This window comes from Malus sylvestris, chromosome 14 (genome assembly GCF_916048215.2).
Source record: "Malus sylvestris chromosome 14, drMalSylv7.2, whole genome shotgun sequence".
In the NCBI taxonomy this organism is placed as follows: Eukaryota; Viridiplantae; Streptophyta; class Magnoliopsida; order Rosales; family Rosaceae; genus Malus; species Malus sylvestris.
The window spans coordinates 16,089,361-16,161,449 of NC_062273.1; the positions used below are offsets into that span (position 1 = coordinate 16,089,361).

Consider the following 72,089-nt stretch of genomic DNA (forward strand, 5'->3'; position numbering starts at 1 on the left):
TTAACTACCTCCCCAGTCACTATCACAGAAACCAACCAGAATAGCTGACTGTCCTTTTTCATATTTGATTCCAAAATCAATTGTTCCTTGCACATACCTGAGAACCCTTTTTGCAGTTCCCAAGTGTATTTTGGTAGGACTATGCATGAATCTTGAGAGCAGGCTTGCAGCATACATAATGTCTGGCCTTGTTGCTGTGAGGTATAACAGGCTGCCAACAATTTTCCTGTAGAGATTTGCATCCACTAACTCACTTCCATCCTCACTCTTGAGCTTCTCATTTTCAATTAAGGGAATGCTTACTGGTTTGCATCCCTTAAGTCCAAATTTGTCCAACAATGTCTGTGCATATTTCATTTGATGAATGAAAACGCAATCTGATTTTTGAATCACCCCCATTCCAAGAAAGTGGTGAAGTAACCCCAAATCTGTCATCTCATATTTTCTCATCATTTCATTTCTAAATTCATCCACCATTTTCTTAATGTTTCCAGTAAAAACCACATCATCCACATAGATGGACACAATGAGAGTTTCTTACTTGTTCTCAACCTTGGTATAGAGTGTTGCTTCACTGAGGCTTTTCTTGAATCCACACTTAGTGAGATGTGCATCAATCTCACTATACCAGGCTCTTGGTGCTTGCTTCAGGCCATAAAGTGCCTTCTTTAATCTATACATTTTGCTTTCGGACCCTTTGACTTCAAAACCTTGTGGCTGGTCCACATAGACCTCTTCCTCTAGTACACCATTCAAGAACACAGACTTGACATCTAACTGGTATAGTTGCCAACCCTTTTGTGCAGCTAATGCAATTAGTGTCCTGATTGTATCTAGTCTAGCCACAGGTGCAAATGTTTCATTAAAGTCAATTCCAGGCTTTTGAGAGTAGCCTTTAGCCACTAATCTAGCCTTGTTCTTCTGTACTGATCCATCCAAGTTCAACTTGGTTTTATAGACCCAATTCACACCTATCACAGGTTTATCACTTGGTCTGTCTACCAGAGTCCAAGTTTCATTTTTCTCTATCATTGAGATTTCATCTCTCATTGCCATCTGTCATGACTTGTCATTTTCAGCCTCTTCAAAGGTCTCTGGTTCAATAACACAAAAATTGCATGCTGCATAGATTTCTTCTAGGCTTCTCATTCTAATTGGTGTTGATCCTGCGTTTGAGTTTGAACTCGAGCTTTGTTGCCCTCTCTGTTGAGATGTTGAACTTGCACTTGAGTTTTGTGTACTCTGAGGGGTTTGAACTGGTGAGATATAAGGAATCTGCAAGCTTTCTTCTTCAGATTCATAAATTTCACCAATTTCAGTTTGTACAGTTCTTTGCTCAGAGACATCAACTTGCAATGATACTTTGTCTTGTTCTACTGCATTTGTCTCCCAATTCCACAATGATTCTTAATAAAAAATTACATCTCTTGAGAGATTGATCTTCTTGGTTCTCAGATTATATAGTCTATAACCTTTTTCATTTGTGCCATACCCAACAAAAATGCACTTATTGCTGGATTCTTGTAACTTGTGTCTGAGTTGTGATGGCACCAGTGCATAACACACAGAGCCAAAAACCTTTAAGTGCTTGACTCCAGGTTTTCTTCCACTGAACACTTCGAATGGAGTTTGCTTCTCCAAAGCTTTGGTAGGACATCTGTTCAAGAGATACACAGCAGTATTCACAGCTTCTCCCCAAAATGAATAGGGTATTTTCTTCTCATGTAGCATGGATTTTGCCATCTTCACTATAGTCCTGTTCTTTCTCTCTGCATTGCCATTTTGTTGAGGAGTGTAAGCTACTGTGAGTTGCCTTTCTAGACCCAAATCTTCACAGAAAGCTTTGAATTCCAGTGAGGTATACTCACCTCCCCTATCACTCCTTATCTTCTTGATTTGATGCCCACTTTGTAACTCCACCATTGCTTTAAACTTCCTGAATATATTGAAGACTTCTTATTTGAATCTCATAAAATATACCCAACACATTATTGAGTAGTCATCTATGAAAGTCAAGAAGTACTTATTCCCATTGATGGATGCATTTTTCATTGGACCACACACATCAGTGTGAATTAGTTCTAGTGGTTTCTCAACCCTCCAAGCCTTTCCAGTTTCAAACTTGTCCCTGTGTTGTTTCCCAAATGCACAGCTTTCACAAACCTCCTTCATTTCATCCATTTGAGGCAAACCTTGCACCATTTCATGTTTTTGCAGATTTTTTAGACTTTGAACATTCAAGTGCCCAAACCTTTTGTGCCATAGTCTCTCTGACTCAATTTTGCCTGCCTTCCTTTCCACTTCTTCCAAGCATTTCAGCAACAATGGAAAGCTTATGTTTTTCATTTGAACCTTCACAACCAGATTCAATAGAGTTCTATCATCATATACTTCAGCAATGGTATCTCCAAACAACAAGAAATAGCCATGTTCCATCATCTGTCCAACACTTAAAAGGTTTTCCTCCAGACCAGGTACCAACATGACTTCTTCAATGTGTCTTCTTCCCTTCTTGGTTTCTATGATGAGAGTACCTCTGCCAGTTGCTTTCACAATATCGCCATTTCCCATCTTAACCTTTCCAGTGAATGTAGTATCAATATTAGTTAATAAAGACTCATGAGCAGTCATATGATTACTGCACCCACTGTCTATATACCACACTTCACTGTCTTTTACAACATTGGCACTAAAAGCACAAAAGACATTGTTTTCTTCTTGTTCTTGTTTTGCAATGTTCACTTGCAGAGTGGTGTTTAATCTGCAATCCTTCTGCAAATGGCCAAATCTATTGCATTTGTGACATTTTGGCTTTCCTTTAAACCAACATTCACCAAAATGGGCTTTATCACAGTATCTGCACAATGGTTTGGTTTTTCCACCCCCATTGTTGCTTCCACTGTTGTATTTGTTCTCTCCACTTGGTCTTCCTTCCCACTTCTTATTTTTCCCTTTCCAATCTCTCATTGGTCTGTTTTGATGCTGATTAGAGTGATTTGATGACCCTATGTTTAATGACTGGAAGGCTTTCTCAGTTGCATCATCAGAATGCCTTTCGAGCCTTTGATCAAAAGCTCTCAAGGAAGCCATTACATCTTGAACACTGAGTGTATCAGTATCCTTAGTTTCTTCTATCACACTCACAATAGAGTCATAAGGCTTAGTTAAACTAATTAGAAGCTTTTGCACTATTCTTGGCAGTTCTTTTCCATAAGTTTTCATTTGAGTCACAACATCAAACAGCCTAGAAAAATAGTCTTTAAGTGGCTCATCTTCTCTCATGTGTGTATATTCAAAATCACGTCTAAGAGACTGGAGTTTTACTTTCCGTACCTTCACATCTCCTATGTATTCTTGTTGCAGAGTATCCCAGGCAGCTTTGGCAGTTTCTTCATTTGCTATCCTTGGGAATATGACATCGGAGATAACACCTTGAATGATTCCCAATGCTTTAGCATCATTCATCCTGTTCTCCTTCAATGTAGCTATCTGCTTCTCTGTGAGATCCTCTTCTAGAGCATTTACCTCCATTTCTGGTAACTCATATCCATTTTGAACCATTTCCCAGAGATCATACGACTTGAAGATGGTTGTCATCTGGATCCTCCAATAGTCGTAGTTTTCTCCATCAAAGACTGGAGCTTTAAGTTCTCCTCCACCTGCTCCTTTCATCTTTAACTTATATTGACAGTTAGGGTTTCAGCTTTTACCTGAACAACCCTCGAAATAGGTTCCACAACGCCCAAATTTCAGTGATCAAGAACAAAGCTCTAAGGCCATGTTAGTGTTTTGGAAGGTTTATATTTTGTAGAAATGTTCTTGACAGGGTTTTTGGTTATGGAAAAACACAGAAATGTAAGGAGGGATTTCGGCTATTGCAGTCTGCACTCTTAGCAGCTCATAGCAAACATATATATATGCTGTCAGTAGGTTTTGGTATACAAGGTCAAAACTTATCTCCATTGGAGCTAGTTGACAAAAACCACAACCACCAGATAGTATTAAGCTGATCTAAGCCCTTCACTGGAGCTTTTAATCTAAGCCTTACACTTGTAAAAAACCATTACTTAAAAAACAACTAGCCGTTACAAAACTAGCCGTTAGCATGTAGCTGCTTCATTTCTTCGATCAAACTGGAAGTGCATCCAACACTACTGACCATCGAAGTACAAGAACAGCTTTTTACAGGAATAACATAATTCATATTCGACTGAATGAGCGATGACACATTGGTTGACCATTATTATGTCACTTTGAGGGCCATATAGGGTATTGTATTTTTCTCCAACAACTCTCCCTGCCCAAGGTTCAAACAAACACTACTCAATTGCTGACAAGACCTCAACACAATAATTCATCACCACTTATATCTCAGCTGCCAACTTTCTACGAATCAACTTATTAGCAAACTTGTATACTTAATTCATACTATTACTTTTTGTTATTGATTAATTTGTTTGTAGATCCAACAAATTAAACCTCATATTATAATTATAATATTTTCTGTTGTTCTAACTTCGTAGAGTGCTAACAGTACTACTTAAGTTCTCATCTCAAAGAAAAACCTACCATCACTATCTTTTTGTTTTCTTTTAAGAATTTATCTGAATTGAACTGATTTTTCTTCTTTTCCTTTGAATTACTTTTGTGAGCTAGAAGCCCAGAAATACAACTATTACTCTATGTATATGTCCATGTTCTGTTTTTCATATTCTATGCATAAATATATATAGAGAGAGAGAGAGAGAGACAACCCCCTCTTTATAGATGCTGATAGACTCATCCATGCACTATCATACTGATTTAACCCCAACTAAGATTGCTTTAGTTCTTAAAATAATGTGGTTTTCGGCAATTAGGCCCAATAGTCACATGAAGCTGTCGAGTGGGTGACAGTTAAATATATCATGGACTACAGTAAATCGAAACCCATATGATATAAATTTCACCTGCTTTTTGACAGTAATGAAGTACTTTATAACACTTTTGTACGATTTCAAACATGTTATTATTGATTAATATCGAGAGTTGCGTATGATCTCTAGAGACATTGATCCATATCTGATTCACAACTAATATAGTTGCATACGATTTCAAACATTGTTTTATTAGATTAACTGACAGTTGCATACGATTTCAAATATGGTTTTATTAGATTCACAACTAATATAGTTGCATACGATTTCAAACATTGTTTTATTAGATTAACTGAGAGTTGCATACGATTTCAAATATGGTTTTATTAGATTCACAACTAATATATCGCTCTATAGACATTGATGATTGATCCATAGCATTCGCTTTACTGTAGTAGTGATGCTAGCTCTTCCGGTACGATTTCAAATATAGTTTACTGGTTTTGTTAAAATTGATTTTGTTAACTTTTTTTTACAATGATATATTTAAAGTGAAGGGTGGATGAATAAATTAGTTTTGAACTCATTATCCACAAGATTCGAACTTAAGTACTATAATTTATAATTGAAGAGTAATATCAATAAATCTTAATACTAAATGACATTTTAACCTGTTAATTAAATGCTTATCTATCAATTTCAATCAAATACGGGGGTAACTAAAGTTACTAGACAAGTCAAGTGATTAAGTTTTTTCGACAAAAAAAAAGTGATTAAGTTTCTATGTAATCATATGCCACTAATTCCAAATTATGGTAAAAATTGATTTCAAAGGCTAATCAAGCCCACTTGATCTTGACATTCAACCAACTTATAATTCTGTCTACCTTGCAAAGCAACTGTTTTTGAGTTATTTTTTGGGAATTCCTATTATTAGCATTCCAAAAATTTAATTATGTACTCTAGATTTTTTATATTCTGAAAAAAAAAAAAAACTCTTATGAGGGTTGTACAATTAGATTTTTGGAATGCCAACAATAGTTCTCTAATTTTTTTTTTCTGCTTTTCAATATGTTAACTAGTTTTACTAATTACATGAAGATTACAAATTAACAAAATTTATATCGTGCTTGCACATATATCAACTTCGTTGAATGTGGTTTAGAAGTGTACAACATTTCATTTTATTTCAAGCCAAATTATATGTGTGTATTGTTAAAAAACAGAGGTCTAATTGCTATATATTTAATTACACAAAAATTGACGAAATAATCATGCAATATAATATCAATTTATGCATACACATTTGACGTGTAAGAAAAAACAATTACTTTCCCAAAGCGTTCATAATTAAGGTAACAATTTGAGGATAGTCCTACAATTACAAGTAAATAGTGCATCATTCATAAAAATTAATAAAAGGAAATAGTTCATCACTATTTTCCCTTCAACTTAAACATTTTTTTCCCCAAACCCTTAACAAAACAAATGCTAATAGTTGTGAGGATCTGAATTTCAAAGTCCCTCACGGAGAGGGTTAAAATTTTTGCATGGCCATATAAGGGAATGGATCACTCTCTCTAATGCCAAATAATTTTAGGGTCAAATCAACTTCATTCATCGTGTCAATTCATGGTGTCAAGTCTATCCACATGTGAAGTCCAACATCCACTTTTGTTGTATGTCACTCAATTAAAATCTATGTGTTTAGCTAGGCTAAAAAAGCTCGTCACACAAATGAAAGCATATGAGAATATAAAGTTCAAAGTCCCACATCAAAGAATTGAGAAACATTACATAAACTTAAAAGTTCTTAGGTCACTACCTATTGAATGAATGCTTGAACAACTGTTTATTCATGATTGAGCGTTTCAATAAAAGAGCGATTAACTATGGATGGATCATGAAAGGTATTACATGGAAACTATTAGACAATCCCATACATATACCATCACCATGCAACAAGGGCAATTACTCAATCCATCGGATGCCGCCCCTTTCTAACCTAAATTATTATGCACCATACGATTAAAGTTGATTTATATAAATCACTAAAGAAAACAAATGACAAATTAGGTATGATGCATCATCATCGTCAACATCCAAAAATATGCACAAAGATTTCACACATAATTTGTTTATATATATTAGCTAGGGTTCTCTTTCTTTCTCCTATATACCTCTAACTTTAGACAAGCATATCTTGAAATTGTCAAACTAAGCTGCAGCCATGAGTAGAGGTGGGAGCTATGGTGGGGGACAAAGCTCATTGGGATATTTGTTCGGCTCAGATGATCAGCAACAAAGTCCACCTTCAACCGCTAAGCCAGTAATACCACCATATGGCATCGATAGATTCGATTCTAGTACTGAATTTAAGCCTCCAGATACTCCTACTAACTCTTCAGAAAAACATAAAATTTCCAACAACTATCACAGAGCTGATGGCCAAAATTCTGGGAATTTCTTAACTGTGAGCTCTCATGTTTTATAACTTATTTTGGGAATTCAACTCTTTGTAGCTATAGCTTACTTATTATAAATTTATAATGTATTTTTCTACCAAATGATATATATTCAGGATCGTCCAACAACAAAAGTTAAATCAGCTCCTGGTGGAGATTCATCACTTGGGTACTTGTTTGGAGATAAGTGATGTGGTTCTCTTTAATTTCTCCCACTTCTACCTAATATATATATTTGATTGTGATTTGGAGAAATTAAGAAAAAAAACTTGTATAATAAGAGGGATTTATTAGTCCTCATAAGTGTGAGATTCGCAAGGGTTTCAATTTATCTGCTTTATATTTGGGGGCCGGAAACAGGAAGACGAAGATGAAGTACTGGGTATACAACTACAAAAAATGTACGTTTGAATGATTTCCCCTTATGATGGAATTTATTAGCTAGGTTAGTCTATGTATATTTGAGTTTGCTAAGTTTGTCTACATATATATGAGAATATGATTTTATGTTTTATTTGGGTGTTTGAATTCTGATATGGTTCAATTATGTGTAGATGTTTATCTATCATACTTTGGCCAGATTTGGAAACATGAACATGACTCCGTTTGGGGTTTCGTTCCCATATTTTCCGACCACTATTCTTACTAAAATCGAATTGGTACTCCTTTTTATTTTCTTTTCCTTCGTTTTTGTATTAACTGCTTTTTCCTTACCAACTAATGGAAATTTAGTTCATGATTTGGTCTCTTTGAGTCTTTCAATTATGGCGTTGAATTCTCATACAATAAAAAAATTCTAGTAATTTAATTTATATTGATTACTAATTTATGTGTGTTTTTGTTTAATTCATGGTCATGGAAACAAAAAATTATTTGTTTCCACGTACATTAATTGAGTTACTCTCACGTCGATGGTTAAAACTTTTTTGCAAACAACTTAGCTTGTCTTATTACAATTTATGTTGAATCATGAAACTTGAATAAATTACTACGTACTGTTACTTATCTCTCCCTTGATTATTTTTTTTTGTTTCTTAATATTATCGTGGAAACTGAAAATTTGTGCCGGGAATCAACTTTTCCTTATATTCTGCATGTCCTTCGAATGTTCGACATAAACAAACTCTTATAGATAAGTAGCATTTTGTCGATCGGATCATCATCATCTTATATTATCATATGTATATGTTTATATGTAGGTTAGGTAATGGTTGTTTCTTTGTCTATGTACTTCTCACCCTCTCCATACGATTGAAGAAGATAGGTAACCCTATGAAGAAGGTTAAAAACAGTTTAAAAATTGTGCTTTAATTTGCCAAATTCTCTAACCAAAGTGATGCTTAATTTTATGTTTCATTTTCCAAATCGTGGAAAATGAATGTCTACAATCACTGCTTTCATATTAATAAGTCTGCAATCACTTGCTTAGTTAAATCAAACTTGCTGGTACCGCTGCTATTTGCAAGGAAACATAACTTTCAACCAGAATTCAACTTGTTATTGCATGAATATATCGTATATGTGGCTTCAAGAGTATTACCTGATTAACAAATAACATGTTCAAATGCAATTGCTGTTTGTTCTTGTTTAACCCTTGATCTAACTTAATATTAATTCATATTCCACCCTCCCTCGCCACTATATACAAGGGCGAATTTGATGAAGGGCTACGTGCCCCCTCTAAGTATTTTGGATTAAAGAAAAAAAAAATTATATATATATATATATATATATATATATATATTTTAAGTAATTTGTCAAAACTACCTTCAAAATATCGCCTTTTCAATCCTTTTTTTTTTTGTTTTGTTTTGTTTTTTTTTTTTTTTGTGAAACAGACGAGTTCGACAAAAGCTAAGCAACTTTGACATTTTTCTAGTGCAATTCTATCACTCGATCCTCATTGAAGACCACCAATAGAAAAATGTATATGTTTTTAGCAAAATAACACCGTTTTTCAGTTAAGTTTAAAGTTTCTTTCTTAAAATAATAAAAGGGCCATCCATCCTCCCTTTTCCCAATCCTCTTATAAATTTGAGCTCCGGCCCTATACCTATACGATATACTATTTGTTTGACCTACAACAATATTGACCTAAAGACACAAGAGCACTAAAGAGTGGGATATACAGTAAGCACACAATGGTATGGGTCAGCCAAATGCTCGACGAAATGCCTCATTGAAAACATTGGAACCCAACGAAGAGAGTCATGCATACGTCACTGCTTAGTTATGTCTCCAATGAGCTAACTTTCTAGATTCGCTCCTGACTAGATACACAATTGTTGTCGCCTTTGCATGCTCAGTTTACAAGAATTCTGGTAGCAAATATGCCATGCGTCCTAACATTTAAAGAAAAAAAAAAGGCTCTCCAAATACTTGAGCAAACAAATCCTGGGATCATTAGCTACGTAAATGTACAATTATATGATTTATATTCATATTTTATAAACTTAAAACTTCTTTAACAGAAATTGATTGTTTTATCTTCCAATATCTTCAATTCGCTCATATATACAATTAATCACTTCAATATCATATACAATTATAATCTTACTTTTCAAGGCTCGATATTACTGATCTTTGATTGTAAAGTATCCTCAACTATATACCTTTCACTCTAAAACTGTTTACTAGGCATCATCTTGCCTTGTTAATTTGTTTTTCATTTTAAAATGTCATGCCTGATTGGTTTCTAAGAAAAAAAGTTACTTAATTTTTTTAATTTGATAATGAATTATATGTTTGACTTTGTAAGTTAAATTTCTATTATTCTTTTTATGATATAAGTAATATTTTACACTAAAATCATCTAAACTACAAAAAAAAAAAAAGTTCTTTGATTAAGCACAAATCTGTAGAATTATTCAATAAACTTTAGAATTAACATCCATTGCCTTTATATATATAAGAATTTCATTATAAATAGTTGAAAACGTACATACGAAAAAAAAAATTCCACGATTTATAATCATAAGGACTAACTACAATTTATACCTCAAGATTTTGAGATATTTTTTTGAAATAGGCCACGACAATTCAAATTTTTAAAGAAGAATTTTAACATTTAAAATTTACCAATTTTGTTGTAAAAATTGTGGAAATGTATGCCCACATGCTTTAGCTAATAGTGAGGAAGACTTAAGAATAGTTGTGTTGTTGTTGATATGTGAGGTTTTTCAAAAGACAATCATTTCATTTTTGTAAACCTTCATGGATGTGGCTCTATGTAAAGAGCACTCTGTGTGTGATCACAATTCACAACAAAGAAAAAAAGTGAAAGCAATAATATCAATATCTCTCCCTTCCTCTCTTTACCTGCAATGCTTTTGTGTTATAGTTACGAAGCTAAATAGTGTGATATTTTGCACCCGCTTCGCTTCTATCCCTAGAAAAGGTTATCTCTCTAACTTTTGCCTATTTATAATATGTTATCAGCACGACTTTCTAACCTTAACCAGTTCTCATCTCCCTTCACCAAAAAAAACTTCCTCTAAGGATTTTACTGTTCTCCTTCCTCCTCTGCCTCACCTACTTGATGTACCCTCGCCAAGATCTGCTAGCCCTGTGCCTACTCCTAGTTCTCAACTAGTACAAAAACATGTTTGCGCGACGAAAACTTGCGCGATGTAGCAAATTTCGTCGCTCAAAGTATGTTTGCGCGACGTATGTGCACCTTCGTCGCGCAAAGTTGTTTTGCGCGACGCAGGTCTTTGTCGCGCAAAGTTTTTTCTTTGCGCGACGTAGGTCTTCGTCGCACAAAGTTTTTTGTTTTTTTTTTCCTTTTGCTTTTCTTTTGGGGTTCTTGCATTGCCTTTTTTTTGTGGTATCCACTTGTGTAAATATTTTAAATTGACGATCGAATTAGTTCATTGTATTCATATAGGGTTAAGGTGTAGCTGTAAAAAAAATCATCAAAATCGGAGTTAAAATAACCGTTAAATCGTGATTTTTCGTTTATCGCCGTCGAAAAGGTTTGTCCCGTTACTTTATATCTGAATGTTTGTTTTTTGCGATTTTTGGCATATGCGATCTCGAAACATATACAAACAAGTTTGACGGTTGGATTGTTGAAACTAGTTTCGTACAATGCGTATCCCATCAAAACAATATATTCCCTAATATTTTGAGTTTATTTATACTTTCATTAAGTATAACATAAGATTTTGTGGTATCAAATAGTGTAAATATTTTAAATTAAAGATCGAATTCATTCATTGTATTCATATAGGGTGAAAGAGTGTAGCTGTAAAAAATCATCAAAATCGGAGTTAAAATAATCGTTAAATCATGATTCTTCGTTTATAACCGTCAAAAAGTTTTGTCTTGTTATTTGATCTCTGAACGTTTGTTTTTTTCGATTTTTGGCGTATGCGATCTCGAAGTATATACAAATACGTTTGACGGTTGGATCGTTGAAATTAGTTTCGTAGAATGCATATTCCATCAAACGATAACACTTAAAGTTTATTTATACTTTCATTAAGTATAACATAAGATTTTGTGGCATCTACGAGTGTAAATATTTTAAATTGAAGATCGAGTTTATTCATTGTATTCATATAGGATCAAGGAGTGTAGCTGTAAAAAATCATGAAAATCAGAGTCAAAACTACCGTTAAATCATGATTTTTCGTTTATAACCATCGAAAAGTTTTGTCCCGTTACTTGATCTCTGAATGTTTGTTTTTTCGATTTTTTGCGTATGCGATCTAGAAGCATATGCAAACAAGTTTGACAGTTGGATCGTTGAAATTAGTTTCGTAAGATACGTATCCCATCAAAACGATAGATTCACTAATACTTAGAGTTCATTTATACTTTTCATTAAGTATAACATAAGATTTTGTGGTATCTACTAGTGTACATATTTTAAATTGAAGATCAAATTTGTCCATTGTATTTATATAGGGTTAAGGAGTGTAGCTGTAAAAATAATCAAAATCGGAGTTAAAAACTACTGTTAAATAATGATTTTTCGCTATAACCATTGAAAAGTTTTGTCTTGTTACTTGCTCTCTGAATAATTGTTTTTTGTGATTTTCAGCGTATGTGATCCCAAAGTATATTCAAACAAGTTTGACGATTGGATCATTAAAACTATTTTCGTAGAATGCGTATCCCATCAAGTTGAATGGTATATATATTTATTAACTTTAAATTTATTTATTTTGTACATATAATACTTAAGAAATTGAATGATATGTATATTTATTAAGTAGCTTTAATTTTATTATTGTAGTTTGGATTGGGTTTTTGTTAGAAAAATATATTATTGTGGGTTTTACGTAAAAAAAAATTGAATTTGGAAGGAGTAAAGTCACATTTTTAATAAATTTTATAATTTAAAAAATATATATATAACTAGCGCGACGCAGAAGTGTTGTCGTTGCGCAAAGAGTCTTGCGCGACGTCATAATAGATCCATGTGTCGCGCAAGGGGGTAAAATTTTGGCGCTGCAATTGTAAAAATTAGGCGCTCTTTTGAATTGGACAAACGGGGGTAAAATTAGGCGCTGGAATTTGCAATCGTCCAGACAACTCTCTTTCACTCGGTCTCTCGCTTCCCTCTCTCTCACTCCGATCGTCTTTGGCTTCCTTCATCTGCCACTTCCTCGAGTGATTTTCAAAGACGCCGGACATCCACCTCATGCAATACAGTGCATGAGGAATTCCTCGCCGTTACCCACCCATCGTTAGACGAAGACAAAGGTAACTGCGTAATTAGGAAATCCTAATTATCATATATACACTTAATTTAGGGTTTTATTTGTTGTTACTTTGTTGTTAATTTAAGTGTAATTAGGGTTTTATTTGGTGAGTGTTGCAGGAATCTGTGTTTGCTTTAATCCTAAATTAGGGTTTTATTTGAAGGCTCTGTGTATATTGAAAGCTCTGGTTGCAAATCTGTGATTTTTTTAATTGGTTGCGGGGAAAATGCAAAGGTAACTGGGCTCAGGAAAATGGTATGAAGGAAAGCTCTGAAATTAGATATTGCTATTATTATGTGCTAGAAACTACAGTACCCTTTCGTCCCTCATCCGCACACTTTTTACAGCTGCTTATTAATCACTTATTAATAACTTAACATGCTTAGCAAACCACTCCTCTGCACACTTTTTACAGCTGCTTATTAATCACATATTAGTAACTTAACATGCTTAGCAAACCACTCCTCTGCACACTTTTTACAGCTGCTTCATCTTCAACATTGTACCTCATGGTCCAACTTTTGGAAGTATCTTCACATAGCTTGTTTTAGTTTTCAGACTACATGCTAATTAATGTAAGATAGAACTTGTGGAAAGTGGCTTGATCTTGTGCATATTTAGCATAAGCAGAACCCTTGCAAATGATGGCATATAATTATTAGTACAAAGATGCAACTCTTCTGGTGTGATTTGATTACTTACTAGCGTAACTGAACTGGCGATGATGGGGTTAATTAGGCTTTGTTGTCTTGTCAAGTTGGCCAAAGGAATTTGTAATCCTTTTAGAAAAACATATGTATATAATATAATACATGTAAGAGAATTAGTGCATTCCTATAACAAGTTGGAGATGGACTGGAACCAAAAGTTGTTATGTTCCACTACGAGAAAAAAGAAATGTATAACCAAACTCTGTAAAGCAAGCAAATGAAAATTACTAAATGAGAATTTGAAAATAATAAATAATGATAAGAATTTGAAATTACTAAATGAGAATTTGAAAATAATAAATGAGAATTTGCAATGCGCCTATGTCGTAAGATACACTTTTAGGATTAATAATTGGATTAAGGCAGATTTCCATTATATAAATCATGTACCAATTGCCAACTAGGACGACCTTTTATGCTTTCAAACTTTCTCTCTACCTTAGCTAGCTAGCTATGAACTTGATGATATTATCATGATGTCAATCAATTTAATCATTGAATTACTGCTTTTATTTGAAATGGTAGCTACAAGCCAAACTTGATGATATTATCATGATGTCGATCAATTTAATCATTCCATGTAGTTAAGCTTTCAATTTGCTTTTAGAACTATTAAATGTAATGAACTTTGGTATTGCCTTTGTTACCTTAATCTGTATATTGCCTTTGTTTCCTATATCTTCTCTGCAACCTATTGGAGTCTAAGTGAGAAAGCAGCTCATTTAGAACAAAGAAGGTGCGCTTTACCACAAGGATATTTGTCTTGCAAAGTAATACTTTCCCATCCAAAAGTTTGGTACATCCTGTAGTCCTCTCATGTTTTCAATTGCTCTAATTTATTATTACTTTGTCTTCTCTGAGTTCTATTTCCCTCCAAATTGCTAGTGCTTTGCTTTCTCATGTTTCTTGCTTCGAACATTACTACTGAACAATTGATTCCTGAACATTTCTTCAACTATGAAGGGGTGCGCTTAAGAGGGTTTGCTATGTAGGTGTAGATATATGTGGTTGAGAGGTATTGACATGTAGGGGTAGATTTTTTGTCCCCAAGTGTCTATCTTTGCTTTCTCTTTTTGAGAAGAACTTATTGCTTTTCAATGATCTGGTATTGTGATTGATGGGAGCAAAGCAAATGTGAGGATGAAATATAATTGCTATTTAATACTTGTTTGTGATTCATTTACTAGATGTCACTTGGTTCTATTTTCTATTTTCTATTCTGGTTTGCTCTGTTTCTGTTTTTTTGTTGGTTAGTAGAGATAGTGGACTGGGGTTGGTTGCACAATGCAGACCATAACTTCCCTTATGCATTTTGAGCTAATTTATTGATAAGGATTCCATATGCATACATCTCCTTTCTGTTTCCCCACTCTAAAGAATCAGATACCTCTCTACGTTTTGCTACTGATTGGTTCAGACTGGTTGATGCCCTTGTTGACATCCAAGTTTTGTCTTGTATGTGAGTCGAAAAGGAATTTGTTGGGTGGCATCTTTTTTACTATTTTCTTCTTTCCACATGTTTCTTGTGTGAACTTTACAAGAACCTCTTTTGATTGATTTTCTTCAAGTACTACTACCTCTATCTTTTTTGTTCCGTGTAATTTTCAAACCTAGACCTCATGCCATCACAATCACATGGATCATTCCACATGATTCATTTACTAGAACACTAGGATTTTCTTTGTGTATGAGACAAACAGACAAAACATTGTAGGTTGAAAAAATATGAATGCAAAGACCTAAAATATTACTTTGTATTGATTGAATCGAATACCCGTTACTTTGTATTCTTTTTTTTTTCTGAGATTAGTTTCAAATGCAAGAAAGGATTAGTTTCTAATGTTATATTTTTATGGTTAAAAAATTGTATAGATGTCGCAGTTGATCACTTGTTGTCGGAGTGTGACTAATGCGCCTCCTGCATTATCAGCATCTACTGCTCCAGGCGTGAGTGCTCCATTGATTGGGGAGCCTACACCCCTTACTGAGGCTGCTCCTATGGCGTCCTAGGTGCCCATATCATCGACGTCATCAGTGTCGGTTCAATTGCTCAGTGCATGGCGGCCTTATCGGCACTGTCGTGAGCCGGAGCCTTTTGATCACACTTCCTCGACATTCAGAGTCAAGGGTGGGGCCTCCCAGCCAGGTATTTTTTTTCTAATTCTCACTGCGTTGTATTTTTTTATTTCATTTTAAAACTATTATTTTTATGATTGTGAAAATTTGCTAGATTGTGAAAATGTGTTGTGAATTATTGTTATTTTATTGTTTTAAGGTTTTGGGAAATGATATACTATTAGGGGAGGTTTTGATGAATTTTCTGTAGAAATTTAAGCTTAGGGTTTTTACCATTTAAGTTTTTTTGGGCAGCTAAAAGAAACACCAGGGGGCCTAATCGAATGCTGAAGCCGGCATAGAGCGTATGTTTGTCCGCCTCCTTGATGAAGATTGCGTATGACTCGCGACATCGTGGAGTGGCTACCTCATAGCAGCATAGCAGCGTCGCTACTAGCTGTGGTTATGTTATTCAAACATTGTTGTCTTGTGCAATTGTAGTTTTTTCTTTTTTGTTCAGACATATTGTATGTACATTTTCATATATTTTATAATTAAATACTTTTTCTTGGTTTATTAATTATTGTTTACAATTTAATTACAACATTTATTAAAAATTAAATAAAAAATATTTTTACCAAAAAAAAAAAAAGGTTTGCGTGACGAAGAAATGACCTACGTCGAGCAAAAGTACTTTGCGCGACGAAGATCCCTGCGTCGCGCAAAAGTACCTTTGCGCGACGCAAGGATCTTCGTCGCGCAAAAGTAATTTACGCGACGTACGACCTACGTCGCGCAAACCCTACTGTCACTGCCTTGGCGAGACGATTTTTGCGCGACGAAGGACCTACGTCGCGCAAAGTGTTTTTTTTACTAGTGAATATAATAATTACTAATATTTTTTATTTCTCATTTGGTGTAGCTCCTGATTACTAACCCAATGTTTATTTATGTTAATTTTACTGCGACGAAAGATGGTGCGATACAATCCCCCTTCTTGAACTGCAGATTTAATTTTACTGCAATTTTAGGTGGTGCGGTATAATCGCCCACCCTGTTCTGCATATTTAAATTTTTGTGTTGTTTAAGTGGTGCAGTATAATCGCTCATCTTATGCTATATTGTTTCAATGATAGTGGTGCAGTACAATCGCCCCCTTCATTAATCATGTAAATCTCGAGCCTAAAATTTCGAGTGTTTATCATTATGGCATGAAGATCAAAATGAAAAATTTGTAAGAGTCAGAAGTTTTAATATTATATTCTTCGAGAATACATATTATTGCAAGTTCTTACACATCTCATTTTTCTTTTAGAAAAGAAAATGGCGAACTTAGCAAAGCTTGATTTTGTTGCCCTGGATATTATTAAGAAAAACTACCTTACCTGTGTAGTGGATACCAAGATCTATCTAGAGGCAGGAAATCTTGGAGAAACCGTCAAGGAGGAAAACAGTGTATCCTCTCAAGATCAGACGTAGGCCATGATCTCTATCCTTCGCCACCTTAATGAAGTACTAAAAAGCGAGTACCTAACGGTTGAAGATCCATCAGCCCTCTGGAAGGCATTGAGAAATAGATACAATCACCAGAAAACGATGATTCTTCCAAGGGCTCGTTATGAGTGGACACACATGAGGATCCAGGATTTCAAGTCGGCTACTGAGTACAACTTTGCAATGTTCAGAATTAGCTCCCAGATGAAGCTTTGTGGGGAGATCATCATTGAGGAAGATATGTTGGAAAAGACTTTCAGCATTTTTCATACCTCTAACTTGCTCTTGCAGCAGAAGTATAGAAAGCGAGGCTTTACAGAGTACAACCAACTGATATTGGTGGTCCTTGTGGTTGAACAAAATAATGAGCTTCTAATGAAAAATCATCAGTCCCGACCTATTGGATCGGCGCTATTCCTAGAAGTGAATGCTGCTTCACTTGAAGTGAACACCATATCCTGTCATGGCAATAATTACAAACAAAGACGTGGCCACAACCGAGGCTGGTGGAACAGGAAAGGCAAGAATCATAATGTCTAGTTTTATAACCAGGGTCCAAGGCATAATTCAGGTCCGAGCTTCAAAAATGTAAATCGCCACAAAGGTATAACTTATATGAATAACACTCTTACAAATCTTGGAGGAGCCTGCCATAGGTATGGTGGCAATGAACACTAGGCGCGTACCTGTCGTACCCTAAAACATCTGGTGGACCTGTATCAAGCCTCCCTTAAGGAGAATGGTGTCAAAACCAATTTTCTCGACCAGGCTAAACTAATGGATATACCTGATCCAGTGTTTGATTCATCAGGGTAATTAAACATAACCCACATGGATGTTTCATATTTCATTGTGGAAAGAGGGAATGAAGTGTATCGGTCCGATTGAATCATTTCTGTTTGATGTACTCTAATTTCTGTTTGATGTACTCGGGAACTTAGGGGAGCACTATTTGTATCATACTTGACCAATCCCAAAACTACTGAGTACCGGTCAACGTTATACCGTCAAGGACTCATAAGAGTTTCCCTCAAACCAGGAGGCCAATCACTGCGTGACACGTGTCGACATCAGAAGCCAATCATAGCACGACACATGTCAACATAAAAAGCCAATCACAACACGACACGTGTCAATGTCAGAATGAAACTAGAAACTCTCTTCTATAAATAGAGATCATTCTCTCACATATTTCCTAATGTCATTTGTACTAAATCATTGACTTGTACTCACTAAAGGAGAGCTTGAACCTATGAACTTGTGTAAACCCTTCACAATCAATGAGAACTCCTCTACTCCGTGGATGTAGCCAATCTGGGTGAACCACGTACATCTTGTGTTTGTTTCCCTGTCTCTATCCATTTACATACTTATCCACACTAGTGACCGAAGCAATTTAGCGAAGGTCACAAACTTAACACTTTTTGTTGTACCAAAGTTCTCACTGATTTTGTGCATCAACATTTGGCGCCGTCTGTGGGAAACGATATTTATTCCCACTCTCTTCAGCTTTGTCAAGCTGGTTTCCACCATTCATACACTCTCTTTTGACCAGGCATCCCTCTCCAACATGGGGAGCGAAGGAAGCCACAACACACAGAATGACACCCCTCTTGCACCTAGTGTGAAGTAACGAAAGAAAGAAGGAAAGAGGGTTGCTCTTCAAGCTAAAGTCAATGAGCTAGAAGCTCAAAACAACAAGATAGCAATGAAGAATGAGGTCCTCCAAAAGCAGTATGAGAAGCTCCACGAAACTATGCGTACTTAAACACGCGAGCTTGTTGCCCCTGTGGACATTAACCATCATCTGGGTGCCCCCCAACACGGAGGGTCACCTTCCTTCGACATGGGTATCCCTGATGAGGAGCGAGCTAATCATCAAAACATTGATCAACATGAGACTTCTCTCAACCCAGCAGCTTCGACCCGAAACAGGAGAAGTGGAGGAAAACACTTCCTTGCAGAAGGGTTGGAAAGATCGAAAGCCGTTTATCGTGACTGCCGAGACTTCCTAAAGCAACGTTGAGAGAATCCCCTCCACATATGCTCGAAGATCAATGACCCAAGGGTCTCTGAAAGACTCGGTCCCCTCCCATGACCCAGGCCAGCTGCCAATCTAGGGAAGGAACGACACGTCCTAGAGGAACATGAAGGTATAGGGGACTCTGAGGTATTCCGACAGACTCACCCTATAAGTCAGTACGGCAAGTCCAAGGAAAAATCACACGCCCTTGCTCAAACTTTCCTACTTCCAAGAGGCGATGGAGACTTACGAAATAAAATCCCAATGGTACATGACTCCACTCAAGACCCCCTTGTCTTACAGCTCATTGAGGAAGTAAACAAGTTGAAGGCCGAACGTCAGGCCGAGATACCTGACTGGAACCAACCCAGACCTGGCCCTCTCACAAGGAGGATCTTCGACACCCAATTTTAAGCGAAGACAAAACAAAAGCTTGGTTTACAACTCTATACTGGAAGGGAAGACCCAATTGAACACCTTAACCTCTTTGAGTCCATCATGGCATATCGGATGCACACCGACGAAGAGCGACGTCTTCTCTTCCTCTCCACCCTCTCTGGCGGAGCTCTAAACTGGTATTGCCGGCTTCCACCTGAGATAGTAGACTCATTTAAGGAACTGAGGAAACTGTTTGTCTCTCAACACATCTTTCAGATCGATTGCTTGCATTCTGCAGATGACTTGTACACTATTTTCCAGAAGCCGGATGAGTCATTACGAGAGTATGCTGGTCATTTCAGCCATGAGTATTCTCGTTGCGCTGAGGCAGATGACAAGACCGCCCTCAAGGCCTTCACGGCAGGCCTTCGTGACTGTTTCTTTAAGTACATGATCAATGCCAACACTTGGAAGACTTATTCTGATGTGATGGCACATGCTTACAACCATGCCTCCGCTGAGGCAATGACATATTAAGGGAAACCCCCCACAACCACCCCTTATCAATAAGTAAGGAATGGAAGCCAGATCCAACCAAATGAGAAGATCTCGACCTTCCAAACAGTAGCGGTGCCTCCCCCTGCCTTACTTAATACTTTTCCAAGTCAACAAACATATCAATCTCAAGGAAAAAGGAAAGATTTCCATCCTCACCAGTCTCATTTTAGTAAAATGAGTAAGGGACACTACCGCGATAACCAAGGGTATCGCCATGATAATCCTTGACCTCAGGCAGTCAACATAGTGGATCAAGCACGTGTTAGGACAACCCCTACCCCGAGGTATGATGGATACACACCTTTAAACACCACATGCGTGGCCATTTACCCCATCATAGCACACTTGATACCGAAGCCAATGCCGATGCACCCGGATTACAAGCCCACGAAGAACATGGGCACGTTTTGCTGCTACCACGAGCATAACGGCCATGACGACGAGAAATGTATCACCCTTCGTGATCATATTGAAGCTTTGGCACGTGAAGGAAAAATTGATCAATTCCTCCTTCACCCTCTAAGGCGTAACCGTTACCAACGGCAGGTCAATGTAATATATTCCATAAGTGGTGGCACATCCATATCTAAATCTTCCAACAGGGCCATGAAAAATAGTGAATGAGCTTTAAGGTCTGGCCACCAAGTGTTTCACGTGGAAGACATCAAGGGAGGTAAGTACAAAAGCCTAACTGGGATCCGATATGTTTCTACCCTGAGGAAGAAAGAAATATCATCTACCCTCACAACGACCCATTGATCGTGAAAGCTCACATAGCCAACTTTGAAGTACGACGAATCCTGGTAGACATGGGGGCTTCGATTAATATCATGTTTGCTGAAGCTTTCAGGGCACTTAATGTAGCTGAACACTTGGTCGACCGCTCAATTTCCCCTTTGATAAGCTTTTCCGGTGATATTGTGAAACCTTTAGGGAGCATACACTTACCTTTCACCATTGGTACAGGCCCTTACATAGCTACCATTACCACTAACTTCCTGGTGGTTGATTGCCCAACAATATACAATGTCATCTTTGGACGCACAAGCATCAATGATCTCAAGGCCATGGTATCCACACATATGTTGTTGATGAAATTTCCAACCCTCTATGGCAATGGTTACATCAGAGGAGATCAACTTAGTGCACGATCATGTTACAACATTTCGGTCAAGCAACATCACCTGCCTATGCCCAAGGAAACCCTTTCTATACATGACCAAGTATAAAAGACCAGCCCAGATGAAGCCAACTTGGATCTTCACGGTGGCAACAGTCAACTCGACGATCCTCGAAATGACTCTTTCACCCAGTAAACACAATGTTGGAGAAGGTTTCTATCTCAAAAGATTATCCGGATCGTATGGTGAAGATTGGTACCACCTTGTCACCACCCATTCGGTTGGCATTGATGTCTTTTTTACAAGAGAACACTGAGGCCTTCGCCTGGTCATACGAGGACATGCCAGGCATCTCTCCCGATATAATCTGTCATCGCTTAAGTATTGACCCCAAGACCAAGTCAGTGAGACAGAAGCGAAGATCTTATGATGCTGAACAGTATGAGGCAATGAAGGCAGAAGTTGAAAAACTCAAAGGCATAGGCTTCGTCCGTGAAGTCAATTATCCAACGTGGGTAGCAAATGTTGTCCTTGTTAAGAAGAATCCGACCAAGGAAAGTTTCATGCTCTAAAAGGTCTTGTGGAGAATGTGTGTCAATTACACCGACCTAAACAAAGGATACCCGAAGGATAACTTTCCTTTTCCTCTCATAGACAGACTTATAGACTCTACGGCAGGGTGTGAACTCCTGAGCTTCATTGATGCTTACTCAGGATATAACCAAATCCTCATGAACCCTCCTGACCAAGAGCATACAGCCTTCACTACTGACAGGGGACTATATTGCTATAAAGTCATGCCCTTCGACCTAAAGAATGCATGAGTGACTTATCAGAGACTGGTCAACTCAATGTTCGCCGAACAGATTGAGAAGAGCATGGAAGTTTACGTTGATAATATGCTAGTCAAGAGCAAACATGATGACCAACACATCACCAACTTATCCAAAACTTTCACCATTCTGAAGAGGTATTTAATGAGGTTGAACCCCAACAAATGTGCCTTCGGCATAGGCTCTGACAAATTCTTAGGCTTCATGATAAGCAAACGAGGCATTGAGGCTAATCCCAAGAAGATCAAAGCCAACATCGACATGAAGGAACTGGTAACTTTAAAAGACATCCAGAGCCTTACTGACAAGGTGGCAACCTTAACTAGGTTCATCTCTAAGGCCACTGACAGATGTGCTCCTTTCTTCAAAGCACTTAAGGGAAGTAAGAAGTACATTACATGGACTGATGAATGTGCTGAGGCATTTAAGAACCTCAAAGACTACATGAGTAAAGCCCCTTTGCTCTCGAAACCTGAGGTGGTGACACTGTTTATACCATATTTACGGCCAAGCAGTGGTAGACTTCATCGCTGACTTCACATATCCTGTTGACATTGTTTCTACGCCTAAAGAAGTGGTTTCATTACCCTCAGAAGCTCAGAAAATAGAACCAACAGCCCCAGCATGGAGTCTATATATTGATGGCTCGTCCAACCAACAGGGTTAAGGAACATAACTAGTCTTTATGACCCCTGACAAAGTGACGATGGAGTATGCTATTCGTTTCAAATTCAAGACGTCGAACAATGAGGCCGAATATGAAGCCCTCATAGCAGGCTTACGTTTGGCCAAACACCTTGGGGTTAAACGAATTGATATCTTCAGTGACTCCCAATTAGTGGTTAACCAGGTCACCAACAACTTTGACGCTAAGGATAACTTCATGGTAGCATATCTGGCTCAAACACAATTGTTGCTCAAGCACTTCCACTACCAGATCACCCAAATTCCTCGAGCGGCAAACAGTCATGCAGATGCTTTGGCTCGCCTAGCCTCAGCGGTGGAAGACAAGATTGGGAAAAAAATTCAGGTCGAATTGTTGGCAGTACTAAGCACCATGGCTGCGGAAGTGTGCAACTTACAACAAGGATATAGTTGGATTACCCCGATTTATTGAGTCCTTACTCATGGCACCCTTCCAAATGACAAAGTCCAAGCTAAGCAGATTTGATACAAGGCTACCTGTTACTTGATCATTAATGACCAACTCTACAAGCAGGGTTTTAACTTACCATACCTAAGATGCCTTACGCCCGTAGAGGCGGAAACTGTCCTTCAGGAAATACATGAAAGAGTATGCGGAGATCATGCTGGATCTCGATCCCTAGCACATAAGGCTTTTCGCCAAGGATATTACTGGCCAACACTCCACGAAGATACCATCAGAATATCCCACTCATGTGATAAGTGTCAACGCTACGTAACTATTCCGCATTCCTCTCTCAAGCCGCTCACTCCTATGATCAGCCTTTGGCCTTTCGCTCAATGGGGACTTGATTTGATCGGTCCAATGCCTGCAGGGAAAGGCAAGGTTCGCTATGCAATCGTTGCAGATGACTACTTCACAAAGTGGGCCGAAGTAGAACCCTTGGCAACCATTACTAAGGCAAAAATAGAAGACTTCGTATGGAAGAACATCATTTGCAGATTCGGCAATCCCAATGTGATAGTTACTGACAACGGGCGATAGTTCGACAACAATAAGTTCAGGATGTTCTGCTCTAAGTTCAACAATAACTTATGTTTTGCCTCCCCAGCTCATCCTCAGTCTAATGGACAAGTTGAAGTCATCAACAAAATAATCAAGCTAACTTTGAAAGCCAGCTTGGACAAGGCTAAAGGTTGTTGGCCAGAATTTGTACCCCAAGTTCTTTGGTCATACCGCACTTCGTATCGGACATCAACAGAAGAAACCCCATTCTCACTTACCTTTGGTAAAAAGGCAGTTGTCCCAGTTGAGCTTGAGCAAGCAACATTCCCAGTCCAGAACTACGTGCAAAGCGAAAATGACAAACAACTTACCCTCAACTTAGATCTAGTCGAGGAACACAGAAACCAGGCTCACTTGAGGAATGTCACCTAATAGAAGCATATTTATGCGACTTAGTTAACATGTTTTCTTGCACTTACTTAGTTAGTTATTGCTTATAAGAGTGTTTTAAACCATTTTCGTATGTTTGTAGGTCCTAATAACAAAGTTGGCAAGAAAAGTGCATTCTGGTGCATTTTAGAGCAATTTTGGGCTGAAATGGATTGCATGCACTTGGAGACATGAGGATAGACGTTTTGGGAAGATTAGAATTCAACATATGTGTGTGCAAGTGTGTGACTTACAACTAACAAACATCATAGATGCCATGTGATGGAGACAACATCATACAAGGCACGTGCAAAGACACCCACATGCAAAGGCAAAGAAACACACACGGCATGGAGAGAAATTGTAGTGGTTTGTGGCTTAAATGTTGAAGCAAGTGTGTGCAAATGTAAAGGGGATCTAAACATGGACAGCACACAGCATGTGCAAAGGAGAAACAAAGATGATAACATACACATGCAAAAGAGACACACACATGCAAAGAGGGAGAAATGCACGGCAAAAGAGGGATATATCACATGGAAAGACATGGCACATGCAAGAAAGGAGATACTTTCAGCCACAAGAACAAAGATGACATACACACACGGCATGGGCAGCAGGAAATAAAGAATGAAGGAGTGGACAACACACACACATGCTAAGAGGAGTTGGCACCATCATTCATACTTGTGCAGCAACAACCCTTGATGATTACTTCACATTCTACAATTTCAAGCAGAAAAATAGGAGATGGATAGACGGACGGTTTGGAAGAAAAGAAAGTGGAGACATCATTCACACATGGCACATGCAAAGAAGGGAGACATCACTCATACAAACACATGCAAACTGCACGGACAGCTGGAAGTGTTTTGATTCAAATCTGCCGCAAGTTTGTGTCTTTTCTCCTTAACCATTCACCACCCTTTTTACCATTACATAAGCCTAAAATTCATATATATACAGGGTGCAAATTTTTAGTTGGGAGAGTGGGGAGAGACACATTCTGCCGCAAGGCAGAGTATTTCTTCTTAACCATTCCCACATCCCACAAACACAAAGAATTCCCTTCCCATTGGCGTGGCATCCATCCAACATAAATACATTCATAACCTTTCCATATATCCATACACATCCTAGACACTTGCTGCAACAAGATGGTGAAAACAAAGGTCTTTGGCGCTTTAAGCTTGGAACTTTGGAGCGTTTTAGGTGTACCTTGTTCTTGCTTTCCATGTCTACTTTGTTATTTTCTAATTTTGTTGCAATTATGAGTGGCTAAACCCCTATTTAGTTAGGGGGAAGTTTGAAGCCATGAACATGCTTGAGATATGAATTGATTTCTTCCAATTGTGATTTGATAAGTTGTGATTGCAATTCAATTATCTATTTTCTTCATAACTGATTCTTGTATGTTTATTAAGGATGCATACTTAGTTTTCATGCATGAATTAGATGCTAGAATATAAATGAGTTACACCTAATCGTTACAAGTTTATATTCATGAGTAGTGAAGGTTGCTTGTCACAATCGCGTTAATTGAATTCTTGGCAAACGTATCATGCATTCATAGTTACAATTACCTCGTCAACACTTATGATTTTCACTAAGCGTAATGATCTCTGATTGTATCTCTATTATGCATTCATATAGGGCACTTTTAGAGAATGATTTGGGTTGTCGCATGCATTCATCCAATTCAATGAGTAAAGGAAAATCTGAGGGTTAATTTGTGCATCACGGTTAATCTGGGGTGTTGAGCATCATAGTTTATTGAAAAGCAATTGGAAATCGATTCATGTACAAGTGTGTCATGTGTGAAGAACGGACCTCTAACTAATCCATCCATCATCTTATTTCTTAAATTCGTTTTACAATATGCCTAGTTTTATAACTTGTTTGTTTGTTTCAAATTCATCAAAACTAAAATCCCCCTTTTACTTTCTTGTTTCAAAGGGTTTAAAATCTGTTTTGTTTGTGTTTTAGAGTGTTTTGAGTCAAGTCAAAACCCAAATTTTGTCCAAAGTTGTGTTAGAGTCAGAAACTGCCTAGTTTGTGTTTTTAGGCAGTTTTGAGTGTTTTTAAGTTGTTTTGAGTCTTGTGAACCTGTTTTGAGTCATTCAAGTCTATTCAAACGTTTTTAACTTTGTTTTTATGTTTTTGAGTTAGTTTAGAGGTTTTAGCAAGCCCTCCTAATCCCCGGTTTAGAACGATCCCTACTTGCATTTATACTACAATTTGACAACAAGATGGTTTAATGTGTGTTAAGTTAATTTTCGCACCATTGCCTACAAGCAGTGCATCTCCAACTACTATGACTCAAGGGTCAAACCTCGTTCTTTCCAAGTGGAGGACTGGGTATTGAAGAAAAGATTACTCTGCGACAGAGTCCCTAGTGAATGAACACTTAGTCCAAACTGGGATGGACCGTTTGAAGTTGTTAGCATCAGTCGCCCTGGCTCCTACAAGCTTAGAAGCTCCGATGGCAAGACCCTTGGCCATCCATGGAATGCTGATCACTTGAAGTACTATTACAAGTAAACTCACATTGTACAAGTGTTAAGCTTCAGCCGTTCGGCATCCTATGTAACGAAAACTATTTGGCATGAATTCAATAAAGAGGTGATTTAGACAACTCGATCCTAATCCTCTTACATTCCAAGCAATGAAACACTCGGGTTCAAAGCTTCAACATGAATGCTTCCAACATGAAACAAAGTCTAAGTATATGTCAACAAGACTATACAAATAAACGAACAGCTTCACAATATATTCGTTCAATCATACATTCCAACACATTTATACATAAGCCAACTGTGCTTTGAAAAGGTTCAACATATTTTGTGTCATTCGACACTTGCTACAATGTGCCTAGACACCTTGCCCTTATTCTCACCAACCAGGTGATGAAATGTGAAGAAGGAACTCATCTTCATGCCACCAACCAGGTGATAAAATGTACAACCCGTACTTTCCTTCATGCCACCAACCAAGTGATGAAATGTACAACCCATACTCTAATATAATTTGGCAACTTGCCACTCATGCCACCAACTAGGTGAAGAAGGAATTCATCTTCATGCCACCAACCAGGTGATGAAATGTACAACTCGTACTCTCCTTCATGCCACCAACCAGGTGATAAAATGTACAACCCGTACTCTAATATCATTTGGCAACTTGTCATTCATGCCACCAACCAGGTGAAGAAGGAACTCATCTTCATGAAATGTACAACCCGTACTCTAATATCATTTGGCAACTTGCCACTCATGCCACCAACCAGGTGAAGAAGGAACTCATTTTCATGCCACCAACTAGGTGATGAAATGTACAACCTGTACTCTCCTTCATGCCACCAACCAGGTGATGAAATGTACAACCTATACTTTAATATCATTTGGAAACTTGCCATTCATGCCACCAACCAGGGGAAAAAGGAACTCATCCTTGTGCCACCAACCAGGTGATGAAATGTGATAAAAGGTTATGAAGGAACTCACCTTCGTACCACCAACCAAGTGATGAAAGCAACTCACCATTCATTCCACTTACCAGAAGACAAGTGGTACAACTTGTACATGTGAACTCCTAGCATTCACAAATAATTAAAAACCCTCAAGCTTGACAGCTCAACTAAGGGAGCACTTATGCCCAACAAGAGTTATAGTCACCAACAAAGTCTTATTGCAAACCAACAACAACTTCAGTGCATGGCATACGAATATCAAGCTATTCAGCCCTTTTGCATCTGCTTCAAACATTTCCTCTTTGTAACAATGCAAACACTACAACTCGTAGAAAGCTTCACGCACTTTTGATCAAGACAGTGTGAAGCAAAACCAATTTATGGTACCAATAAGAGCTCCATCAACAGAAGGCAACCATAATTCTCAAAAGCTTCACACACTCTTGATCAAGACACTGTGAAGCAAAACCAATTTATGGTGCCAACAAGAACTTCATTAATGGAGGGCAACCATAATTCTCAAAAGCTTCACACACTCTTGATCAAGACACTGTGAAGCAAAACCAATTTATGGTGCCAACAAGAACTTCATCAATGGAGGGCAACCATAATTCTCAAAAGCTTCACACACTCTTGATTAAGACAGTGTGAAGCAAAACCAAAACAAGAGCTTCATCAATGGAGGGCAACCACAATTCTCAAAAGCTTCACACATTCTTGATGAAGACAGTGTGAAGCAAAACCAATTCATGGTGCCAACAAGTGCTTCATCAATGGAGGGCAACCACAATTCTCAAAAGCTTCACACACTCTTGATCAAGATAGTGTGAAGCAAAACCAATTTATGGTGCTAACAAGAACTTCATCAATGGAGGGCAACCACAATTCTCAAAAGCTTCACACATTCTTAATCAAGACAGTGTGAAGCAAAACCAATTTATGGTACCAACAAGAGCTCCATCAACAGAGGGCAACCACAATTCTCAAAAGCTTCACACACTCTTGATCAAGACTATGTGAAGCAAAACCAATTTATGGTGCCAACAAGAACTTCATCAATGGAGGGCAACCATAATTCTCAAAAGCTTCACATACTCTTAATCAAGATAGTGTGAAGCAAAACCAATTTATGGTGCCAACAAGAGCTTCATCAAAGGAGTTCAACCATAATTCTCAAAAGCTTCACACACTCTTGATCAAGACAATGTGAAGCAAAACCAATTTATGGTGCCAACAAGAGCTTCATCAATGGAGGGCAACCACAATTCTCAAAAGCTTCAGTGCAGGGTTGATCAAGACAGTGTGAAGCAAAACCAATTTATGGTGCCAACAAAAGCTTCATCAAATGAGTTCAACCATAATTCTTAAAAGCTTCACACATTCTTGATCAAGACAGTGTAAAGAAAAACCAATTTATGGTGCCAACAAAAGCTTCATCGATGGAGGGCAACTACAATTCTCAGACCTTCGAAGCAAATTCAATTTATATGGTTCATTCAAACCTTCGACTAATACAAGATGTGGCTTGCATCACAATCTCTTGCTCAACAGTGTGGAAGCAAAATTTGTATATGTTGTCTCTCCCACATTTTCAAATTTCTAGTTTCCCAAAAAAAAAAAAAGGGAAATTCGACAAAGCTTCATCAATGGAGGACAACTACAAATTCTCAAAAGCTTCACACTATCTTGATCAAGATAGTGTGAAGCAAAATCAATTCATGGTACCCAACAAAGCTTCACCTACAAAGCTTCACTTACAAAGCTTCAACTATAAAGCTTAATATATATATATATTTTTTTCGGAAATTCAAAAATTCAAAAATTCAAAAATTCGAAAATTTGAAAATTTGAAAATTCAAAATTCAAAATTCAAAAAAAAAAAAAAAAAAAAACCTAGGCCTCCGCTTCTTTGGGCCTAACAACTTTCATAACAAATATATATGAAGGAGGAGTTTTGGGCTACCACTTAGAAAAGAAAATGGTGAAGTTTTGTTACTTTGGAAACTTGGCTACTAGCAAGACATCTCATTCGTCAACTCCCTCGACCGGAGACTTGGGGGACTCCTACCATATGCTACTGCACCTTGATACTCGGAAGTCTCACGACCACTCAGTGACTTGGATTTTTTCAAGTCTCCAACCGAGAAGTTTCCTCACTTGGGAAATTAAGGGAGCACTACCTCAACCTACATGCTTCAGTCACAAGGCTTCAACATACAAGATTCAACAAAAGGAAAAATTCAAAGAACTTAGTGAAGAAGGCCTTGGTGTATTTAACACAATACGTTGAAATGAAGCAAAGCTTGTTTATTGATATCTCCGATAAGTTACAAATATGTACATATACACGAATCAAAATAAACAAACAAGATGGAGCCTTCACAAAGGTTGCTCAGGAGAAGTGTTAGCAGTAGGCAAAGCCCCAGAAAGAGGAGGCACCAGATGGTGATTATTCAGAGCCTCAGTACTAAGCAGAACCCCAGAAGGAGGAGGCACTGAAGGTTGATCATTTGGAGCTTCATTACGCGATACAGCCCCAGAAGACGAAGGCAATAAATGCCTTTGGAACAAACCCACAAACCTCTGATGATTAAGTAAAATCTGACCATCAGATTCCTGCAGCTGGTCGAGCTTTCTCTTCATGTTTGTAGCATAGTCATGTGCGAGCCTGTGTAACTGTTTATTCTCATGCTTGAGCCCTCTGATATCCTGTTTGAAACTTATCACTTCAACCGCCAATGATTCAACTTGGCGAGTTCGAGCAAATAGGCGTTGGGCCATATTAGACACAGAACTTGCATACTGAACACTGAGAGCCAGATAATCCTTAACAGCCAACTCATCAGACCATTTGGAAAGTAGTCTGTTATCTTAGGGAGTAAGAAGGTTCCTGGCCACCATCGCAGCGGTCATCTCATTCTTCATCACAGAGTCTCCAACGGTAAAAGGACCAGTAGGGGATAAGAACGATGGGCGCCATATGTTGTATTGAGAAGGCATGGCTTCCTCTTCACCAAAGTTCAAGTCAAAACGACGGTCGGATGGGCTAGACATTCTCAGAAATGATGAAGGAGAAATGAGGTGCAATAAATCTCTGAAGTAAAGGGAAAATTCCTAAAAGCAATAACTCTCTGAATGTACTCCTCGCACACAATTGGTGCCCTTATAAAAGAAAGGGCAACAAGGCCGTTGATTCAAAAATTAAAGAGGCATTACTCTCCGGATTTCGAAAAGGCACCACTCTCTGGATTCCAAATAAGCACTACTTTCCACACGTAACATTAGTTCTTCGGGTACCACAGATAACTTTGCCAAAGATCTCTGACAAAGTTTAGACAGATAAATTTTGAAGGTCCAGCTACCTTACTATTACCCACAAGGGTAAAGGAACAACACCACTGCTTGATAACTAGAAAGTCCTAATGTGTGTCAACCTCCATGCTCCGTGGCAAGGCATACTGGCAAAAAAGCCCAACCTTTACTCACATTCGAGAAAACACTCCTAACAAGATTGCTTGCTCAAAAATCGAAGAGGCACTGCCTTCCGAATCTCGAGAGCCAGACTCCCAACAAGATTACTTTCTCAAAAATCAAAGAGACACTGCTCTTAGAATCTCAAGAGTTAGACTCCTAACAAGATTGCTTTCTAAAAAATCGAAGATGCACCGCTCTCCGAATCTCGAGAGCCAGACTCCCAACAGGATTACTTTCTAAAAAATCGAAGAAGCACCGCTCTCCGAATCTCGAAAGCCAGACTCCCAACAGGATTACATGCTCAAAAATCGAAGAGGCACCGCCCTCGAGTCTCGAGAGCTAGACTCCCAACAGGATTACTTTCTCAAAAATCGAAGAGACACTGCTTTTCGAATCTCAAGAGTCAGACTCCCAACAAGATTGCTTTCTCAAAAATCAAAGAAGCACCATTATCTGAATCTTGAGAGCCAGATCCCCGACAGGATTGCCTGTTCGAAAACTGAAGAGGCACCGCTCTCCGAACTTCGAGAGCCAGATTTCCTTGGATAAACCTTGTCTGCAATCTTCACACGCAACATTAGCTTTCCAGATACCACATACCACTTTTTCAAAGTGCTCTGACAAAGTTAAAACACGTGAAGCTTGTAGTTCCTACTACATTGCTATGACCAAGAAGGGTAAAGGAATAACACTATTACTTATTGTTAGGGAGACTCCTATATATGTCGACCTTCATCATCCATAGTCAGGCAGACCTACAAATAAAAAAAATGCTCAACTTTTCTTCATATCTGGAAGGGCACTCTCAGCAGAGTCTCTCGAAATACTCAGCTTATTTTCCTCTCGATAATACCTCTGCAAGCAAGCCACACCAGAGCAAGAGTATCTCATATCATCAGGGTTAAAAGCAAGAGTATCCCATATCATGCTTTTTCCCTGTCTTTTCCTTTGGCCTTATTCTTAGCTGGAAGACAAGGAGAAAGAGAGCAACCAGTCGGCACTTGGAATCAAGCTTCCAGTCAGGAACTGACTGCATGGAACCCCTTGCCTGATTACTTACCTGGCATTGCTATCGAGTACTCATCTTTAACATCTTATGCTTCCAGAGAAGATACCACATCTGCCTGAGGAACAGACATGGCAAGTGAGAAGGATACAAGGAAGCATGTGGAGACAAGCGTAACAGAACACGTGCCGATACATCCACTACTTTGTCAACAGCAAAAGTATCCCATATCATCAGGGTCGAACGTACTCTAGATTTGATGGACTTGTTTTGTGAAGGGAAAAATATGAGTTTAACACATGGGATTTCTAAATGACTAGCATGCATATACAATTCAAAATTTATATACATGAGCAACGGAAGCAATTTATCAAATAATATCAAAGCTATAGTCATGCAAATCCCCTTCAAGGTTCATAGGTTTATATATAATGCATCTAAAACATTCAAGTAAAGAACTAAGTGAAAGTATAGTTCTATACCTCTTGATCTTGATTTTAGACCAAGGATGAACCAACTCCAAGTCCTTTGCTCCTTGAAGTCCTTGAGCCTAGCCTCCCTCCTTGCCTCCTCCACTTTGTTAGTAAGAGTGCTCCAAGGTTCTCCTTTAGTCTCCAAAGGAGAAGACCTGTAAATATCCACACCTACTAGTGTAGTGAGATGGATGGAGGAATAACCAAAAGGGTGAAAGATTGTTAGCTAAATCACCCTCAAGGTGGCCGGCCTTTTGTGGTTTTTAGAGAGATGTTTCTTTTGCCTCTTTGTTGTTTTAAAACACACAAAAAACCCTAAGGATTAAAACTCTATAAAGTTCCTTATATAGACAAAAAGAAACCTAGTCAACAACTTGACTAAATATCTCTCCCTCTCCACTTTAAAGGGCCGGCCCCTTTGTGTTGGTTTGGGCTTTGGGCTTTTATTTATTTCTAGTCATCCAATGCTTGAATAAAAGCCCAATGGGTTTAGGCCCAATGGGCCTAATTAAACCCGAACGTTTCTTTAAGCCCAAAACGATCTTTTATCGCTTTTATGATTTCTTTAGACTTTCTAAATTAATCACAGCACTTAATTAATCCAATTAATTATTTCCATCATCCATTAATTACTCACTACAAGAGTGTATCGGTGTACAATCATTTTAGGTTCTAATTAGCAAGGCAGTGAGGTGATTGACATCAATCCAATTGATTATATTTAATCCAATCACTTAGTGAATTAAAAACTTCCTTTTAATTCACCTTTCTTCTTTGATGACTACATTTAATCATCTAGAAGAACTCACAAGCTATGAGTGACATCTAACCATATGTCATAGCTACCCAAGCTAATGTAGAAGTTGTTCGGAGAACCTATTCAGTTGGAATTACAATGTAATTCGATTCTTCTCTAAAACAATACTCTCAATCACATTACTAGGGTATGGATATATTATGTCAAACCCCTAATGTAATTATTTCTTCTTATATGATTCTATTGAGTCATATAGGAACGCTTTCCTTTATTACGCTCGATACTTCGGCCGAAGATTCCCGAATCATATCTTAGAGTATTCTTCCTCTCTTATCGAGGATTAGAGATTCCTTGTTGCGCATTCACTTGCCTTCATGACTAAGTGGCTTAACCCCAATTATGCCGTGGACATCCGCGAATGGGGTGACTTTGACATAATCAAAGATTAAGTACTTAGCCACAAGACAACGACGATGCCTCAGGTCAAAGGACTACTTACATTATTCCAACCATTAGAGTTACTTGCTTGACATGTGAGTAGACCTCCATGCAAGTACTCTCGTTCGATTGTGTTCAGTGAACTCATTCTCTTAATGAGCAGTTACATACTTGTCTTAGTGTCACTACACAAATGGGATGAGACTTTCCATTCTTCCATTTGAAGCGGACACAGTATGTACCGGTCTAAGCATTGTCAGTATCCCTCCGACAATCCAATGACCAGGAACCTTTTGGACATAATGGATATGTGAAGAAGGTCTCTGTAGTCTAACATCATTAGATTACTTCTTCAATCGATCCATTGTTCATGGATTCATTAATTAGGACATATATCGTTTATTGAGATAGTCCTAATTAGTATATTTGCCATTTGATGTATAAGAGTCATCCATACATCAATTCATTTGTCCTGAAAGGTTTCTTCCAAAGATTGACTTTCAGGGCATATTTCCAACATTTTGACCCTCAAATTCTCGAGTCGGCTTTATACTCTGGAGGAAACCAGAAAACCCTCCAGCCCAGTTCAAGAATAAGCCTATGGAAAGCTACTTATTCAAAAGCAAAAGTATCTCATATCATCTCTTCTCCATTTGCTTCTCTTTATCCTTGTTGCTGTTTACGACACAAAGAGAAGAAGAACAATCAACTAGAAGCCGAAGTCAAACCTCAAATCTAGGTTGCTTGCTTAGAAGTCTGATTACTTACCTTGTCTGTTACCTCTTTCAGCAAATATCCTAGCTCGGCGACTTGGGGGACTCCTACTATAGGGTTTGTATCGCACTTGACCAAGCCTGAAACTACAAGTAAGCTTCAAGTGAAATTGATACATTACCTTGTGCATCTTCATCAGTTAAAGATGCCACCTCTAGATGAAGGAAAAGTACTTCCAGAGAAGATGCCATATCTACATATGAGACAGATAAGGCAAGTGAAAATGATACCACACTTCGGTACTTAGAAGTTTCGTGATTACTTAATAGCTTGGATCTTGCAAGTCCCCAACCGAGGAGCTTCCCTTACTCCAGAACTTAGGGGAGCACTGTTTGTATCATACTTGACCAATCTCGAAACTACTGAGTACCGGTCAACGTTATACCATCAAGGACTCAGAAGAGTTTCCCTCCAACCAGGAGGCCAATCACAGCGTGACACGTGTCGACATCAGAAGCCAATCATAGCATGACACGTGTCAACATCAAAAGCCAATCACAACACAACACGTGTCAATGTCAGAATGAAACTAGAAACTCTCTTCTATAAATAGAGATCTGATCACTCATATATTTCATACATATATACCATCCATTTCTATAGTCTTTGTGATGTTTTTGTGTTAAAATTGTGGCAGTTTACCTTATCTTGTGTTAATGTGTAGTTAATTTTGTTGTAGGATCAATTTTAAGCAAAAAGAAGAAAATGAAACAGAAAGAAAACAAAATAAACAAAGGCAGTGGAAAGGATGATTACACGAGTAGTGGACAGAATGTCCACTAAAGAAACGGAAAAAGAATCCAAAGGATCCAAGAGAGAGATGGAATAGAAAAATAGAAAGAGGAAGCTGGAGGCGTGAAAAGAAGACTCGGGGGGAAGGTGGAATGGGAAGAAGACAGCGAGGCTGCCAGGTGGAAAACCAGGAAAAACGTGAATGGAAGGGAGACGCGGGATCCAAGAGCCCAAGGGGCTGTCGCAGGGTGCATGCGGGGATAGGAAAGAAGAGGACGTGCAGGAAAAAGCAGAGACGCGGGCCCTTGCAGCTGGCAAAGCGTGAAGGATAGGAGAGGGTGCGGAAAAAGAATAAAAAAAAGAAGAGAAGGGCAGGTCAGAAGTGGGGGGCTGCCAAAGAAAAGAAAGAAAACAATAAAATAATAGAAGTGGAGGGCAGCGAGGCTGCCAAACAGAAGATAGAAGAGAATAAGGTGAGACGTACGAGGGAGAGAGGGGGGGTCTTGGAGCGGGAGAAGGGAGCTGCCCTTTGGGCAGCTCGCAGAGACGCAGGAAGGAGGCTGCCTTTGGGCAGCGTGGAAAACCAGAAAAATAAGAGAGAGGAAGGCGGAAAGAAAGGAGAGCTGCCTTTGGGCAGCGTGAAAGAGGGCGAGAGGAGAGAGGTCAGCACGGGAAGAGAGGTCAGTACGGGGGAGACAGCTGCCTTTAGGCAGCGTGAGAGATAGGCGGAGAGAAGTCAGAGAGTCCAGCTGGCAGCGTGAAAGGCTGCCTTGGCAGCAGAAGTGAAGGCGTGAGGAGGAGGAGAAGAAATTTGTGCACTTGCAGCGTTAGCCTCGGAGCTGAGAAGGCAGGCGCACGGACAGACTGAAGCATCTTCCTCTTTCGGTTTAATCTTTCCAAACTTCTATTTTATTTTTGTTTTAATAATGTGTAATTAAATTTATTTTGGCTAGAGGTTAATTCAAAGCCATGAATATATTTGTAATATGAATTGATTACCTTCGGTTGTGATTTCATAAGTTGTGATTTCAATTTACTTATCTGTTCGTATAAAAACTGATTTGTGTATGTTGGTTGAGAGTGCACGCTTAATTTACATGCATGAATTTGATGCTAGAATATAAGTGAATTTCACCTAATCGTTATGAACTTATTTTCACAAGTAGTAAAGGTTGCTAGTCACAATCACGTTAAGTAAATTCTTGGCAAGAGTATCATGCTTTTCATAGTTACGAATGCCTCGTCAATGCTTATAGTTTTCACAAAGTTTAATGATCTTTGATTGTATCTCTATTGTGCTTTTCACGTAGGGGACTTTTGAAGAATGTTTTGAATTGTTGTATGCGTTTTCCCGTCCAATTCAATAACTTAAGGAAAACTTGAAGATTAAAAAAGTGCTGTTCACGGTTAATCTGGAGTATTGAAATTCACAACTTATTGAAAGAACAACTGAAAATTAATTTAGGTTGCATATGTGTCATGTGTGGAGAAGAACCCTCTAGCTAGTCTGTCATTTATCATTTTACCTTAATTTTATGTTTTTGTCAATTCTGTAATTTAATTAAGTTTAATTTACTTTTCATCAAAACCAAACACCCATCCATTATTAAATTATATTATTTAGTTAGTTTTCTTTATTGTTAGTCTTTTAATTCAATTTCCGTCCATTTCAGTTCTTAGTGTTTAATCAGATCATTTTCATTATTTTGAGTCATCCTAAGTGTGTTTCGAGTTATTAGAGTTTTTAGCCTAGTTTTGTATCATTGAGTCTTGTTTAATATTTTTAAATTAATTTAGAATAGATTAGCAATCCCTCCTAATCCCCGGCCTAGAACGATACCCTACTTACATCTATACTACAATTGTCAAAAAGAGGGTTTAATTTGTGTGTCAAGTAATTTTCACATCAAATTTTGGCGCCGTTGCCGGGGATTAGCAACTTTGCTAATCCTTTTATTTTTGTTTTTGTTTATGTTTATATTGGTGTTTGTGTATTTTACTTTTGATTTTTGATTTATTTTTCTTTCTTTGATTTTAGGTTCAAATGGAGCCGAGGGAAATTTAAAGGAAAGATGCGTCCGGCTAAAGACGTTAAATCAAGCGCTTCTTGGGAGGCAACCCAAGCATTCAACGAAGGGAGACTTTGGAATCACTAACCCAATCAGCTTTGCATTCTTCCACCCTTATCTTTACTGCTTTCATTTTGTTTTGTTTAGTTAGTTGTGTTATTTGGTTGATTTCTGTGAGTTTGTGTTATTTAGTTTAAGTGTGGGGAAAGGTTAACCAAAGTCTCTTTACATTAATTTACATATATAAAAAAAATAAAATAAAATAAAATAAAATAAAAAAGATAAAATTTAAAATTAATGAAAAAAAAAAAAAAATACATAAAAAAAAAAAAAAAAAGTACAAATATTTTACAATGATGTAAACTAATAGTATTCATTGGTCGGGTGGTGCTTCAGTAGTAGGCGGGGCTTCAGCAGTCGGCGGGGCCACAGAAGGAGGAGGCGGCAGAGGTTGATCAGTTGGAGCTTCACTACGCGGTGCCGCTCCAGAAGATGAGGGCAGATGCTGTTGGAACAGACCCACAAACTTCCGATGATCCAGTAAAATTTGACCATCGGTGTCCTGCATCTGGTCAATCTTCCTCTTCATGCTGGTGGCATAGCTGTGTGCGAGCTTGTGCAATTCTTTATTCTCATGCTTGAGCCCTTTAATCTCTTGTTTGAGACTCTGTATTTCAGCCACTAACGACTCAACATGACGGGTTCGAGCATATAGGCGTTGGGCCATGTTGGATACAGAACCCGCACACTGCACGCTAAGAGCCAGAGACTCCTTAACCGCCAATTCATCAGACCGTCTAGCGAGCAGTCTGTTATCTCTGGGAGTGACAAGGTTCCGGGCCACCACCGCAGCGGTCATGTCATTTTTTATCACCGAATCCCCCACGGTAAGAGGACCGGTGGGAGATATGAAGGATGGGCGCCATATGTTGTCTGGTGAAGGAGGAGCTGCCTCTTCACGAATGTTCAAGTCAAAACGTCGATCAGAAGGGCCTGCCATTTTCTGAAGATGTTGAGAAAGAAGTGTCGGACTGATCAAGATTTCGGAAGTGCAAGAAGGGAGTGTTTACTGGAGGGATAAGTGTGTTGTGGAGCAAGATTAACGCCTCTATAAAAAGGAAGAAATCAAAGAGGCGCTCCTCAGAAATCGATGAAGCGTCCTCTCGCAAATCGAAGAGGCGGGGCTCCTTTCTCAAAAGCCGGATTCTTTTCTGAAAAGAGGACGCTCCTTTCTCAAAAGCCGGATTCTTTTCTGAAAAGAGGCGTTTCATTTCTTAAAGGCTGGGCTTGCTCAGAAACCACGAGCCGAACCCCGGATTTCAAAAGATCAATTTGTCCAGACATGTCGTCACTTGTCACACGCAAATTGCTTTGCGGAAATCTCGGGCAGTTTGTCGAAGCACCAATTCAGAAATCGAAGAGGGAAATTCAACAGTCAAAGACACGCTAGCTTTCTCAAAAGCTGGGCTTCAACCCACGGGCAAATCTTCTTTTCCAGATTTATCCGCACGTGTCACATGCTACCTCTACAATCGACGATGCTCAGAGCTCGAAGCGCCGATTCCAGATATCAATGAGGAATCTGCTTTGCGGAAATTACAGGCAGCTTTGTCAGAAAGCGCGTAATTTGTACTATTCATCCATCCACCGGCTGCCGACAATGAGTGAGGGAATAGTTCCGGTTGTGAAGAAAGTCCTATAAGTATTTACCTTCGCCTTCTACAGCAAAGGCACACCCTCTCAGCACTTCTTCATCTCCGAGAATGCATTCCCAAAGAACCCTCTCGAGTCACACTGTATTCCTCATTCCCTGGGATACCCCTGCAAACAACCCATCCAGAGCAAAAGTATTTCATATCATAATGGTTGAAAGCAAGAGTATCTCATATCATGCTTTCTCCCTGTCCTTTCTCTAGCCAACACCTGCTCTCGAGTACTCATCATCTTGTGCTTTCGCTTTGTTTCTCACTTATAAGGGAAGTGAAGATGATACCTCGAAGCATGTGGAGACAACGTGCTGATTCATCCTCAACTAAGGACAAGGAGAAAGAGAGCAAGATGTGGGCACTTGGAAAGATTGAAGAAAGAAACAGACCAACACCTCTCCCTCGTGCCTGCCCGTTGTGCAGAAGAAACAAGCAGAGAAGAATGCAGCTTGCACAATCATCCCAGCGGAAGGAGTCCGAGCTGAGGAACTAGAGAAGCTGCCACATCTGCTTGGAGAACAAATAAGGAACTGCAACATTCCCAAAGAGCAAAGCTCCGCCGTACAATATCATCAAATCATCACTTGCAAGTAAAAAGCTAAGTGTCACCCCGTTCAAGAGGAAAGCTGTGGAAAGTCAACAAACACGACCAATGATTACTTATTAGTTATTTTCATTGTCTTTTATCGTGATTTTCAATTTTTCGTTTGCAATTTTTTTTATTATTTTTTTATTTTTTATTATTATTTTATTTTCTTGCGTTACTTAACTGAATTATTTCTTTTCTTTGCAGGAACTTTTGGTTATTTCCACCCTTGAAGTTGATTGCAGAATTTTATCTTGGGGGTCATCGCTTGATTTTACTGCAAATTAGGGAAGTTTTCAGTCCAATTGCTTTATTTTGTTTCTTATTATTTATTTATTTATCTTATTTTATTTGCGTTATAGTGTTTTCTGACATTGGGGACAATGTCAAGTTTAAGTGTGGGGGTAGAAATCTCTAGAATTTCATTTGTTTCTGTGTTGTTGCTTTTTGTTTTCTTTAAAAATAAAAAAATAAAAAAAAAATCGGAAAATTTAAAAATCCAAAAATATTGTCTTGTTTCCCTTATTGTTTTGAATTAGATTTTTGTTAGTTTCCTGACCCAATGATATAATTGGATCAAATTCGAACCATGATCATCAAGAACTTAGTAACATGTGTTTTGTGAAATTCCTAATTCTCTTGTTAGTTTTGTACATGTTTGATCATCTTTGAAAAACCAATGCAAATAGCCTTGTTAATGTGAAACTAAAGTATGACTTAAAGCTTCATATGTGAATTTAGTGACCATATACATCCTATGTGAGTTTTTGAGCCTATTGAAAGTGTGTGCATTTTTCATACACTCCTATTTTTTTATGTGTGATGAACTTATGTGAGATACATCTCTAGAACTTGCGTAACAATCTTTCGAAATGTTTGTCATTGATTGCATGAATTTGGAAATGATAGAGGCATTAGGTTTACCACTATGGCCCAAATAACCATGTTTCCCAAAGAAAAATGATATCATTAGATTGCCAATTTGAGCCGTGTATGTTGAGCCTTTTATTTCTTATCACCAGATATGTCTACCCTTATACCTGAAACATTTTTCCTTACCCTTTCCAAGCAAGCTAGTGAGCAATGTGAAATTGTCTTATGAGAAATATTTGTGAAGTACTTTGAAGGTGTTTGGCAAAAGAATAAGTGTGGGGGTATTTCATGTTTGTATAAAAAAAAAAAAAAAAAAAAAAAAAAAAAGAGAAAAGAGAAGAAAAGAAAAAGAAAAAGAAAGATTGTACACAAAGAAAATAAAAAGTTTTTAAAGTTTCAGTTTAAGGGTGTGGTTGGAGGTGCGAGAAGAATCGCGGGAAAACTTGAGTTCTTATAAATCTAAACAAAAGAATTGCTTGCAATGTAGCTTGGAACTTGTGTTTTCCTATTCTTTCGTTTCAATAACCCTATCCCTAAGCCTCATTACATCCAATAAAAGTCCTCTTGATTTAAGTTTTGCAATTATGACTGTGGAGAAGTGATCTTTATGCAAGCTTATGGTAGAACTTTCACATTTGATTCTTTGAGCGAAACACATTTAAACTAAACACATATGTGATTGAGTGTATATCCCGTGAGAAGGTCGCTAGTTTGCATATGATGTTTTTAAAAAATATAAAAATTTTGAAATTGCATTAGCATGGCTATCTCACACACTACACTTCAAGGATGATTTAAAGATTACTGCTAATATTTGAATAAGGAAGATGAACTTGGATTAGTTCCTTGATGCTAGCTATGGTTCTTGATGATTTGTTTTCTTAAATGAAATTCTCTGAGGGTCACATAGGGGGAAGCTAATGTTTTTCTTGTGACTTCTTGTTCTAGTTTTCTTTGTTTTGCTCGAGGACTAGCAAAAGCTAAGTGTGGGGGTATTTGATCACTCATATATTTCATACATATATACCATCCATTTCTATAGTCTTTGTGATGTTTTTGTGTTAAAATTGTGGCAGTTTACCTTATCTTGTGTTAATGTGTAGTTAATTTTGTTGTAGGATCAATTTTAAGCAAAAAGAAGAAAATGAAACAGAAAGAAAACAAAATAAACAAAGGCAGTGGAAAGGATGATTACACGAGTAGTGGACAGAATGTCCACTAAAGAAACGGAAAAAGAATCCAAAGGATCCAAGAGAGAGATGGAATAGAAAAATAGAAAGAGGAAGCTGGAGGCGTGAAAAGAAGACTCGGGGGGAAGGTGGAATGGGAAGAAGACAGCGAGGCTGCCAGGTGGAAAACCAGGAAAAACGTGAATGGAAGGGAGACGCGGGATCCAAGAGCCCAAGGGGCTGTCGCAGGGTGCATGCGGGGATAGGAAAGAAGAGGACGTGCAGGAAAAAGCAGAGACGCGGGCCCTTGCAGCTGGCAAAGCGTGAAGGATAGGAGAGGGTGCGGAAAAAGAATAAAAAAAAAAAGAGAAGGGCAGGTCAGAAGTGGGGGGCTGCCAAAGAAAAGAAAGAAAACAATAAAATAATAGAAGTGGAGGGCAGCGAGGCTGCCAAACAGAAGATAGAAGAGAATAAGGTGAGACGTGCGAGGGAGAGAGGGGGGGTCTTGGAGCGGGAGAAGGGAGCTGCCCTTTGGGCAGCTCGCAGAGACGCAGGAAGGAGGCTGCCTTTGGGCAGCGTGGAAAACCAGAAAAATAAGAGAGAGGAAGGCGGAACGAAAGGAGAGCTGCCTTTGGGCAGCGTGAAAGAGGGCGAGAGGAGAGAGGTCAGCACGGGAAGAGAGGTCAGTACGGGGGAGACAGCTGCCTTTAGGCAGCGTGAGAGATAGGCGGAGAGAAGTCAGAGAGTCCAGCTGGCAGCGTGAAAGGCTGCCTTGGCAGCAGAAGTGAAGGCGTGAGGAGGAGGAGAAGAAATTTGTGCACTTGCAGCGTTAGCCTCGGAGCTGAGAAGGCAGGCGCACGGACAGACTGAAGCATCTTCCTCTTTCGGTTTAATCTTTCCAAACTTCTATTTTATTTTTGTTTTAATAATGTGTAATTAAATTTATTTTGGCTAGAGGTTAATTCAAAGCCATGAATATATTTGTAATATGAATTGATTACCTTCGGTTGTGATTTCATAAGTTGTGATTTCAATTTACTTATCTGTTCGTATAAAAACTGATTTGTGTATGTTGGTTGAGAGTGCACGCTTAATTTACATGCATGAATTTGATGCTAGAATATAAGTGAATTTCACCTAATCGTTATGAACTTATTTTCACAAGTAGTAAAGGTTGCTAGTCACAATCACGTTAAGTAAATTCTTGGCAAGAGTATCATGCTTTTCATAGTTACGAATGCCTCGTCAATGCTTATAGTTTTCACAAAGTTTAATGATCTTTGATTGTATCTCTATTGTGCTTTTCACGTAGGGGACTTTTGAAGAATGTTTTGAATTGTTGTATGCGTTTTCCCGTCCAATTCAATAACTTAAGGAAAACTTGAAGATTAAAAAAGTGCTGTTCACGGTTAATCTGGAGTATTGAAATTCACAACTTATTGAAAGAACAACTGAAAATTAATTTAGGTTGCATATGTGTCATGTGTGGAGAAGAACCCTCTAGCTAGTCTGTCATTTATCATTTTACCTTAATTTTATGTTTTTGTCAATTCTGTAATTTAATTAAGTTTAATTTACTTTTCATCAAAACCAAACACCCATCCATTATTAAATTATATTATTTAGTTAGTTTTCTTTATTGTTAGTCTTTTAATTCAATTTCCGTCCATTTCAGTTCTTAGTGTTTAATCAGATCATTTTCATTATTTTGAGTCATCCTAAGTGTGTTTCGAGTTATTAGAGTTTTTAGCCTAGTTTTGTATCATTGAGTCTTGTTTAATATTTTTAAATTAATTTAGAATAGATTAGCAATCCCTCCTAATCCCCGGCCTAGAACGATACCCTACTTACATCTATACTACAATTGTCAAAAAGAGGGTTTAATTTGTGTGTCAAGTAATTTTCACATCAAGATCATTCTCTCACATATTTCCTAATGTCATTTGTACTAAATCATTCACTTGTACTCACTAAAGGAGAGCTTGAACCTATGTACTTGTGTAAACCCTTCACAATCAATGAGAACTCCTCTACTCCATGGATGTAGCCAATCTGGGTGAACCACGTACATCTTGTGTTTGCTTCCCTGTCTTTATCCATTTACATACTTATCCACACTAGTGACCGAAACAATCTAGCGAAGGTCACAAACTTAACACTTTCTGTTGTACTAAAGTCATCTATGATGTTATGCATCAACAAGGCCAATCAGATGTAATTGAAGGCTCAGGAAAAGCCCAGATCATGTTACCAAATGGAACAATATTGTCCATACAAAATACGTTGTACGTTACTTGATCTACTTGACATTTTAAAGACATACGTTTAAATGGATACCACATTGAAACAAAAAGTGTAGAAAATGTGGAATCTCTATGCATTACCTCCAATGATGCCCATAAGCGTACATTGGAGAAGGTGCGTGGTTTATCGAGTAGATTGTTTTATACATACATAAAGACAATTAAAGCATATACTGTCATGAACCAGAAGTTCATTGATCCAAAAATTTAGGGTAAATTACATAGTAGCCCCTCAGGTTTGAACTTTATTACAACAACCCCATACAACATCTTTAAAACATTTCACTTTCATAACTCACGTTCTATTTTATTTCAAAATAATACCTCCGTTACATTTTCCATCTATTGATCCGTTAAGTGCTAACGTGGTTGCCACATTTGTGCCACGTGATTGCCAAATGTGTGCCACGTGGCAATTTTTTTTTTATAAATTTTTTAATCTTCTAAATTATATATATATATATATATATATATATATATAAAATTAAAAAAAACAGAAAACTTGAAACCCATTATCCCCCCAACCTAAACCTTGGAAGAAGAAGGAAAAAAAAAAAAACACTAAAAAACTTGATTAACCCCCCTGCGAAACCTATATCCCATTATCCCCCAACCCATTATTCCCCAGATTCCATTATCCACCCCCCCCACCCCCGCGCGAACCCAAATCCCATAAGCCCCTCATACCTGCAACCCATAACCCAGATCCCATAAGCCCCCATCCCACCCTCTTCCCTCCTCTACACACCCCACTCCTTAAATCCACATCCATTCCTCCCATTTTCATCTCACGAACCCGACGATGGCTATTGGGATCTGGGTTTTTATTTTTTTTATTTTTTCTAGGTTGCAGATAGGGGTCAGGGGAAGAAGATGAAGGTGGGGGAAAAGAGAGGGGAGGAGGAGGGGTGGAAGACGAACTGAAAGGGTTTTTTTTTTTCCTGGGTTACGGAAGAAGATGATGATCCGGGGAGGGGGGTTGCGGGGAAATGGGATGCGTTGCAGGTACGAGGGTCTTATGGGATGGGGGTGGATAATGGGATCTGGGGAATAATGGGTTGGGGAGGATAATGGGATATGGGTTTTACAGGGAGGGGGGAGAGGGGATAATCAAGTATTTTGGTTTTTTTTTTTAATTTAGAAGATTAAGGTTTTTTTTTTAAATTAAAAAAAAAAAGTTTGCCACGTGGCACACATTTGGCAGCCACATGGCATAAATGTGGCAGCCACGTCAGCACTTAACGGATCAATGGATGGAAAATGTAACGGATGTATTATTTTGAAATAAAATAGAATGTGAGGTATGAAAGTGAAATGTTTTAAAGATGTTGTATGAGGTTGTAATAGAGGTCAAACCTGAGGGGCTACTATGTAATTTACCCAAACATTTACATGATTTGGCATGACGGTCTGGGTCATTTAAGATCCACCATGATGCGTAGGAATCATTACCAACTCTAATAGACATCCATTATTGAGCAGACACATTACTATCTCAAATGATAACCTTTGCAAGGCTTATTCTCAAAGGAAGTTGGTAATTAGACCATCACAATTAAAGATTGATGTTGAATCCCCATCAATTTTGCAAAGAAATCAAGGGGATATTTATGGGCTGATTCAACCACCTTGTGGGATATTTCGATATTTTATGGTTTTGGTTGATGTATCTACCTGATGGTCACATTTTGCGAGACTTCTTGCTTACATAATTAAGTTGCGAAAACAGTTCCCAAATTACTCTATTAAGTCAATCCGACTTGATAATGCTGGTGAATTTACGTCTCAAACCTTTGATGATTACTGCATGACACTAAGTAGTGATGTTGAACACCATGTTTCTCATGTCCATACTCAAAATGGTTTAGCAGAAGCATTTATCAAGCGGCTTCAATTAATAGCTCACAATTTGCTCATGAAAACAAAATTGCCAGTTTCTGCATAGGGACATGCCATTTTACATGTTGCATCATTGGTTTGATTGAGACCTATAGCCAACCACCAATACTTCTCAGTACAATTCGTGTTTGGACATTAGCCAAACATTTCACATTTACAAGTTTTTGGTTGTGCTGTTTATGTGCCTATTGCAACTTCACAACGCACTAAAATGAGGCCTCAGCTCAAACTGGGAATTTATGTGGGTTTTGATTCACCATCTATCATTAGATATTTGGAACCCTTGACATGTGATATGTTTACAACTCGTTTTTACGGATTGTCACTTTGATAAGACAGTCTTCCTATCGTTAAGGGGGAGAAAAGACCGTTCCAGAAGAACGGCAAAAGCTAACATGGGTTGTGCCCACCTTATCTCATTTTGATCCACGAAGCACTTAATGTGAAAATGAAGTGAAAAGGATTGTTCATCTTCAAAGTATTGCTAATCAAATGCCAGATGCATTTAATGATGTTATGAAAGTGACAAAATCACATATACCAGTTGCAAATGCGCCTACAAGTATTGATGTCCTTGTTGGACAAAATAAAGTGGCAGCGAATGATTCGTCCATTATATGCTTGAAGTGTGGTAGACCCCCGGTTAAAAAGATTCAGCCCCTCGAAAGAGAAAGATGAAGGCACAGTTGAATCCAAATGAAATCATTCAGGAAAAGAAAATGAATGACAAATCCACAATTCATGATACTATATTTTCAGAAAAAAGAAAATGTCCTTGATGAGACACATGTCCTTGAAGAGACAGAAGTACATGAAAGCAAAGAAATCTCCATAAATTATGCATGTACTAATGAATTGTGAGATCGAAATAAAATAATCATCGACGACATGTTCACATTTGCAATAGCCACTGAAATCATATTAAGCAATGATATTGAGCCTCGCTCTATTGATGAATGCAAACAGAGACAAGATTGGCCTAGGTGGAAAGACTCAATACAAGTAAAATTAAATTCCTTAGAAAGGTGAAGTGTTTTTGGACCGTTAGTTCAAACTCCGCCTGGTGTAAATCCCGTGGGTTACAAATGGGTATTCATAAGAAAGCATAATGAGAAAAACGAGATTGTAAGATATAAAGCACGACTTGTTGCACAAGGTTTTTCACAAAGACCTAGAATTGATTATGAGGAGACATACTTTCCCGTAATAGACGCAATTATATTTTGTTACTTAATAAGTTTGGTGGTTTCAGAAAAACTTGACATACGACTTATGGATGTCATCACCACGTATCTATATGGAGAATTAGATACTGACATATATATGAAGGTCCCAGAATGACATAGTTGCTTGAAACGACTAACAAACCATGAGGTATGCTCTCAATCAAATTAAGACGATCATTATATGGGTTGAAACAATCTGGACAAATGTGGTTTAATCATCGTCTTAGTGAGTATTTGATCAAAGAATGATACACCAACAATGTCATTTGTCCTTGTGTGTTCATTAAGAAATCAAATTCTGGATTTGCCATAGTGGCAGTATATGTTGATGATATGAACTTAGTTGGAACCCCTGAAGAACTTAATAAAACTGCAGAATATCTGAAAAGCGAATTTGAAATGGAAGACCATGGAAAAACAAAATATTGTCTCAGCCTGTAGATCGAGCATTGTGCAACTGATGTTGACATGTGGGCATCCAAGGGGAAGTGTTGTAAAAATTGTGGAACTTTATGCCCACATGCTTTAGCTAATAGTGAGGAAGACTTGAGAATACTTTCGCTCATGTCCCTAGTAAATATTATCTCTCTAACTTTTGCCTATTTATAAGAAATTTGTAATTTTTGTCTATTCAATTGATTCCCATTAAAATAATAACTTGGTAGACGTGGAACTGATTTCTACATTGCAAAGAAGCCCAGCAACAGTTTCCACTTGTCTCTTTATTTGGGATACAGCCCAACTGGGTCTGTCAATTGAGCTTCCTTTGACCATTGGGTTTGCCAAGTCTCTTCACAAAATAGCGAGAACACATTCAAGGCTTTTAGTCTGTTTTAGAAATACAGCCACTCTAGAATCCCCATAACAATACCACTAGATCAAGCACCAGTGATTTCATATCCAGTCAAAATTTTGGCAAATTGATTGTTTCTTTGGATCATCATAGCTTACTTTCTTTGGATCATCATAGCATACTTTCACATATCCACTCAAAGAAAGATCTTTTTATAATGGATGACCCTCGAAGCCATAATCTGTTAAGACCCTTTGGAGTAGTGCTTGAACACTTTTGAGACCACATGAGATGTGTTCGAAAACCTCTTTAATATGCTCGAACTCTCCTAGTGGCAAATATTCTATAAATCTAAAACCACAAAGCAGGTAAGATTCAGCCACTAGTCTAGTGTAATCCACTAAGAATTTGAGAGTGATTTGTATACTTAAATACAGGGCCGGCCCTGGGAATTTAGGGGCCCTGTGCAAGATTTAGATGGAGGCCCTTCATTTTTTAATACTGTATTTTCTTTGTTATTTTTTTTTCAATTTGTATCTATAAAATTTAAATACTACAAATTAGAGCACCACTTTGGGTGGACAAGAGTGTTTCTTGTCTTGAAAGGTCTTCAATTCAAAATATGTTGCATGATTTTTTGTGTAAAACTTATTAAGTTTTTAAGTTAATAAATTTGCAAAACTTAAAAATAGCAAAATAGTTCTGCAAGGACGCGAACCCAGGCCATGTACAAGGGGATTGAAGGCCTATACCACTAGCGCTGGTGTGGTGATTATTATTATCTTGCACATTTAAGTATATAATAGATATATGTTTGCATGTAAAAAAACTTTGGGGGCCCTTCTGAATCGGAAGCCCTGTGCAGTGGCACCTTTTACACACCTTCAAGACTGGCTCTGCTTAAATATAAATACTATAATCATAAATATTAAAAATATATAATTATTCTGGTCATGAGATTCTGGACTGCGATCAAGCTTAGGATCAGAGAAAAGTGGGTGCATATGCAGATACTTGCAGATAAGTTGGCTTCCCAGCACTCCACTCCAGTCCAATACTTGAGCAGTGCCCGTGAAGAGCTGGCCATTGCTCAAGTCACGGGTATACATAATGCAGTGCATATGCCATAAAAATACATGCAAGTTGTGACGACAAGGTACTATATATAAAATTATGGACCCCAATCAAACACATCATAATCAGCCAAATATCCCCATGATTAAGTTGTTTTCTTTACTTTTCTAATTGGTGGTCTTATAACAAACCCATTTGTTTTTCTACTCCACCAAAGCACTAACCGCCGAACATGACCTCACCATTACCACTTTCATTTTGGGATACCAAATTTCTCACATGAACCTTTACATGGAATGAACTGGTGTTTAAACAGCTAAACTAAGACTGTCAAAATTCAATCATCCAATGCACTGCCGGTAAATTGAGATTATCAAAATCCAGTCACGCAATGCACTCTTGTATCACATAAGCCATGCGCTATAGAATTTTCAAAGGAATTATGAGAGAGGAAAAGATTGTTTGATATTGAAGTATCAATAATTTGGTAAATTATTAATATTTGATTACTCTTTTTTTGTCAATACTATTCTATAATCTCATTCGAAAAAACATTGACCAAATGTATACAATGTTTCAAGTTCGTAGGATTAGGGAACCACAACACGTGTGAGTCACGCACTTACACGTCACGTGAGCAATTATCGTCAGCATTTCTCAAACAAATGGAGGAAGTAGTGCACTACTTTTTACCGTGTGCGGTTATAATACCGCTAGTGTTTTAGGGTTCTCTCCATTCTCAGGTCTATAACAAGGTGGGGGCTGAAGTGAACCAACTTTGAGGGAGAAGACGATGAATCTCATCCACAAATAACAAGGAAAAAAATGAGAACGCTTTCTATAGTGCGCACTGGCATTCAGTTTATAGTGAGTGTGTTCGGCATCGTCACCATCATTAGGTTATCATAATAATATATTTTAGAACCCCCCATATTGGCCTTTCTTCAACTTCCAGTTTTAGAAGTCTATGAAGCAAATGTGCTTCAACTTTTTATATATGGATGCAAACTAATCACGTGAACCATGACCTCAAACAACTAAAACGGAGCACAATCATATTCTATTTAGGGTTTTTATCACAAATTGTTCCTGAAATTAAAAATCAATTAATGTATTTTTTAAAAATAGATATCGCAAATTAATGTGGTCATTCCATCACAATTATGTTAAAAAATCTGTTAAGTGCTGATGTGGCACATAAATGGGTCCCATAAGTCCTTTTTTTTTATCACAAATGATCATTGAAATTGACTCGCGACATCAAAATTGTCCTTGAAATTGAAAATCGATCAATTTAGTCTCGCAATTAAGTGTCCCAAATCAATGTAGTCATTCTGTCACAATTTTGTCAAATATTTTGTTATGTGCTGATATGACACATAAATGGATCACACAAGTCTAATTAAACTAAAAAAAAATTACAAATAGGTTTAATAATTTAATAGTTAATAAAAAGTTGTGAACTCAAAAACTCAATCATGCAATCACCTCCGATCACAGTCAACATTCCTCTACCTCTTTTGCTATCTATTCTCTAAAAAAAATCGCAATACACCCATCTTTACACACTTCGACACCTTTCACCGAATTGAACCTGGATCGAGATCACCTTTGGTGACGGCTTGGCTGATTGACAATGACTTCTAGAACATCGTCGTTAACATTTAGGCGATCAACATCCTCACAACCTTAATCTTGGAGAGCTTGTTTGGCTGTTCCCTGGTGGTTTGGTGACTCAAAGAACATCGAGGTCTGCCTTGAGATAATGAGGTTATAATCGAGGTGCGTCTATTGTTGCTTGAAAACTATTTCCAAACCCTCTTAGGCTTTGGTTAAACCTTGTGCCTTTGAGAATTTATGGAAGGGGTCTCTCTTCGGAGTAGGTCCTACTATAAGAAAAAAATTCTATTGTGCAAAAAGGTATTTAGACAACTTTTTTAATTAATTATTAAACCCACATCAACACATAACAAAAAAAATTTACATAATTGTGGCGGAAGGATCATATTGATTTACGACACCTATTTTTAAGGATTACATACATCAATTTTTAGGGACCATCTTGATAGTTCAAGTCAATTTCAGGGACCATCTTTATGGTGTGAGTTAATTTCTAAGACCATTTGTGATTAAAAATCCATAAATCTTATGTGACCCATTTAGGAATTTTTAACAAAATTATGACAGAATAATTACATTGATTTGTGACATCTATTTTTAGGAATTACATTGATTGACTTTCAATTTCAGAAGACCATCCTTGATGGTAAGAATGAATTTTAGGGTGAAAAGGTGACTAACTTTATCATCTCTATTTTTTATATATTGACATTGTAACGCATTCTCAAAGAATCATGCTTTTTGGGTGAAAAGGTGACTAACTTTATCATCTCCATCCATTTTGCTCTGCAGATCAAACTAAAAACAATAGAAAATAAATACAGTACACAACAAACTGCAGACTCTATATATACACATACTTCATTTCGCAAGAAACTAAACTACAGACGACAAAGTTTGAATAACCACCATTTTTTTAGTACCATGAGGAGGACTCCCATGAATACTCAGGTAATTAATCACTCTTCCATTAATTCTACAAATTATTTTTATCCACCAAATTTTTGCTCTATATTGTTTTTCTTCCTTTTTGTTGCGCGTTCCTCATATTGTTGAATTTACAATATTGGCTCTCATTGTTTTCGATTTCATCCAAAAATAAAAATAATAAAATAACAACAAAAATTACTGAAATTCCATCATTTTTTTTTCAATGTTGCAGTCATCTGAGATGGTGATGGCAGTAGTATTTGTTGTTTTATTGGCCACAACAAAAGGAGTTGAAAGCCGCAAGGCTCGGAGGGAGAATGCAGGAGGAGAATACTTCGAGTACTGCGCCATAAGTTGCAGAGCCAAAAGTGCTTCTCTGACAGATTATGGAGGAGTTGGCGATGGAACGACATCAAACACTAAGGCTTTTCAAGAAGCAATCACTCATCTGAGTCAGTACAAGTCAGAAGGCGGGTCACAACTCGTTGTCCCTCCTGGTAAATGGTTAACTGGCAGCTTCAACCTCACCAGCCATTTCACGCTTTATCTCCATAAGGATGCAGTTCTTCTTGCTTCTCAGGTAATTACACAAATTTTCCCCTAAAGTTTTTTTTTTTTTCCCTTATAACTGTGCTTACCAACGCATGCGAAATAAATAAAAAGGAACATATGTGGGTCAATATGTAAACATTAGGAATTGTATATATATTTTTTTTTAACAAACAATATTATCTACCTAAGGGGCATTTGTTAGGCTTAGCCTAAAAATAAAGTAACAATAATATAGTTCAAATTCGCCTAACATTAGGAATTGTATTGAAAGAAAGAGCAATTGATCTCGTTCCCATTTCTTCTCTCGGTTTATTACAGTGTTCCAATTTATAACTTCTCTCATTTCAAGTAAGTAAGCATGTCGTTAATATTATTTAAAATGAAGTCTAGTAAAATAAACTAAATTCAAACGGGTGGAAGAAAAAGGCATTCTTGTTGTAAATCACAATCCTTTGTGGTTCTGAAAATTAGTTTTACATCTGTTATTATGTGGGAAAAAGTAAAATAGAACAAGAAAAACAGAGCAAATCCGTGGCAGGCATGCAGGGCGAATGTGGTGAGAGGAAGAGAGTCAAAGCCCAAAATAACCTTCAGATTTTTATAAGATTTTTGTGAAGACTTCAGGCAACTGCTATTCACACGTTCGAGTTTGTTGTGCTATTCACACTTATATTCCGTCGTCCTGCATTTTAAGCACAACATTTTATTGTCATTGGGTAGTGATTTTATTTTGCACAACCATTATATCCTTTTGCACTCATACTTTTGTTTCAATCGTTTGATTTATTCATCTTTAAGCCTATAAAAGAGGGGGAGGAGTGCCGAGTGCATGGGGAGAAAAAAAGAAAGTACGAAAGTCTCTTCTCTTATTTAAAACCGGCTCATAGAAAACGTGCAAGATGAGATCCTGAGAGTGAGGACACATTGCATTTTGTGTATCATCATTTTTGTGTCACACATAATATGATCTAGGCATTCCAAGGCTTTCAGATTTGACAATATGATAATGTTTTGTCTGGGCTTCATATCTTGTATCTTCACAATTGTCTTAGGACGAGAGCGAATGGCCGGTGATTGAACCCCTTCCGTCGTACGGCCGAGGAAGGGACAACACAGATGGTGGAAGATTCATCAGTCTGATATTTGGAACCAATCTCACTGACGTTGTAATAACAGGTAAAACAACCACGAAATTTAATCAAATTATGAATTATACTGTACAGAAAGTTGTTGAACATTTTGATACCAGGTGACAATGGCACCATCGATGGCCAAGGTGAAGTATGGTGGCAGAAATTCAAAAAGGGACAGTTAAATTACACGCGACCGTACCTGATCGAAATCATGTACTCCGAAAACATCCAGATTTCCAACCTCACTTTGGTTAATTCTCCTTCATGGAATGTTCATCCCATTTACAGCAGGTTTTTTCCTCCATCTCTCCAAATTTTTATTCTTTTTGTTAATGTTTCATGTGGTAAGAACTGGTGAAAGAAGTGAAAAGCACCTTTTTAAAGACTTTTCTAATCAAAGAAGTTGAAAATGCAGCAATGTTCTTGTTCAAGGCATTACAATTCTTGCACCAGTGACATCTCCAAACACAGATGGGATCAACCCCGGTAAGCACTTTTCTTAAAAGCAAAATTTTGTTACACTACTATAAGTGCTTATGAAGTTGCCATTGTTTTTGTGCAGATTCTTGCACAAATACTCGAATTGAGGACTGCTACATTGTCTCTGGGGATGATTGCATAGCAGTAAAGAGCGGTTGGGATGAGTATGGAATTGCTTTCGGGATGCCTACGAAACAGCTCGTGATCAGACGGCTGACATGCATTTCTCCATTCAGTGCAGTGATTGCACTTGGGAGCGAGATGTCAGGTGGAATCCAAGATGTGAGGGCGGAGGATATTTTTGCCATTGACTCGGAATCAGGAGTTCGAATCAAAACTGCTGTGGGAAGAGGAGGGTTTGTGAAAGACATATACGTGAGAGGGATGACTATGAAAACAATGAAATGGGCGTTTTGGATGACAGGAAACTACGGATCCCATGCAGATAATGGCTACGATCCGAATGCCCTTCCTGTGATTCAGAATATAAATTATCATGACATGGTTGCTGAGAATGTGACAATGGCAGCTAAGTTGGAGGGGATTCCTGGCGATCCGTTTACGGGGATATGCATATCGAACGTTACGATTACACTGGCAAAGAAGGCGAAGAAATTACCGTGGAATTGCACTGATATTGCTGGGATTTCAAGCGGCGTGGTTCCTCGGCCATGTGAGGCTCTGGCAGACCAGGGTCCAGGCAATGTTACAGCGTGCAATTTTCCAGAAGAGGGCCTGCCAATTGATAATGTTCAAGTTCAGGTGTGCTCTTACAGGAGGGAGCACTGGTGATAAATTGAAATATCATATTCCCTACCAGGGAATCTGTTTCTTATGAAGATTGATGGATTATATTACAAAACTATATTAAACGTTTAAATCGAAAAGTTGGATCGATTACTTGGTGTGCAAGGCATGGTTTACTTTTAGGAACCCTAGAGAATGAAGGGAAGTGATTTTAACACTCCCCTTTCTCCCCTGCACTCATTATATTAAACGTTTGAATCGAAAAGTTGGATTGCTTACTTGGTGTGCAAGGCATGCCATACTTTTAGGAACCCTGGAGAATGAAGGGAAGCGAGACAACAATAAGGGGAGAAGTGTAGAAAGAGAACACGAGAGTGAAAAGCATCACCCTAATTACTGGTTTGGTACTGAGGTGCTTTTATAAAAAGTGGGTATAAAAAAATGTTGAGCTCAAAAAGGTATTTGGTAAACACTTAAAAATAGTTTATTTTCACAATTTTGGGTGAGAAAAAGTTGAAAACGTGAAGCAACAAAAATGAGCTTATTCTCACAGCACAGCAGAAACAGTTTTTTTTCAAAGCACCTTTTTTCAAAGCACAACAATACCAAACCAGCCCTAAATTTATCGCCCAGTAATCTATTCATGCAAGTTTTACCTTAGCAATCTGTGCATCAAGCACCCGGAAGTGAAGCGTTGTAAAGGGAAATGCCGATGCATAGCAGCTAAACCTGCGTCAATTTCTCAAAACTAGGTGCAACCGAACCATCATCACAGTAAACAGAATAACAAATCCAGGAAAGAAGCAATAATCTAAAATGTGCAAGATCTGAACAAGATGAAACACGAAACAGCTCTTCAAATCTTTTGATTTTATATGATTAGTGAAAAGAAAGAAATTTCATATCCCAATTCCAAATCAATACAACATTTAGAATCTTTCCGCCAAGCTCGAAATTGTTTTCAACCTCAGTTCAATACTGCTTTAGAGTCTTCACTGGTATTCATAGGACACTAATTCCCTCGAGTATTTAAGCTCCTTGCACATAACTTGACCCTAAGTTATAAGCGAAAGTTCTCCGGAGCTAGTCCTCTTAGGGCAAATGGTGATTGATTATACATTGTTAAAAGATGGTAAGTTCTTCATAATACATATATCTACAGCCCTAGCCGACATGTTCCTTTAATGGGTTGGGTCTGGATTGAACTTCACTGCTTCTTGCCAGATGAGCTCTTTGATGTGCTCTTCGGTGCATAATGGTTGCTCAAAATCAAAATGGAAAGGCCTTGCGCAGATGGGCTCATCATTGTTGTCGTGAAGGGACGACAAGTATGGATGACAAAGTGCCTCGTCAACTGCAGACAGATATAGACCTATAAGTCAGGAAAATTGTGGACTAAATGAAATCCTTTACTTTGAAAATTTGGACTCATTTCCCATACCAGTAATGCGTCTACTAGGATCGAACACAAGCATTTTTTCCAGCAAATCCACAGCCCCAGGAGACATGTTAGGGAATCTAGCAGCAAAGTGTTGCCTCCGGAATTGTGGAAGCTGTTTTGCATATCTTCGGGCATTATCACTTCGAAGAAATCCGAGGCTCGCATCATCAGGTGAACCTATCAACTTTACACAGAAACAATAGAAACACACTATGTTTCATTTACATCATACAAGCATGAATATAGAAAGACTGTCGAATAAAAAATAAAAAAGGAGAACGAAGCATTATTCCGAAAGAAAATGATAGGATAGAAGAGTGATATGAACCCAAAAGCATGTCATATTGTTACGACCATGTACAATTTGCATGACAATATTTGGAACATATCACAAATCTATCTTTTTCCTATTATATCCAGCTAATCTAACAAATTTCAACCGCAGATCAAAACTTGAAAGCATGCTTAACTAGCGTTTAAGTTCATTTGGAAGTTCCACTAGTACCTCTGTAATAAGCCTCAGCTGATGGACATAATCTTTCCCAGGAAACAAAGGTTCTCTCGTCATGATTTCACCAAGTATGCAACCAACAGACCAGATATCAATTGCAGCAGTGTACTCTGAACAATTAAGTAGCAACTCTGGTGCTCGGTACCAACGAGTGACAACATACTCGGTCATGAAATCTGTCTCAGATGTTGTTCTTGCTAGTCCAAAATCTCCGATTTTAAGGTCACAGTTAGCATTCAGAAGCAGATTACTAGGCTTCAGATCACGGTGCAAGACGTTTGCCGAGTGCACATATTTTAGTCCTCGTAACAGCTGATACAGAAAGTACTGCACACGATTCACAAAACATTAATCCCATGTATGACTTTGAACCCCAAAAAGCAAACAGCCCAGATCGCAATACCATACTACGATACTAAACAATGTCCAAAACAGAGAGTCGCATTTGATAAGCGAAGAAAATTTTTATAATTACTAACATTCTGATCAGATGTTATTGATTTGTAACAGTTAAACAGTACAAAAAAACCCTGATCAGATTTTTTTAAGTGCAATTTTTCCTTTAAAATTAATAGTAATCCCAAATAATTAGTACTGAGTGAATTCTCTTCAATCAACATCTATCTCTTTCCTATGTCATGTGATCTCTGATTTGAAGGAGTCCGCGTCTAAGTTTCCATCTACACTTAAAATGTCCAGATTCATTAAGCATCAAACTTACAGAAAGTGTCAATCAGAAGCCTCAAGAGACGGACAAAAAAAAGTAATAAATCCACTATGCAATCAAAGTATGCGACAAAAAAAGCAATGAACATATAATATATTTAAGAGTTTGAACTATCTGACCGTAACGACAAGGTAAGAGAGTATTGGTTCCAAACCTGACAATGATCATCTGTTAGTGGTTGGTCAGAACGAATGATCTGATGAAGATCAGTGTCCATTAGTTCATAAACAATGTAGACATCATTGAAGGTCTCTGTTTTTGGTGGTCGTACAATGTCCTTGATAGAAATAACCTGTGGAGTGACTGAACTGTAATTCTGAGCAGACCCAAATAGAAAGAGTGATGCATGTAGTCCAAAAGGCAAATAGAAATGAAACCAGGTCTGGCATATGGCTGTCAAACTTATACCTTCTATGCGTAAAGCATACTTTCATTCACTAATATACAGCCATTAAAGATAAACAAAACTGTTTGCCACAAGTAACTCTTGGTGGGGGGCTAGTACGATATAAGCCGTAGACCGCCACTCAATTTACAGGGTTACCATGGGAAACGGAAGAAAGGAAACGAACCAGACTGCTGAAGTTCCACACAGAAAACCCAGCAAGACAACAATAAGATGTTAGACCCACTAAACATTGACGACGCTGTAAAGCATCCTCCAGAGTCTTTAGCATACTACCATACACATGTCTTAAGACTTGTTTTCAAGTTTTGTTATTACTCTTAAAAATAAAACTTACATTTTCATGGTCCATGTGGCGAAGAAGCTTGATTTCTCTTAACGTCCTTTTGGCATCTATTATATTGTCAAAAGCATTACCAATCTTCTTAATTGCAACTTCCTCATGGGTCTCTGAATTGACAGCCGCACTGAAAAGCAAGAAATTGTGTTATCCACCACTCTTTAGCCAAAGATTATACTTGTAAAAAGAACAATAGGGAAAAGCTTTCCCTTTCCTCAATAAGTAGTCTTCTAGGCCTAATCTGCTCTTCACAGTACATGATAAGCAGTAGCTAGGCATGAAACAACGCTTACCAGCTTCGTTGTATGTTAGCAGTTAACCGAACTGATATTAAAATACGCATAGAGGGAGAGAAATAAAAGTGCTACAATGCATTATTGAAACTATATGTTCTCTATCCGAAAATCGAAATAAAATACTCCTCCTCGAATTTGTTCTCATGCTAATCCTGTTCTATGCCATCACCAATAAAACCTCTTGAGATATGATATAATTTTGACAACAAAGTGGCTCGAAATAAATCAGTCATGTCGTCTGATTTACAATATATCAAACATTTTGTCTGCATAATAGTCCTGAACATCATTAATAGCACTCAAACTATTCAACAGACCAAACTCATCTTTAAAAATTAAAACCAATTCTAAAAATATAGCAAAACTATCAGGATTTCACGTGGACGTATTGGCTAAATATTATCCGACTGATATTGTCCCCAACTTGGTCAACAACAGTGTCAGTTTTATTACAAAGGGTCTCGTCTCGATATAGTTAGAATGAAACAACTCAATATACGTCATATTTAATTTTGTCAATTTTTCGAAGTGAGATTATGGATTCTTCAACAAAAACATCGAACGTAACAAGTAAACATACAAATTTAATTTAAACATCAAACCAAAGATACCCCAGATAGCAAAAGAAGCCAAAGATCAAAACTTTGAAAGCAGAAAGCTTACCAGACAATGCCATAAGAACCTCTCCCAATAGGCCTAATGGGGGGCACGTACTTGCTGGAGACTTCGAACAAGTTACCAAACACATTGTACTGCGCATATCTACCGCCATGGGTGAGCACCCTTTTGATTTTTCCGTCCGACGAAGCAGCAGCAGCTGCAGAGCTCGACTCCTTGGCAGCCATTTTCCAAACTTCCAACTTGCGAAAAAAACGCTTTTCTCAAAAGGGTTCAAAAACCCCCGAGTGGGTTGTTTGGGGCTTTAATGGCGCTCGTGAATCAGCACAGCAGCGAGAGAATCAGTATAGTAGGTGGATTTTCGGATAACAAGTAATGGGTATTGTGTGAAACTCTTCAGTGAAATCCAAGGCAATGCAAAAAGCCAACTGCTTTTGCTTTTACAGGACGTGCTTTTGATGATCGTGAGTGAGAATAGTTTGCAAAATCCGTGACTGTTGAATGGGACTTTTCTTGGTTCAAAATTTTGAACCCGAAATTGGGAAAGTAATAATATAAGGAAATTTGGAAGCATAGTCATTTTAGAGCATTTTTAAGGCAGATGTCAAAAAGTCTACATCAGCAATAATGATAAAAATAAGAAGATAATAATAGTGTTTTTCAACCGAAATGTCAATTTTTATGTGGTATGACATATGATGACAGCAGAGGAAAATCTATATTTATTGAGTAATAAATGCTTTTTATAATTTTTATTATTATCCTTTGTTTGAAAAATACTAATTACACTTATGAAAAGTAAATAATAGTATAAATTTGACATATCGGGTTGACAACAAAATTTAAAAAAGATAAATATGCCACATAAGCCTTCAAATTTAATTTTATGTTTAAAATTGAACATCTCCCTTAGAGAACACTAGCAATTGAGCCAACCATGCCGCAGGTTTTAAAAATGTGTTAAATGTGTGAAATATATTAAATTTATTTACATCCATATTAAAATCTATTGACTTACATATTTATGTTCAATAAGGAACAAAAGGTAGTGTTTGTATAAGGATTATGATCATTTCATGAGCTAAGGGTGAGGATCTTCCTAAGCAAGCCTATTGGGCCGTTTAAATTTTATCCAACAGTTACAATTATTATAACTTTTAAAGGGGCCCTCTGTTTGTAGCCGTTGGATAAAATTTGAACAACCCGATGAACTTGCTTAGGAGGATCCTCACCCTTAGCTCAGAAGAGGATCCTTATCCTTTGTATAATATGGTACATAGCTGTCCGTCTAGATATAACACAACGGGTTAAGGTGACAGATTAGATATCAAATGAATCCATTGTGATGCTTTTCAATACCCCACACTCTTTAAGTTCATATTAGTAAATAACCCTACACGAGATCCGAAATCACACACCAATCAAAATAGAAGCAAAAGCTCCCCAATAAAAAAATGTGGGAGTTCTCAGGTCCGATGCTCCGAGCTAATAAGTCTGTTTGACTGTAGCCACAGACAGTGAAATTCTTCATAGCCTCTCTAAGCCCGTAAAGAATGGGTAACCTTGATTTGCCACCACTTGTCATCTTTTTAAGAGAGAGAGAGAGAGAGGAAAAATAAAAAGTAAAAATCCAGAAGCAAAAGCAAAAGCAGAATAGTCCACTCACCCTAGGTGAATTGCAAAAAAACTTCTTTCCTTTGTTTGCTGATTTTGTTCATTTCTGACAACAACTTTATAACGATGATGATTAAGTAAGAACGCTATTAAGTCGGCAGCAAAACTAACAACATACTAAATGGAAGTAAATTGAATAGGGAATCAATGCATATTTACTTGAAATGTTGATTCCAACTCTGTGATCCCTTTCCCACCTTAGTAACATTTAACAATTTCAATTAGAAAAAAAAATATTGATAAGAGAAATAGGCATAATAGACCGACGCACAGAGTGAAACATACATAATAGACATAAGTAAACTAGACATAATACGTAAAATAGACAGACATAACTGTGGAGCCAAAAATATTCACTAGGCGACACGTGGAAGTTTGGACAAAAGAGGACAAAAATACCCTTGAGGCATATCTGGATTCCTACGCGCGAACAGTGGGCAATCATCTTTCAACCAAGTCAAAAGTGCCCAAAATAGGTAACAATTTAAAACCTATTTCTTCAAATCCTTTCTACAAGGTAATTCCCAAAATCTAATTTATTCTATATGTTCTATATTCCATTATTTAGCTAATAAATTAGCTAAATAATATATTCCTTTCATATTTCCTAAAATTGACTAATTAAGGGATTAATTACCTAATCAATCCCTTAATTATCAATTAAACCACCAAATTATAACCAAAAAACTTACCAAAGGCCAGTTACCCACTAGGGCCGGCCATGCCTTTTATTTTCTGCTTTTTGCTACCATTTTCTTTCCCTTTTTATGACATTCAAATAGCTAGTTAATTAGGTTATTATTATTTGCTAATTAACTAGCCAATTATTTCCATAACTCCCCAAAATAACTAGCCCATTATCTCCATAACCTCCCAAAATAACTCATCCTTGGCCTAATGGCCGGCCACACCCTTCCTCTCCTATATATTGGTTCCCATTTTCACCAAACACTAATTTCAATTCTCTTACAAAAAATCCCAAATACTCTAAACACTATTTCTCTCTAAAATTGTAACTTTGGCATCGGAGGTTCTTTGGCCAAAGTCCCCCCCATTCATCGTGGGCGCGTGAGGCTTTTGGCCTTAACCTAAGGTGCTAGTTGTTTTGTAGATGCAAAATCGTCCAAGATTGAGGAGGAGAAAATTTGCATCCACAAATTGGTACTTTCATTGAGAGTTGAAATCCATACTTGTAGAAAACTCTCGCACAAAAAGGTTTTTTCTCTATTTTCTAGTCCATTTGAATATTTTTCATATGTTCTTATTATTAGAATTTTTTACTTGTAAAGGTTCTTTGATAAAACGTATAAGGAAAATATAATGGCTAGAAATTTAGAAAATACCACAAGTGAAAAAATTCGAATACTCAAGAAATGGGATTGCGGAGATCCGTGAGGCAAAATGAGACAATAACTGAAGCGGCACCACCACCACGAGTTTCCACCATGGGAACCACTGCGGTGGTTACTTTGGTAGCCACTTATGGCGAGGTCCATGGTGCCTTCACCATGGCCCGAGCCGTGCCATCCAAGGTTCACGGTACCAAGGCCACGACCCAAGCTGTGCCATCCAAGTTTGCGTGGACCCAAGCCCAAGCCTCGCATTCGCATGCACCACGCACTAAGCAGCCTGCTCCCGTGATCCAGCCTGCTCCAACTATCTAGCCTGCTCCAGTGATCCAGCCTGCCTCCGCAGCCCAGCCTACTCTCATGGCTTCCCAATCTGCCCAAGTCGGCCCGAGAGAATCTCAACCATCCGGACCAATCATCGAGGCTGGGGTGTTTTCACCATATTTTTCTGCAGATTTGACATTCCCCAACTCAAATCTCGCACTTGGAGTCAACCACCATTCTATTGTTCAAGGAGGTGCATTCCATCTAAGTTTTTCCAATCTGAATGGCGAACAAAACTTGTCCCAACAAGTCATAGAATTGACAAGCACCCTTGTACAACAAACAACCTTGGTGAATCAACTTTTGCAATGCACTGAGATGCAACGCGCCCATGATGAAGTATCCCGAAGTAGAACAAGGGCAGACGATGAGCCTCATAAGCAGTGTCCTGGAAAGCAGCCGCTCAACCAATCACAAGTCGAGCATTCAAACAGTGCACACTCTCGATTGGGCCCCCGAAATAGCGTATACTCCCGTCTTAGCGCGCGAAGGAGCATGCAATCTCGTTTAGGCCCACGGGCAAGTATACATTCACGGTTGGGGCCACATTTTGATAGTCAACATGGGCAGCCTTCCAGGTAAAGCATTCATTCGCGATTAGCCCTGCAAGGAGTATCCTCCACATCACATCGGAGCAGGCAGCCTGACAAACGGAAGAAAAAAATAGTTAATCCCGCCCTAGTTCAACCGTTAGCCTGCAAAGAAATCCCTCGCCTGCTAGGTATCTATCTCATACATTGCAGCCACGGCATAGACGAGCCGAGTGTGAAGAAAAGCAGCCTAGATCAGCAGATAAAGACCAAGGGCAGCTGAAGGCTCCGCTACCCCAACAAAGGCAAATCCAAGAAGAGGTAGAAAGGCTTTTCAATGAACGGATGCGTGATTTTCAACGCAACGAAATGGTTGATGATACACTAAGGCGAGATATGACCAACATAAGTAGGTCACCTTTCACGGATGAGATCGAGCAGGCAGAGTCTCCACGCAAGTTTAGCATGCCGCACTTCACATCTTTCAAAGGAGACGGGGATCCCGAAAGACACTTGAAGCATTACCGAAGTGCGATGGTCCTTTATCGGAATAATGACGCCCTTATGTGCAAAATATTTGCCACTACTTTACAAGGCGAGGCACAAGATTGGTTTCATAGAATTTTGATGATCTTTCCTTGGTTTTCACCAAAGAATACTTATCTTATCGTTCGATCAAGAAAAAGTCCGATCACTTGTTCAACGTAAAGAAAAACCCAAAAGAGTTACTTCGCGATTATGTGAAGAGATTCAAAGCAAAGAAGGCGAAGATCGTGGGATGCGATAACTCGATAGCAAGTGCAGCCTTCCAAAAAGGACTCCCAGCAGACCACCCACTGTTTGGAGAAATGATCATGAAAGAAGACCTAACTCTAGTAGATTCCTTTGCTTTTGCAGAGAAGCATGCAATCTGGGACGAGGCTTGACAAGCAGAAAAGGCGCCCGAACGGCCTCGAAAAGAGTCGGCAGCTACTTAAAGAAAGGAGGATGGAAAACAGCCCAACAATGGCAGGTAGGAGGTCAATCGCAGAAACCAACCCACAACCAAAGAAGGCCCAATAACTAATAGCTATTCGAAGTTCTCAATTCCGGTTCATCAAATCCTTCGCGATATCAAGAACGAACCATGGTTCAAGTTGCCAAAACAATCAAAAGGAGATACTTCCAAGTTGGACCACACCAAGTATTGCGCATTCCACCGAGGTCCTGGTCACACAACCGACGACTGCTACACTTGGAAGAACTACCTAGAGAAGGTCGTGAAAAAAGGCAAAGTCGATGGATACTTAGACAAGACAGCTGCGCAACCTAAAAGGAATGCAAACGAAGATGAGGAGCCACCAACCAAGATGATTCGAATCAATGGCATTTTCGCTGAATCCGAGCACTTGGGGGCCACTAATAACTCCAAAAAGAGGAAGATCCAGCAGGCTTTACTAATCTCACAAGTTCAAGCAGTCGATACCCAACTTGGACCTATTATTAGCTTCACTGAGTAGGATGCAGAAGAAGTCGACTTCTCACACGACGATGCACTAGTAGTATCTGTCCAACTAGCCCATGCTATAGTCGACAGGATGATGGTTGACAATGGAAGTGCAGTCAACCTACTTCAACTTGCAGTCATTCAGAAGATGGGCCTGGAAAGTACAATCATACGCCGGGTAAAGGTACTTACTGGATTCAACGGACACACCTCAACTGCTATCGGCCATATCACACTTGACGTGAAAACACCGCCAGTCGTCTCAAAGCAAATATTCACAATTGTAAGCGACCCATCTCCCTACAATGGGATTCTTAGGAGACTTTGGTTGATCAAGCTGGATGCCGTCACTTCCGTCAAGTATCAAAAAATTCGATTTCTCATCCCGGGAGGAGGAGTCAGAGAGATCAAGTCTGACCAGGCTTCATCCCGACGATGCACTGTGCAAATGTTGAAAGAATCAAAGAAGAAGACCTTTACCCCCGTAGAGGTTACCGAAGTCCAAAAGGACAAAGAAACTACTAAATAGAAATTACAGCAGGTGGATCGAGAAGATGACGCCCAAGCAGACAAGATAGGATGGAAACCAGAAGAGGACACCGAAGACATCATTCTTGATCCCCAACAGCTGGAAAAGATGGCTAAAATTGGCTCACGACTAAGCCCAGACGAGAAGGAAGAACTCACAATTTTCCTTAGAAAAAACCGAGATATCTTTGCATGGTCACCATCCGACATGCCCGGTATTGATCCGAAGGTGGCCTGCCACAAGCTGCACGTTGATCCCACTGCCAAACCGGTAATCCAAAAAAGAAGACATTTCACACCCGAATAGGTAGCAATCATTGAGGCGAAAATCGACAAGCTATTGAAAGCCGGATTCATAGAAGAGGTAGCGCACTCAGCATAGCTTGCTAATGTCGTACTAGTCATAAAGAAAGAGAAGGGCAAATGAAGGGTTTGTGTAGACTACACTGACCTCAACAAAGCATGCCCAAAAGACCCTTATCCTGTCCCCCGGATCAATCTATTAGTAGATTTAACTTCTGGGAACCAGCTTCTCAGCTTCTTAGACGCATACTTTGGCTACAATCAAATAGCCATGTATGAGCCCGACAAGGAGAATACCGCTTTTGTGATAGAGTGGGGCACCTACTATTACAAGGTCATGCCCTTTGGCCTAAAAAACGCAGGGGCCACTTACCATATATGATGTTCAAAAAACAAATTGGGGTAACCATGGAGGTTTATGTCGACGACATCATGGTAAAGGGAAAGCAGCGATCAAATCATATTCGTAATTTAGCAGAAACTTTCAATATCCTTAGAAAGTACAAGATGAAGCTCAACCCTACCAAATGCATGTTTGGAGTATCTTCAGGTTGATTCCTAGGGTACTTAGTAACCCAACGAGGAATTGAAGCACATCCCAAGCAAATACGAGCAATCCTAGAGATGAAGTCTCCAACTACCTTGAAGGAGATCCAAAGCTTGACCGAACGAACAGCTGCTCCCAACCGCTTCCTCTCACGATCCACCGATCGATACAAGTTTTTCTTCAAAGCTATCAAGAGGGCACAAAGAGATAAATGGGATGAAGAATGCGAAAAAGCTTTCCAAGACTTGAAGAATTATCTCACATCACCTCCCTTACTATCCAAGCTGGAAGCAGCGGAGGATTTATACATTTATTTGGCAGTTTCCGAAGTAGCAGTGAGCTCTGCCCTCATACGAGAAGAGCTGAGGGCCCAACTGTCGGTATTCTAAACTTCTAAAGCTCTTCTCAATGCGGAAACAAGATATCCGAAGATTGAAAAATTAATTTTGGCATTAGTTGTTGCGGCCCGGAAGCTCAGACCATACTTTCAAGCTCATGTCATTGTCATGACTCAGTATCCCTTACGATCGATATTACATGGTCCAGACGCTTCTCAACGAGTGATGAAATGGGCATTGGAACTTGGCCAATATGATTTAGTTTTCCGACCTCGCATAGCGATAAAGGCCCAAGCCTTGGTAGACTTCATAGCGGAATTCACGCCTAGCCTAGGCAATGCAACAGACCGGCCCAACAACGCCCCAGAAGCAGCCGAGAGTACCTTAGCCACACTTGCTCCATCTAATAAAGATTTCTGGAATTTTCATGTCGATGGAGCATCCAACTATAAAGGCTCGGGAGCAGGTGTAGTCCTTGTTACTCCAGATGGCTCAATGCTTGAGCAGGCGATCACTCTAGGCTTCAAAGCATCCAATAACGAAGCAGAGTACGAGGCTCTACTAGTAGGCCTCCGAATGGTAAAAGACTTGGCGGTGAAGAAACTCGCAATTCATTCTGATTCCCAACTAATCACTAGCCAGGCTACTGGGGAATACACGGCAAAACACCCAAGGATGGCACAATACCTAGAGAAAGTACGCCAGCAACTTGAGGCATTTCAGACTTACACTCTTACTTAAGTTCCACGGGCAGACAATGCCCATGCAGATGCACTAACTGGTTTAGGCTCCACCCTTGACCACCAATTTAAACGCTTCATTCCGGTGGAATATCTTGACAAGCCAAGCATAGAGATGGAGCCGATAGCCAAAGTGTTACAGGTTAGTGTAACTCCCACCTGGCAAAGTTCAATTATAGACTACTTGGTCAACGGCATATTACCCACCGAAAGATTGGAGTCAAGGAAGTTCCAAATCAAGTCGGCACGCTACTATATGTGGAATGGCATTCTCGTCCGAAGGTCCTACACCGGACCACATCTCTACTGCCTAGCACTTCCCGATGACTTGAAGGTTCTAAGCTCAATCCACGAAGGCGTTTATGGAAATCACTCTAGAGGCCGATCCTTAGCCTAAAAGGCTCTTAACGCAGGCTATTATTGGCCTACCATGCACCAAAATGCTAAGGAGTTAGTACAAAAGTGCGACCGCTGCCAACGTTACAAACCAGTACCAGCACTACCCGCCAGTGAGCTACACCCGTAAATGAGTCCTTGGCCATTCATGCAATGGGCAATCGACTTGGTAGGGCCTATGCCGACTGCTACGGGGGGCAGATGCATGATGATCGTGGCAACCGACTACTTCACCAAATGGGTAGAAGCAGAACCTATGACGACCACGACTTAGACGGACATAGAGCGCTTCATATGGAGGAACATCATTTGCCGATTTGGCATCCCTCAGTCCATTGTCATTAACAACAGCCCGCAATTTGTGGGAAAAGATTTGACAAAGTTCTTCCAAAAATACGGCATCAAACAACACACGTCCATGCCAAGATATCCTCAAGGCAATGGGCAGGCCGAAACATCCAACAAGACGATCTCGACTGCCTCAAGAAATCCCTCACTGACAAAAAGGGAAAATGGCTAGATAAGCTCCTTGGATGTTTATGGGCATATCGCACCACCAAAAGATGAATAACCGGTGAAACTCCTTTCTTTTTGGCGTTTGGTTCAGAAGCAATCATTCCTCCCAACATCATCGTGCCAAGCATCAACACTCTATTGCCAAGCATTAAGCAGAACAGTAAAGAAATGGCCACAAATTTAGATCTGGCAGAAGAAAAGCGCGAATAGACTATCACCCGTATCGCAGCCTACCAGTAGCAGCTCATTTCCAGTTACAATAAAAGGGCCAAGATTCGGCAGTTCCAACCCGGAGATCTAGTCCTAAGAAAGGCTTTCATCACTGCCCAAAGAGAAGGCTAAAAAAAATGGATCCCATCTGGGAAGGTCCTTATAAGATCAGCAAAGTAGGCGGCAAGGGTAGCTACACTCTTGCTACCATGAATGATAAAGAGCAATGGAACACTTACAATTTGAGGAAATACCATGTGTAACTTCCCACTATATCAAGACCTAAAGACTCAAGCAGCTCAATGGGCACCGCCTCGTAAGCCAAGGACTATCCAATCATCATGCAGTTTTTTGCAACCAAGTTATTCGCTCATTTTATTCATTTTTCAATAAAGAATTCAGAAGTAATTTGTAACTTGGCTCAATTGCATGTCTACCATAACTTATCTTTTCTTGCACTTCAAAAGAAGATTGCACCACCATTTAGGGACTTACTGCAGGAATTGCACCCCCCAAGGGACCAACTGTGCTCTCCAAGGCGGGAAAATAAACTCAACACTCCGAATATCCAGACATGGATGAGCCTGGCTGCCCTAGTGTAGCTAGGTGCATGATGGCTTACACCGGGATTCCTAGAAATAGCCATAATGGTCTTTTTCAAGGCTTAGCTAGTTAAAGGATTATGGGTCTATTAGCCTAATCCACAGAGAACCGGGCCCTAGAGATGGAGGGGGCATATCATGCAGCATACCTAACAGGCGACTGCCCTGGAAACCTAAAGCTGCTACCAAGTGCACTAAGGTAGCCTACGGATTTCCAAAAGACTGCCTACGGCTTGCCATTCGAGCAGTAGAACCACTCTAGACTTATGCAACCGCACATTCTTGTGAAAGGTTAAACAAGCTACGTAGTCGATAAGCTTGACCTCTGCCAAATGCTGAACAACCTACACCAAGTCCTAAAGTGTTGTGATACTTGCTACACAACCTACGGAATTGGAAAGAGCCAAGGTTAAACAGCCAAGTGATTACACGGATTCGTTTGCTTTTGTAAGTCGGCTGCCAACCCTATGGCTAACAGCTTTGCAAAAGTTCTACACCTACTGCTGCGTAGGCTATGTGGGCTTGTCTGCTTATAAAAAAGTAGCACGCCTGCCACTGGTCTATAAGGTCTAAAGGTTAGGGTATGAAAAAAAAAAAACGAAGATGGGAAAAGCAAAAGAAGCAAGTTTAATAAATTTTATAGCAAAATTGATAAACAGCAAGCAAATACTGAAGGAGTTCAAGCAAAATCAACAAAGGAAAGAAAAGGAAATCCTAAAAGCTACCTAGAAGACTACTCTTCAATAGCTTGGACATCTCCCAACTGCTCGGTCGTTACACCTTCAGCAACCTTGGTGTTTTCAGCAGCGGCATCCTCCGACTCTTTACCCTCGACTGCTCCAGCCTGGGTATCAACTCCTCCAACTATTTCACCAATAGAAAACTCAAAAGTAAAAGCGAGCAAGTTTTCTAGAGAAATAGAGAAGGTCTCGAAGTCTTTACCGGAAAACTCAAAGTCAGACGGCCGCCCATAGAGATGATCTACATAGCCCAACTTGTAGAAATCAGCTTGATTCTGAATAAGCGAAGCCTCGAAACCATCATTCTCACTCTTCAACTGCTCATTCCCCTCAAGCAGGCAAGCACGAACCCGCTGCAACTCCTCAATTTCCTTCTTCAGATTGTCGTTGGTCTTCAAAACACCTTGAAGTTCCGACACTTGATGCTCAAGCCCGTCAATAACCTTTTTGAAGAGGATCACTTGGTTGTAAGTATCAATCAATTCTTCATCCTTTGCATAAGCAGCAGAGCAAAATTCAGAAATGGAACGCTCAAGATCTTGAATCTGAGGTATGTAACGCTCGATTTCCTTCTCTGCACTTTCATACTTTATTTGGATCGCATCAAGCCTAGTTTTCAAATCCATGATCTCCTGGCGAGCGACCTCAAGCTGCAGAGAAATGGGGGCAGAAATATTAGATTCCTTCAAAGCAGCAAGCTCAGATTCCAATTTTTTGATTTTTTCAGTCGAGGAGTAAGCTTCGGCAGCCATGGTTCTTGCCATCTCTTTAGCAGCCTTGGTATCCTCTTGGTCAAGGAACATAGACTCGGCTGCCAGAATTGTTGTTTTCTGCATCATGGCTAGCAGAGCAGTCTTCCTATACTTGGGTGTGTGCTTTGCAAAAAGACTCGGACCAACAATCTCTTTGACGCCATCAACAAACTTGGCACATACATCCATGTCTTCAAGAAGATCTGGTTTCAAAAGTGCACAAATCTCAGCAGCTTCCCCAGAAGCGGCCTTGGCGGATTCTTCAAGCCTGCCTGAATGAGCAGCTTCATTCTTATCAGCAGACGAGTTGGTTGCAGCAGCGGAAGAAGCAGTTTTTTGCGCCACTTTAGCATACAGGGGAACTTTATCACTCTTCATAGTAGCAAGCCTCTTCAAGGGTAAGCCAAGCTTAGCCTCAGACAGACGCTTCGGCACAAGCTTCGATACCAGAGGCATGGATGAACTTTTACGCTGAGCAATTTTTTCAGCAATCGAGCTAGCAGCATTCGAAGCAATAGGCGTTACCGGCACAAATGTAGCAGTTCGTTCTTTCTCGCCCTTAGAGGAAGTCAGGTCAATCACAATCTTGGGAACAGCCGGAGAATCCCCACGAGCAGTCTTCGTTTTCTTCTCAGCAGGCATCTCTTGAGCAGGCGAGGAATGTTTCTTTTTCCCACTTTCATTGATAGTAGGCTCCATCACAATGATAGGACGAGCCATCGCGTCTGCCTTGATCTGTTTTATTTCTTCTTTTGAGGGCAGCCCACCTTTTTCCCTACGAAGAGGACTAAGCAGCCAACGCCACTCACGATACTCAGAAGGGATACCCAGAGCGACATGTACTTTTTTCATGTTCAGAGAAACCCTAGGAGTTGAGCCAAATTCCGAATCTACAAAAAAAAAACAACGGAAGATAATCAGAAAATTGAAGAGTAATTTGGCACTATAGCAAAGCAGCCGAAAAGACTAAGCAGCCTGCTTACTAGATATGAAGACCGTTGGTACACGCAGCTCGAGGGAAGAATTAGACTTCCACTCTCCACTTATCTCCAAAGTCTCTTTGGCCCAGTCATGATCTCCTTTGCTCGAGTTATCAAAAAGCTTATGACGAGTTCGCAGTTGCCCAACTCCATCAATGCAACCTATGTCAAAGAAATACCAAAATTCGTTGGTGGTTAGTCCCAAGTCAAAGAATTGGTTCAAATTGTGGAACCCCACCATCACTCGGACCACATTCGGGGAACATTGGGCAGGCGCACATTTCATGGAGCAGAGCACTTCTTGGAAGAAACGCGGCATAGGGAAAGTAAACCCTAACACAAAATAGTAAGGATGGAACTTGATAGCTCTCCGAGTTCCAATGCACACTTCGCGGCTGCTACCATCCTTAACTTGCCTCACACGCACTCCCGACGAAATGGCATGCCAATACACTTCAAGAAAATCTCTAAACAAATTATTGGAGCTAATCTTGAGGTGAGCAGCTTTGAAGTAGCCAACCTTGCTCAAAGACCCGCCTTGACAATACAACAGGGGCACACCATCATCATTCTTGTGGCTCGAGGAAGACATGCTTGAAAATTCTACAAAAGTACAAGGAAGATTTGTTAGAGAGTGGTTTTCAAAAAAAAAAAAATTTAGAAAGGCCTAAAGCCGCATGGCCCAGCTAACCTGCCAAGCCTCACGGCTTGGCTTATTCTTCTTCATATTCGCGCCCCTGCGCCCAAATCAAAGAAGCCATCCACGACGCAACCATGCCATGGTCTCCCAAGCTATCTTCTCACGCAACCTCAACACCCCGTCGAGCCATTCACAAACCCCAAGGCATCCAAAAAAATCAAGAAGACAAGAAAAGTAATTTTTTTCTTACCTAGAAGCAACGAGAAGATGAAGCAAGCAACAAAAGACGATCCTTTGCATGGGTAAGATGTAGAAGATGGCTAGAGGAGGGGGAATAAATATCCTCTAAGCTTTCTCTCACTTGTAGGGTGAAATAAGTTTCTCTCAAAAAGGTTGATTTAAAAATCCACTTAAGGTGGACTTAAATAAACTTTGAGAGGGATTTATTTCCTTTTCCTAGAAGGATCTAATTTCCTATTCAAAGAGAGAATCATCACCAAAAAAGGGAAACAATTCAAAGTTTCCTAC

General features: G+C 38.8%; 4 protein-coding genes and 1 long non-coding RNA gene across 5 annotated transcripts; 4 read left to right on the plus strand and 1 right to left on the minus strand.

Annotated features, from left to right (window-relative positions):
- Positions 1-6,999: 6,999 nt before the first annotated feature.
- On the plus strand, positions 7,000-7,835 carry LOC126598741 (protein SPIRAL1-like 5). Its single transcript, XM_050265102.1, has 2 exons — positions 7,000-7,329; positions 7,438-7,835. The coding sequence occupies exons 1-2, from the start codon at positions 7,087-7,089 to the stop codon at positions 7,510-7,512; spliced, it is 318 nt and encodes a 105-aa protein (XP_050121059.1). The 5' UTR covers positions 7,000-7,086; the 3' UTR covers positions 7,513-7,835.
- A 4,942-nt stretch (positions 7,836-12,777) lies between these two features.
- Positions 12,778-16,373, plus strand: LOC126600921 (uncharacterized). The gene is made up of 4 exons (XR_007615620.1): positions 12,778-13,033; positions 13,152-14,538; positions 15,615-15,888; positions 16,113-16,373. It is a non-coding gene; the product is annotated as an uncharacterized LOC126600921 (long non-coding RNA).
- A 906-nt stretch (positions 16,374-17,279) lies between these two features.
- Positions 17,280-17,831, plus strand: LOC126599058 (uncharacterized). The gene has a single exon (XM_050265421.1). The coding sequence runs from the start codon at positions 17,280-17,282 to the stop codon at positions 17,829-17,831; it is 552 nt and encodes a 183-aa protein (XP_050121378.1).
- A 33,635-nt stretch (positions 17,832-51,466) lies between these two features.
- Positions 51,467-54,720, plus strand: LOC126600498 (probable polygalacturonase). Its single transcript, XM_050267068.1, has 6 exons — positions 51,467-51,676; positions 51,888-52,235; positions 53,260-53,383; positions 53,457-53,631; positions 53,756-53,826; positions 53,903-54,720. Exons 1-6 carry the CDS (start codon positions 51,650-51,652, stop codon positions 54,610-54,612), a joined length of 1,455 nt encoding a protein of 484 aa, XP_050123025.1. The 5' UTR covers positions 51,467-51,649; the 3' UTR covers positions 54,613-54,720.
- A 700-nt stretch (positions 54,721-55,420) lies between these two features.
- Positions 55,421-59,448, minus strand: LOC126600499 (mitogen-activated protein kinase homolog MMK2-like). The gene is made up of 6 exons (XM_050267069.1): positions 58,952-59,448; positions 57,990-58,119; positions 57,401-57,538; positions 56,514-56,846; positions 56,009-56,192; positions 55,421-55,921 (listed from the first exon to the last, which is right to left on the minus strand). The coding sequence occupies exons 1-6, from the start codon at positions 59,131-59,133 to the stop codon at positions 55,749-55,751; spliced, it is 1,140 nt and encodes a 379-aa protein (XP_050123026.1). The 5' UTR covers positions 59,134-59,448; the 3' UTR covers positions 55,421-55,748.
- Between the last annotated feature and the right edge of the window lie 12,641 nt (positions 59,449-72,089).

Coding starts and splice junctions, on each gene's coding strand:
- LOC126598741 (XM_050265102.1), top strand. CDS start 7,087: ATGAGTAGAGGTGGGAGCTATGGTGGGGGACAAAGCTCATTGGGATAT. Junction 7,330..7,437: donor ATTCTGGGAATTTCTTAACT/GTGAGCTCTCAT, acceptor ATATATATTCAG/GATCGTCCAACAACAAAAGT.
- LOC126599058 (XM_050265421.1), top strand. CDS start 17,280: ATGATCTCTATCCTTCGCCACCTTAATGAAGTACTAAAAAGCGAGTAC.
- LOC126600498 (XM_050267068.1), top strand. CDS start 51,650: ATGAGGAGGACTCCCATGAATACTCAG. Junction 52,236..53,259: donor CAGTTCTTCTTGCTTCTCAG/GTAATTACACAA, acceptor CAATTGTCTTAG/GACGAGAGCGAATGGCCGGT. Junction 53,827..53,902: donor CACAGATGGGATCAACCCCG/GTAAGCACTTTT, acceptor GTTTTTGTGCAG/ATTCTTGCACAAATACTCGA.
- LOC126600499 (XM_050267069.1), bottom strand. CDS start 59,133: ATGGCTGCCAAGGAGTCGAGCTCTGCAGCTGCTGCTGCTTCGTCGGAC. Junction 57,539..57,989: donor GCCACATGGACCATGAAAAT/GTAAGTTTTATT, acceptor GTCACTCCACAG/GTTATTTCTATCAAGGACAT. Junction 56,193..56,513: donor AGCTGAGGCTTATTACAGAG/GTACTAGTGGAA, acceptor TTCTGTGTAAAG/TTGATAGGTTCACCTGATGA.